The sequence below is a fragment of the Vipera ursinii genome, assembly GCF_947247035.1.
Source record: "Vipera ursinii genome assembly, chromosome: 5".
NCBI classification, from domain to species: domain Eukaryota; kingdom Metazoa; phylum Chordata; class Lepidosauria; order Squamata; family Viperidae; genus Vipera; species Vipera ursinii.
Genome location: NC_139518.1, coordinates 67,357,268 through 67,409,907, shown reverse-complemented (window position 1 = coordinate 67,409,907; position 52,640 = coordinate 67,357,268). Strand labels below are relative to the sequence as shown.

General features: G+C 40.9%; 1 protein-coding gene across 2 annotated transcripts; it reads right to left on the bottom strand.

Annotated features, from left to right (window-relative positions):
- Window positions 1-10,658: 10,658 nt before the first annotated feature.
- On the bottom strand, window positions 10,659-46,742 carry DPYSL4 (dihydropyrimidinase like 4; the record flags this gene model as incomplete). 2 transcript variants are annotated; one of them, XM_083364760.1, is made up of 14 exons in its annotated part: window positions 10,659-10,887; window positions 16,833-17,004; window positions 17,882-18,061; window positions 19,779-19,949; window positions 22,707-22,848; window positions 23,831-23,987; window positions 25,426-25,546; window positions 27,823-27,891; window positions 30,976-31,056; window positions 31,158-31,219; window positions 33,384-33,548; window positions 36,022-36,206; window positions 36,983-37,071; window positions 46,407-46,742. In XM_083364760.1, 14 exons carry the CDS (start codon window positions 46,740-46,742, stop codon window positions 10,796-10,798), a joined length of 2,022 nt encoding a protein of 673 aa, XP_083220886.1. In that variant the 3' UTR covers window positions 10,659-10,795. The 2 variants fall into 2 exon arrangements, with proteins under 2 accessions (XP_083220886.1, XP_083220887.1); XM_083364761.1 differs by lacking the exon at window positions 46,407-46,742 and adding an exon at window positions 42,468-42,506.
- Between the last annotated feature and the right edge of the window lie 5,898 nt (window positions 46,743-52,640).

The following is a 52,640-nucleotide window of genomic DNA, read 5'->3' as shown; positions in this document are numbered from 1 at the left end:
GCTGAATTCAGGCTGCTATTGTGGAAGGGAAGGAGAGAAATGTTCTTCTCAAACTTTGAAGAGAATTTGGGGTAGAAAAAAAAACCCTACAAGGCATTAAGAACACTGTGAAATGTTTACATTCCTTATCTGAATTAAGAAATGAATCTGAATGTAGGAGTCCAATAAAGAAAGCAACAAAATTATTATTTGGGGATGTGTATAGTATAAATAAGGGACGCGGTGGCTCAGTGGGTTAGGACGCTGAGCTTGTCGATCAGAAGGTCGGCAGTTTGGCGAGTCGAATCCCGAGTGCCGCGTAACAGAGTGAGCGCCTGTTACTTGTCCCAGCTTCTGCCAACCTAGCAGTTTGAAAGCACGTAAAAATGCAAGTAGAAAAATAGGGACCACTACGGTGGGAAGGTAACAGCGTTCTGTGCGCCTTTGGTGTCTAGTCATGCCAGCCACATGACCATGGAGACGTCCTCGGACAAGCACTGGAAACGACTAGCACGCATGTGCGGGGGAACCTTTACCTTTACCTTTATAGTATAAATCATTATGTCAAGCAAAATGTCTGGATATTGCTCTTTGGGGCCATAATAGTTTCAGGAAGGAAAGACACTGTAATACCCATCTAGACATCTATTGAAAAACCAATTCACTCTGCACAGACCCCAAAATTCCCCTGTAGCTTTGCTGATTTTAATTTTCTAGAAGGTTGACAGGGTCTTCCTGATTGGACCCTAACCAATAGGGAAGTTTTGAATGAAGACACAAAGACACTGCGAGGGACTGACCATGCCATTTTGCAGTTCAAGCTACTACCAGTAGACAAATCTGGAGTGTAGTTACAGTATGTAGTTATGCACGCACACTTGATTACAGGATTGCCAGATTCAACAAATTTAGAAATATGTTTGGGAGGCGGGGATGACATGGATAAGTTAAAGCTAAAGAGGGTTAGGCATTTTTCAAAAACAGGATACTAGAAATACAAATGCATTCCTAAATGGTAGATGTCTATAGAGGTCATGGTTGTCCCAAAGGTACTGTTCAAGGTTTTCACTTCTTATCCAAGAAGCTTCTTCAGTTCTGGCTGAATGATGGGGAAGTGAAACATTTTCAAGGAAAAATAAAACACAAAGTCCAGTTGCCTTTTGAACAACATCTTTGGGTCCTAAAGGGTAGCCACAGAACTACAATAGCAAGAAGTCATTGTTTCCCCATATTGCATCCAGTTTTGGATACCATTTTGTAGGAAGGCCATTGATAAAGGGCATGGAAAGAAAAATGTGTAAGGAATGGTTGGAAGGTTTCAGTATGTTTAGCCTGGAGAAAACTAGATTGTCTTCCAAGTATTCCGAAGGGTTGTTCTGAACAAGAGGAGACAGAAGCATTGAGTTGCTACAGAGGTCAGGACAAGAAAGAATGGGTTTTAATTGCAAGAAGTCAAGTTTCAGTTGGACCCCAAGAAAAGTTTCCTAATGGTAAAAATGGTTCGACAAAGAGATGTCCTTGGAAAGTAGGACTCTGCTGGATATGTTCATCCAGAGGCTGGATGTTGGGAATGGTGTAGCAATGGATTCCAGCACTGGGTGGAAGGTTGAACTAGATCAGGGGTAGGCAACCTTGGGTCTTTTATGACTCGTGGACTTCAACTCCCAGAGCCAAGGTTGCCTATCCTTGAACTAGATGAACCCCAAGATCCTTTCCAGCCCTTACATTCTATGCTTCTCTCTAAAAACAAATACCAGCCCAGCTATTCATTTAGCAGCAAACAGTATTCAGTGGTATTGAAAAAAGAAACCCATGACTGGTCCTTCCATTTATGACTATTGCAGCATCCCTGTGGTCACCCGATCACCATTTGCAACTATGGAAAGAAAAATCTTCCTCAGGGTCCAGTCCAAGCCAGGAATAAACAAAATGGAGACTGCTTTAGAAAGAAGGTTGTGGTTTATTGAAGAGGAGAGCCAGACAGAAAGATGGCTCTGGGAAAACTGACCACATGTAATAATAATAATAATAATAATAATAATAATAATAATAATAATAATAATAATAATAATAATAATAATAATAATAATAATAATAATAATAATTTATTTGTATACCGCCCTTCTCCCGAAGGACTCAGGGCGGTGAACAGGGCAATAAATACTAAAATACAAAGATACAAAAATTAAGAAAAGATTAAACAAAATGCCCAATAACTTACAACAATAAGTTAAAATACGTTAAAACAATAATAAAACCCAAACCCATCAGGCCAGGCCGGCTTGTTCAAACAAGTAGGTCTTTAGATCCCGTCAGAAGGAGCGAAGGTCGGGCGCCATCCGGAGCTCAACCGGTAAACGGTTCCACAAATCCGGCGCACCCAGAGAAGGCCCTCCCCCTGGGGGCCACCAGACGACATGTAGCAGGGAGTGGTGAGTTTTTATACCTTCTGGGGCTCTTGAGGTTGTTTCCTGTTCCTGTTTGAGGCTTTGTATTTCCTGTGTCATGTACTTTGACCTGAGTCTGAGTGTGTCCTTTTGGTATTGGTGGTGGTGGGTTAATCCTATTATGTCCCAAAGGTCATATCCTGCTTCCCTGGGGCTGTGGCTGATAACTGTTGGATATTTTGGTGTGAGGGATTGTTGATTCTAGGGATCTTTCTAATCCAAGCTTCCTGGCTCCAATCTTTCTGACAAGATTATTACATCTGCACTTTTGCAGACCTGGTTTCTGTTTGGGGCAGAGAGACTTGCGGTGTGTGTGGTTTCTGCCTTTAAAATGCTTTGGGGAAATATATTTTGCCTTTTTAATATTTCCCAAAATATTTCTTTCTCTGGATTCTTCCCACACAACCTTCCCAGCTGGTTTCTGATGAGCAAATTTAATGGAGAAGCCAGACAAGGTCCCAAGTCAGTCACAAGATATCTCACCTAACAACTTTGGGCGATTAAATTAATGAATGCAACAAAAATGTCATGAAATTGGGTGCTTAGCTCTTAACAATGAATTTTTCCAGTCCTTGTTGCTGTGGTCATAAGTCGAGGACGTAGTATTCTGACTGGTGTTTTTCTTTCAAGATTCCCCTCTCTACTCAAAGGTTTTCTGTCCCTATTTCTTTCTCCTTCAGAACTCTGATACAATAGGGAATCATAGACACTAAGTAAGAGCTGCACTAAAATATTAAAAATGGAAGAAAATTATTATGTTTCCCACCAGTGTCATGTTTTGAGCATCAAGAAAAGAAATGGGAAAAGGATTTTTTCTTAAATTTCCCTTAGGGCTAACAAAATATCTTGAGTTGGGCTTGTTTTGAAATGGGAACAATGAACCTCATTCTCAAGGGATGTGCAAATATTGAAATGAAAAGCAGTATTTCTGCTTGTGAAGTCCAAGTCTGCCGTATAGTCTACAAGTCAAATTATGGATTACCATAAACCTTCAAAATTGTCTGCCAAAACCAATCAGCGCCTCTTTCTTGCATATATGACATGCAAGCCCAGCGCAAGAGCCTTATTTCTATGAGACAGCCTTTGAGTATTCCATGAGACTAAGAAATTGTAGAAAAATTAACAAGCTAAATAGGCGAATGCCACACAAAAGCAGAATCAATGTTCCTTGTGAGTACCAGTATGAGTGATGCTCATCCTTGATTGCCATCAAGGTGCTCATCATTAAAAATGATACCATTTTTAAAATTAACATTTATTCTACAATTAGGGGAGTCTCTCTTTATTCTTTGAAACGATGCAGTGAAATACAACAGGGTTCAGCCATCCAGAGCCTGCAATATTTTAGTCACTGAGGACTTAGCTTCCTCCCTCTGTAAATTTATTAGCTTTCAAAAACGTATTTTGTAAGAGCAGGTCGAGAATGGTTGCTGCTGCTGGAAATCTCTTTTGAATCAGACTGTGCAAACTGGAAACACCCATGCATGCATCTTTTGACCTATTTTTAGACTTCAGGTCTAGATGCCATTTCAAATCAGAAAATGAATGTTTTGAGAGAATCCCTGCAAGCAACACTTCTGTCTCATTTAAGTAGCAACTTGCGCTGAGCTGTAGCAATGTTGAGCTAGTGATGAATGCGCAAATAATTGGCAGCATGTCCTTTGCAGCCTTACCAAGTCCCATATTAGATTATTCATCAGTTGATATTGTCTTTATATTACTCATTCATGCTCTACTATTATGCTACGGTACTTGCAAGATTCAATGATACCGGTGGCAAGAAAAACATTTTCCCACTTTTTCAAACACAAAGAATTACTTCATATTATTTGGCACTGAGGCCATTTGTAGGCTAAATATATAGCTAGGGCAGGAAATCTAAATCATATGGACTATTAACCTGCCAAGCTCATTGTATAAATAATCAAGTTTGAAATAAGTATCAAAACAGAAATACTTGAAGGGAGAAGTGGAAAGGAAGTAGTCATCTTTGAAAATTAATGTTAGAGGTGTATGATTTCTTTTAATGTAATTTTTTTTATCTGATTAATTTTTGGGATCCAGAATAGCAACCTTATAACCTTACTTGTAAGTCAATCTTACAAGTAAAAGTGATTCTCCCTATCAGCTTCCTCAGATGGTAAAGATGACCTAAATTCCATTTTACTATTTGCTAGCTTTTCAGTCTTCTTTTTCTGTATGATGAGAAGGTTGGATTAATAAACTTCCAATTTACTTAAATTCTAGTTAATTGGGGCAATTCATTTAAATGTGACTGCTTCAGGCAGTTTTTATAGATACAGAAAATCCATATACATGCTGGAAATAAAGCTCTGTGATATGTGCAGAATATTTAGGGCCAAAGAATATTATCTTCACAAATTAAGCTATTCGTAGGATATTACAGTTAAGGAGGAAAGACAAAAGGATAAGATAATCCTTTATTGTCATTTTTTTACTGTGGGCACAACGGCACACATCAAAAATGAAATGTAGTTGCCCGCTCTCTGCATAGAACCAAATCAAGATGGAGACTTTTTTAAAAAATTAGTTTGACCTAGTATCACACAGACGTACTACTATTCACAATCTTAGGCCAGGGGTAGGCAACCTTGGCTCTTTTATGACTCATGGACTTCAACTCCCAGAATTCCTGAGCCAGCTCTGCTGGCTCAGGAATTCTGGGAGTTCAAGTCCACGAGTCATAAAAGAGCCAAGGTTGCCTACCCCTGACTTAGGCCGTCCCCATGTTTCCCAAAAGTGAACCCAAACTCTAGGTCTCACAATTCCCCAATTCAGCGTTGGAGGATGTATATATAGTAAGGGAGTCTTCATTAGAGATGAAAAATTGATTTCATCAGCTGCATTAATTTTTGTTAGGGAAAACCTTTCATTGTCTATCTATGGACATCTCAATCATCTAGGTCATGGTTGCCTCAAAGGTGCTTTTTCCAAAAGGATGAATTGAAGAAGCTTCTTGGATGAGAAGCAAAATGTTTTCAAAGCAAAAAACAAACCACCAAAAACACAAGGAAGTCCATCTGGGTTTTGGGAAAGGCACCTGTGGGATAACTTTTTGTTGTATTGATTGCTGTTCTGAAAGAGCTATATGCTTTTTTTTACATTTTAAAAATCTGTACAGCACAGCCCTTCTTTTACTTAATTAATGCTAGCAGCATTTTTAATTTCATTAAAATTTCATTTTAACTGTTTATAGTTCATTTGAACTCTTTCTGGTATTTGCATTCTTGCCAGCCACACCGGGTACGTTTTAGTAAAAGAATGGGACACAATTCAATTACAGTACATATTTAATGTACCCTTAAGTCAATAAAAGGCTTAACATCTAAATTCTGCTCTTTTGGTGAAATATGGCATCTCACCATTAGACGGAAGAAAATCCGAGAAAATGACCTACAGTTGCAAGAAAAAAGTATGTGAACCCTTTGGGATTACGTGTTTTGCATGAATTGGCCATAAAATGCGCTGTAAACATCATGTAAGTCACAACAATAGAAAAACACAAGTCTGCTTAAAATAATACTACACAAACATTAGCTGTTGTCATGTTTTAATTGAACATAAGATGGAAACATTCACAGTGTAGGGTGGAAAAAGTATGTGAACCCCTAGCCTAATGACTTCTCCAAGAGCTAATTGGAGCCAGGAGTGAGCCAACCTTGACTCCAATCAGTGTGATGATATTGGATGTGTTGCTGACAGCTGTCCTGCCTTTTAAAAACACACACCTGCTTTGGGTTTACTGGTCTCAAGAAGCACTGTCTGATGTGAACCATGCCTCTCAGAAAAGAGCTCTCAGAAGACCTACCATCAAGAATTGTTGACTTGCATGAAGCTGGAAAGGGTTACAAAAGTTCATGTGTCCACGGTAAGACAGACTGTCTACAAATGGAGAAAGTTTAGCACTGTTGCTACTCTCCCTAGGCGTGGTCGTCCTGTAAAAATGACTGCAAGAGCACAGCACATAATGCTTAATGAGGTAAAGAAGAATCCTAGAGTGTCAGCTAAAGACCTACAGAAATCTCTGGCACATGCTAACATTTTTGTTGACACTTCTACAATAAGGAAAACATTAAACAAGAATGGAGTACATGGGAGGACACCACGGAGGAAGCCATTGCTGTCCAAAAAAAAAATATTGCAGCATGTTTGAAGTTTGCAAAAGAGCACCTGGATGTTCCACAGCACTACTGGCAAAATATACTGTGGACAGATGAAACCAAAATTGAGTTGCTTGGGAAAAACACACAACACTATGTGTGGAGAAAAAAAGGCACAGCACACCAACATCAAAACCTCATCCCCACTGTAAAACATGGCGGAGGGAGCATCATGGTTTGGGGCTGCTTTGCTGCCTCGGCCTGGACAATTTGTTGTCATTGATGGGAAAATGAATTCCAGAGTTTATCAGGACATTTTGCAGGAAAACATACAACCATCTGTCCGCCAACTGAAGCTCTGCAGAGGATGGGTGATGCAACAGGACAATGACCCAAAGCATACAAGTAATTCAACAAAACAATGGCTTCAACAGAACAGAATACGCCTTCTGGAGTGGCCCAGTCAGAGTCCTGACCTCAACCCGATTGAAATGCTGTGGCATGACCTTAAGAGAGCGATTCACACCAGACATCCCAAGAATATTGCTACACTGAGTTTTGTGAAGAGGAGTGGTCCAAAATTACTCCAGATCGTTGTGCAGGTCTGATCTACAACTACAGGAAATGTTTGGTTGAGGTTATTGCTGCCAAAGGAGGGTCAACCAGTTATTAAGTCCAAAGGTTCACACTTTTTCCACCCTGCACTGTGAATGTTTCCATCTTATGTTCAATTAAAACATGACAACAGCTAATGTTTGTGTAGTATTATTTTAAGCAGACTGTGGTTTTCTATTGTTGTGACTTACATGACATTTAGAGGGCATTTTATGGCCAATTCATGCAAAACTCCACGTAATCCCAAAGGGTTCACATACTTTTTCTTGTAACTGTATAACTCCCATTGAGAAAAGGAGAGAAGAATGGGACTTCGGCTTCCAAAGTTGCTTTATTTCCCTTTATAAAGAGGACCCCATTTAACATGAAGAAAATCCCTCCCCAAAACCAGTGGGGAGAGGAAGGTCGCAAGTCACTTTTTTCAATGCTGTTGTAACTTCGGTCACTAAATGAACTGTTGTGGTTTCTCTGAATGGGCCCAAATTCTGCTATGCTGTTATGGAAAATTAGGCAAACTTTTTAACTGCCCACTGTTAATCCACAACCAATCACAATATATTTACTATCTCTTTTTTACTATTATTGTTGTTTTAATGCTTTTATTTGCTGGTCTGCGACTATAATAAAATGGACAATACTTTTTACACCACCACTCCATGCTGTAAGTTATGTTCATATTATCAACACTACTCCTGCCACTGCAGGCTTCCCTGTGAATGGGGGGGGGGTCGGGAATAACGGCATCAAAATAGCAGAAATAAATGGGCAAAGTCTTGCCTCTTTTTAATAAGTGTTGCAAGCACTGCACATGAGAGAAAAGGATTGGGGCTCATGGACATTTCTGCTTCATTGTCTACATGTTGTCCTTGGGGTAGCACAGGCACCCACGGGAGAATGGACAGGTCTCACAGGTAAAGGTGGCTTAGCTCGCTGCTTTTGGTGTTAAATAAATACATTTCAGAGAATATAGTATTGCCGAAGTTTTTGTAAACAGTAACCATTCAAATTGGTATCATGCATACGTTAAAACAGAGATCATGAACCGACTTTGAATTTTTGCTAATTTTCAAGAATTTTATTGAATGTAAATAACGAAGGCAAAATGAGTCACAGCCATCATTTTATGGGATAATATGGAATATATAAGATCATATTTGCTGTACAGTGTTTTAAATATAATAAACCTGTCTTTAAGTCTTATAAAAAGTTAACTGTATGCAGCTGACCTCCATAAACATGTTTTTTTTATTTATAAGGTCTACACTTGATACTTGGAAAAAAGTATATAAATAATTTGCTTTAAAAATTCAAGACTAACCAAAGACTAAAAACACACTGGCACATCCACAATTGTGTTAAAAAATTCTGCTATCTTTAAAGACTAGATGCATTTATATACCAGCTCTAAAGAGACACTAATACACCTACTTCCATCAATATTCAGAGCACATTTGTATTTAATATATCCATGCTGCCACAATACTGAGTGACAATGTTTCCTAACAATATGTTCAAGAATCTCCTACTGATTTATAGATATACTAAATCATAAGCCCTTTCTGGCTTGATAAATGCTTACTGGTAAATTGCAACAAACAACTTCAGGGCAATAATTTTGAAACACTCTATTTGGTGAAGTAGCTCTTCATCATCTGGCAGGATCAAAAAAATATTGGGAATGACTTGACACGTTACATGTAACCATGATTAGTTCCAGCCATAGTTCATTGCCTTAACCTTGATGAAGATTCCAAAGATACAACAAAACTATAGCTGTCCTAAGCACATTCAAGGCAAAAGCAGAAATATAACTGAATGAAATCTACCTCTCATATTATAAACAAGACTGGTAGAAGAGAAAGAATGTTTTATTCACAGTTTGTTTGGGATTAAATTATTACCTGTTTATGGTAAATTTACACTAAGCTTGTAAACCTATTTCCAATTATGCTCTCCTCATTTTGACATCAATCATTAGCCATGATCTAGTTCAGAAGTATACCTTGTTAGTGTTGTGATTCAGGGTCAGCCTGTGGGTTCGGCAGTTGGGTCGGACGATTCAGAGGAGGGGGGTGTTGGAGAGCTTGCTGAGGATAGTATTGAGGCTCCGCTGAGCCCTCAGCCAGGCCCCTCTCATCTGGTTACGACGCAGACCCAGCTGTGTGAGCCTGACAGCGTGGATGAAGATGACCCACAGCTCACCCTGTTCAAGGACGCCCGACGCAGGAGGCAGTCAAGCAGGAGTAAACAGGAAGGCAATGGGGCACCTCGGAAGGAGGCAGAGAGAAGCCACGCCCTGAACTGTTTAAAAGGGGAATGTGTGGGAGGGCTGGTTTGCTGAAGGCAACCGTTTGAATAGCTCCTGTTTCATGGTTCATGTTTTGTTTTGCTCTGTTTGCTTTTGTGTCCATAAATTTGGCAGGCTTAGTTCCAGCCTCTGGCCTTCTTGTAAAGGGGTTGTCCCTGCCTTTTCTGCAGGGCCGGTAGTAGGCTGGTACAGAACAGTTAGGCTCCACACCCACATACAATGTCAATGACAATATGTGCAGCATGACATCACAACACAAGGTCTGCACTTTTGCAATTGCACTGCAACATTGAATGCACGTTTCATCTCTTGTTTTTCCCCCCTAGCAAATGTGTATGGCTTCCATTGATACAAAAATTCCATAGACGTTTTTAGGGCGGCTATCAGAGAATTTCTCTGTTACCAGCAATCATAATGTCTACGCTTATAATCAACTAAATGAAAGTGTAAATGAAATGAAATCAGTTGTAGTTTTTGCCACGGCTTCACAATTTGGTGGGGCTGTGGCAGCTGACATGGCATTTTGAAAAAAACAAACAAACCTATTCCACGTCTTTAGATATTCAAATGTAATACTTCACCATGGTAAAAGAAAACAATTTAAGGCTTACCATTATGCACACAGAGGAACAAGATAGGTAAGCATTTGGCCTTGTGTGTGTAGGTTGCTTTCGGTAAAAAAAAGGGCGGGGGAATAGAAATAAGTTGTATTAAAACAGTACAGCAGTCATTCCCAGAAAAAAAGGCATAAATTATTGGTAGAAAATCAAAAACATGTATTCAGGTATTTCTTGGATATTACCTAATCTCCAGCTAGCATTTCACAAAGTTTTTCATTAGAAATCTGTACAATTGCAGGCATGTTTATGAAGATTTAGGGGGAAACAGGGGATGCATTTACTATATGTAATTAAATCTATACATTGGGAAAGGGTATATTTATTGTTTTGACTTAGAAAAGAAAAAAATGGGAAATTTTATCCTGAGTTAGAAGGCAAATCATTTTCATATTTCTTTGTTATAGACTCCCATTCAAGCCCTTTAATTTGGCAGTGTAAAATAATCTATTTTCCAAATACTTCCAGTAAAAAGAGGTGCTTGGGGAGTGTAGACAAGGCAGATTCTTTTCATAATTAGAAGTAACTTAAAAAGAATGTTAAATGCACCTGCATAATTCAGGTATCCTAGTGGAAATCAAGGCCATAGAGAAGTTGTTTTAAGATCCATTGATACCAGTGGGAAATTTAGGCCATGGTTTTTTAATAGTGGCTGGGCATGGCCAGTTATAATTAAGGTTATATGCAGGTATTTTCAGCCAGAATTTATTATGACAGAGATGTAATATTGGAGCGTCCACCTGGGGGTGCGATAATTTTCTGCGCAGTACGCCTTGCAATATGGTCATCTGCTTGAGATCCTAGAAGAGATATAAAATAGACTTGCTACATATAAGTAAATGAAAACATGTATTTGATCATACAGTATATACAGCTGTATAGTTGCAATTGCATGGGTGATAATTAAAAGTCAATTGGGTTGCAATTTTATATACTCTCTCTCTCTCTCTGTGTATAAAACCCTATCTACTATATGATGTATGTTGTTGTTGTTAGTTGCGAAGTCGTGTCCGACCCATCGCGACCCTATGGACAATGTTCCTCCAGGCCTTCCTGTCCTCTACCATCTTCTGGAGTCCATCTAAGCTCACGCCTACTGCTTCAATGACTCCATCCAGCCACCTCATTCTCTGTCGTCCCCTTCTTCTATTGCCCTCAATCTTTCCCAGCATTAGGCTCTTCTCCAGTGAGTCCTTCTTTCTCATTCGGTGGCCAAGGTATTTGAGTTTTAGCTTCAGGATCTGGCCTTCTAAAGAGCAGTCAGGGTTGATCTCCTCTAGGACTGACCGGTTTCATCGCCTTGCAGTCCAAGGGACTCGCAGGAGTCTTCTCCAGCACCATAGTTCAAAGGCTTCAATTCTTTGGCGCTCAGCCTTTCTTATGGTCCAGCTTTCACTGCCATACATTGCAACTGGGAAGACCATAGCCTTGACTATACGCACTTTTGTTGACAGGGTGATGTCTCTGCTTTTTAGTGTGCTGTCAAGATTTGTCATGGCTTTCCTTCCGAGGAGCAAGCGTCTTTTAATTTCTTGGCTACAGTCCCCATCTGCGGTGATCTTGGAGCCCAGGAAAATAAAATCTGTCACTACCTCCATTTCTTCCCCATCTATTTGCCAGGAATTGAGAGGGCCAGATGCCATGATCTTGGTTTTCTTAATGTTTAGTTTCAACCCAAGTTTGAAAAGTATTTTCCCCAAAGTAAGCCCTATTTAGTCAGATGTAAAAAAATTTCTGATTAGACTTCATAGAATTATTCTACCAAACATATTTATGCTGACAAAGGAAACTGAATAAATTAAGGCTGAAATTTGCCAAAATCATGTGAAAAGATATTTTGGAAACTAGGTCTTCATATTCACATGTAAAAGAATGCTAAAAAAAAAGCCTTCAACTTCCAGTCTTTTAATCAAATATGAGGAACTAAAAGGGAGGAAATTTGTACTAATTTCAATAGAACGGATTTATGATTGTGCTCAACTTCCATAATTGAAATTAATAAAAAATGAAAATGAAAATGAAAAATGCTTAGCTAGCCGGAATAGACCTAAGGGATTCTCAAATGCTTAGCAGCTAAGCATTTAAGTATTGTTATCAAAAAATGAAACTACTGGCATATTACATGTGACTTGATAGTGAAGTAACTATAGCCTACTGAATAAATATTATTATCTTTATCATCACTACATTATGTGCCACCAAGTTGTCTTTGACTTTTAATGGCCACACAGATTCTCTCCACAACGATCTGTCCCTAACCAAATCCTTCAAATCTTCTAAAGGGATATCCATACCTACGTTACTTAGTCTCTCTTCCTTGCTGCAGATCCATTTTCTTCTTCTCTTTTTTTCCACCTTTCCCAGAATTAGAGTCTTCTACCAGAGTTACTGCATGTCTTTGCATAATATGTCCAAAGTAGGATAATACGATCCTAGTCATTTGTGCTTCAAATAGGAACTCTGGGATGATTTGTTCAATGAAACATTTGCTTTCTTGGCTTTCTTGTATTCTCATGAGTCTTCTCCAGTACCATTGTTCAAAAGCATCAATACTCTATCTAGGCTCTTTAAAGTCCAACTTTCATTTCTATAACATAGAGAATATTATGGCTTGCACTATTTGTAGATATAGACTCATCATGGCATTTCAATAACTCACCAAGACTTTCATGGCTGCTCTACTAGGTGTTAGTCTGTAGTATTTTTCTCAACTGCTTGTTCCTTTGCAATAATGTTGGTGGTTGTTACTAGAAGGCAGAAGCTATCTTTTTTTTCTTTTAATGACCCTATAATCCATTGCATCAGAGTGGAGTTGGGGCAACTGAATGAAGCCGAGTACTTACTGGCCGGATGCCCTTCCTGATGTCTCTGTGGAGCTCACAGCAGATATTTTTCCGTTGTGGCCAGAGTTAAAAATATCTGCCACTACGTAGGATCGAACACACAGCCTCCTGATTATGAGGCAAAAGCTCCACCTCTATGCCACCACGCTGCTCAAAAGGTAGAAGCTTTCTACCACTTTGATATTTTTATTTCAATTTTTTTTGTACCTGTTGTGATTAATTTGGTCCTCTTTATATTTAATTTCACTCCTCCAATTTTAAAACCATGCTCGTCTTCTTCCAATCCAGCTTTCCTTCATATATATTCAGCACATATAGTGCTGAAAAGTTCCTAAGAGCTGCATAATAATTAAGTCAGACTTTATTTTGCTGACTAATGATTTTTTTTCTAGGATTAAGAAGGTAAAGATTTGTGCAAGAGCTATTTCTGACCATAGCCCAGTATGGTTAGAGATTAATAAGGATAACAGAGATAGGCGCCCGTGGCGCGTAAATGAGAATTTGTTTAGAAACCAGAAAAATGTGGAAGAGTGTAAACAGCGAATGAAGGATTTTTTTTGAAATTAATATGAATAAGGATACTTCTATGGATATGGTCTGGGATGCTAGCAAGGCCTATATGAGAGGAGTGTTGATATATATATGATATATATGAACAACAAACATAGACGTACTTTGGAAGCTAGAAGGAAAGAATTGGAGAACGAAATTAAGGAAAAAGAGAATGCTTTGACTTTGAATCCATTGGATGTGAAGACTAAGGAGGCTATTAAGCTATTAAGAGGACAATTTGATAAATTAATGGCTGATCAAGTGGCAACCAATTTGAGGTTTGCCAGGCATAATACTTTTTGCAATGCTAATAAGCCAGGTAGATGGCTAGCTTATAGACTAAGGAAAAAGCAGAGGGCTTCTAACATAGACAAAATTGAACACAAGGGAAAAATGGTGTTTCAACAGGATTTTATTAAGGAAGCCTTTGTGGATTTTTATTCTAAATTATATGCTAAGGAGAAGATTAATGAAAAAGACATTGATGAATATTTGGAGAATGCTAGCATCCCGGTGCTTACACAAGTACAAAAAGAGGAAATTAATCAACTGATTACAGAAGAAGAAATATTTACAGTAATTAAGGAGTTGAAGGTTGACAAAGTGCCAGGTACAGATGGTTTGACTGCGGCCTACTACAAAAATTTACAATTAGAGATGGTTAAACTGTTAAAGGAATTGTTCCAGACAATCCAGCGAGGGGGAAAGGTGCCTCCATCTTGGAGAACTGCCTTTATCTCTCTGATTCCGAAGGAAGACCAAGATGCTACTCACGTAAAAAACTATAGACCGATATCACTATTAAATACAGACTATAAGATATTTGCTAAGGTGTTGGCTAATAGATTGATGAGGGTTCTGCAACGGGTGATTCATGGGGATCAAACTGGGTTTATTAGTGGTAGGCAAATGAAAAATAATGTGAGGCATATAGTAGATGTGTTGGAATTTTTGGAAAGGAACAACCAGATCCCTGCGGCACTAATTTTTTTAGACGCTGAAAAAGCTTTTGATCAATTGAATTGGCAATTTTTGATGAAAGTTTTAGATAAAATGAATTTTGGGGATAAATTTTTGCAACCAATTAGGGCATTATATCAAAAACAAACAGCCCGAATAATAGTTAACAATAGCCTGACAGAAGTATGTAATATTGAGAAGGGCACAAGGCAAGGGTGTCCGTTATCGCCCTTGTTATTTGTGTTAACATTGGAGATATTATTGGTAAAAATACGAAATTCAGAAAGAATTAAGGGTATACAGATTAGAGATCAGGATTATAGATTGAGAGCGTTCGCAGACGATCTGGTTGTTACAGTGACCCAGCCGGAGAGCTCTGTTGTGGACCTGATGGAGATAATAATGCAATATGGGAAGGTTTCTGGATTTAAAGTTAATGTACAGAAAACTAAAATTTTGGCTAAAAACATGACAGCATCGCAAAAGGCCCTTTTAGAAGGGTTAACTGGATTTGAGATTGTCAAAAGGGTTAAATATTTGGGGGTGTTTTTGTCGCCCTCTAATACAAAATTATATAAAAATAACTATGAAAAATTATGGGGAAAAATCCAAAAAGAAATGGAGAGTTGGGAAAAACTGCAATTGTCTTTGTTGGGGCGAATCGCAGCAGTAAAAATGAATGTCCTGCCTAAATTTTTATTTTTATTTCAAATGATACCGGTTCTTAAGAAAGATTCTAATTTGGAGGAATGGCAGAGAGGTATCAACAAATTTGTTTGGGCAGGGAAAAGGCCACGAGTTAAACTTAAGATTATGCAGGATACTCGTGAAAGAGGTGGTCTTAAAATGCCTAATCTTAAATTATATTATGAAGCTGCTGCATTAGCAGGTATAAGTGATTGGATTAATTTGACACAAGAGAGATTATTAAATCTTGAGGGCCACGACTTGCTGTTTGGCTGGCATGCATATTTGTTGTATGATAAGAAGGTAGATAATGTGTTTAGAGTGCATATTTTAAGACAGGCATTGCTGAGAGTTTGGAAGAAGTACAGACATAAGCTAGATTGTAAGATACCATTGTGGGCAATTCCAAAACACGCAATAGAAAATATACATGCTGGTTTCAAACATGATGTGACTACGTACAAGGAGATTCTAAGCTTGGAAAGAAATGTTTGGTGTTTGAAGCCATATAGTCTCTTGCGAGACGAGAAGATTGTTCAAAATTGGTTTCAATATACTCAGCTACGGGCCAGGTGGAAAGAAGATCAGAAAAATGGTTTTACAATGACTGATGAAAATCTGATAAAGCAAATTAGAAATCAGGGACCAGCACATATTAAACGGATATATCTTGCATTGATAGAGATTGATTCAGAAACAGAACTTGTTAAGGATTGTATGATAAAATGGGCCCAAAACATCCAGGAAGTTATCACAATGGACACGTGGGAAAAGATTTGGGTGAGGAACGTAAAATTTACACAAGCTCAAAATTTAAGAGAGAACTTTTATAAAATGTTTTATAGATGTCATCTAGATCCTAAAAAGCTTGCAAGTATGTATCCAAATTATCAGCCAAAATGCTGGAGATGTGGTGATAAAGATGCAACATATTTTCATGTATGGTGGACTTGTAAAAAGATCAAGGTTTTCTGGATAAAAATTTGGTGGAATATGCAGAAGATTTTTAAGCAAAGGATAAAGTTTTGTCCACAACTCTTCTTGTTGGGAATAATCACGGATGCTACGGTTGTGGACACTAAGTTGATGTTAAATTTAATTACGGCAGCAAGACTTTTGATAGGTCAGAATTGGAAGAAAGAGGAACTGCCGACCATAGAAGAATGGACTTTAAAGGTTTCCGACCTGGCAGAGATGGCGAAGATTTCGGCTTATTTGAAAGATCACTCGCAAGAACGTTATATTATGGAATGGAGAAAATGGATTGAGTATATCCAGAACAAGTATAGGGTTAAGAAGTTTCATGTAGCATTTGAATAAGTCTTCTTTCTTTTTTTTTCTCTTTTAGCTTCTCTATATATATTTAATATTACTAAGGTTTGTCTTATCCTATATAAGCTAGAGAGTGATGGATTTTAGAGTTTATGGTTGTTAGTATATGGTTGTTTATGATTGTTTTTTTATATATATACCTTGTATTTAGCTCTGGGAAGTCGGGGGGGAGGGGGGAGAGGTAGGGGGGGAGGGAGAAGGGAGGGGGAGGGGGGACTGTTAAAGATAAACTGTATGTTAAAACTTTTCAATAAAAAAAATAATTAAGTCAGGCACTGCTTACCAATTGATGATCTAAAAGATAATAGTAAGGTTTCATTTTGATAATTCTGTTATCACCTCAATTTTTTTTTCTTTACAACTTGACTTACCAGACAGACTGAAGCCTGACTGATGAAGGTTGCGGATTGGTGGAACTTGTATTTTGCCTGAGCATGTAGCTATCCTTGAGGTAGGAGCTGGAGCAACAGCTTTAGCCGTTACTATGACATCATGAACAGGTCCATCATAAAGTCCACGAGGCACCCCATGGATTTCAGCCAGCTATAAACATACAATAAAAGGGAGAATTATTATAGAACAGGGTTTTGCCAGAATTCCATGGATAACTTTATGAGTAAGCAATTTAGGATTAAAAATCAAGCTTAATTTTCCTGGCTACAATATAGAAGTGATCTGCCACTGCCTTCTGGGATGCTGTGCAATGCATAAACTTTGTAATAATGCCACTTGGGGTGTGTGTGAAAGCCCTAATAAGCAGGCATATACATAGAATGAAGGCTACTGCTAAGCTTGTAAGCCGCCCTGAGTCTTCGGAGAAGGGCGGGATATAAATGGAATTAAAATAAAATAAAATAAAATAATTAAATAAACACACTCACATACTATTAATCAAGTATATTGTACAAATGCACAGGTCATATTCTGAAGATTCAGATTGCTACTTAATACAAACTTAAAAACTGAATATATAATTGTGAGGATGCATGAGCTCAAGACTGGTAATGGCAAACACGGAAAGAGAACCCTACATTCAAATATTTGCTTGACTGTGAAGCTCAATGACCTTTAACCAGCTGTCAGCTTGGTTCTCTTAGCTTGCATTATATACTAAATTATAACGTACCTGCTTCATTTTGACTTAATGCGTTGCCAAGTGCTGGCAAATTACAGAATGTCTTAAGTTCATACTGTATGAATCTGGCCACAATTTCTTTGCCTAAGCTACTTCACAATGTAAGCATGACTTCTTTTTCAGAAAATAGAAAATTTAGGCGTCTGTGAAGGAAAGCCAATTATTCTTAAAAACCTAACTGAACACCATGTTTCTGATTTTCCCTGTTTCTTCTCAGCCATTGTCCTGCACTTTTGATGTTGCAACAATGAAGTAGGTTTCACGAACAGAAAAAAAAAATCTCACCCTATTCCGGGCTTTTATTCTTTTGTAAACAAATTCAGGAAATGTCTTTCGAGGAATGAAACGGCCAACACCCGGGGTGACACAGAGGTTTCCATCTTCCAATACAACCTTCCCTTGACTTATAACCACTGTAGGGACACCATGACACTCGGTTCCTTCAAATATGTTGTATTCCACATTCTGGCAAAACAAATATTACAGACTCAGCTTAACATTCAAGCAAAATCACAGGACTCAATGAACCAATGTCCATGCACATTGTTCAAACAAAAGTAGGAAAACTATTCACTCAGGGATGGAAAGGTACATATAACCTTGTAATATGATCTTCGCCAAGTAATATTATGAATATATGTCATTTTAAGCTGTATGTAGAGCATACACAAGGGACGCGGTGGCTCAGTGGGTTAGGACGCTGAGCTTGTCGATCAGAAGGTCGGCAGTTTGGTGGGTCGAATCCCGAGTGCTGCGTAGCAGAGTGAACGCCTGTTACTCGTCCCAGCTTCTGCCAACCTAGCAGTTCGAAAGCACGTAAAAATGCAAGTAGAAAAATAGGGACCACTACGGTGGGAAGGTAACAGCGTTCCGTGCGCCTTTGGCGTCTAGTCATGCCGGCCACATGACCACGGAGACATCCTTGGACAAGCGCTGACTCTTCGGCTTTGAAACGGAGATGAGCACCGGCCCCTAGAGTTGGAAACGACTAGCACGCATGTGCGGGGGAACCTTTACCTTTACCTTTAGAGCATACACATTAGCCAGTCTTTTATGTTAGCCTTATGCATGATGCTGGACCAATATGAGACAATTAGTCTGCACATATACGATGCAGCAAAATTCATGTATCATTCCTATAATTCAAGGATGATGTATATTATTGATTGCTCAGCCTATGCATTTCCCAACCAAGTATTTGTTTGTAAAAGCTTTTATATAGCTTTCAAAAACATGAGAAACTTGATAGAACAATGACTGAAAGCCCCAATTCCAGATACAGAATTTATAACCACAGATAACCGTAAAGATCTCAACATCAAGTATTATCTCCCTTGACAAGGCAGGTGAATTAATATATATTATAATCCAGATGAAGATACGTTTACGCCATCAAATTTATGAGAAATCATTCAATGCCACATTCCTCCCCCAAATAATGGCAATGTGACTCATGAACAGGCCACAGCTTGGTTCATTTATCTTTACTTTCTAACCTATTAGAACTGAACTTATATTAATATCCTCACAGAAATAGAATTTTTAATAAACGTTGAACCAGGTCTCCCAGTAGCCTAAAGTTGCCCTCCCAGAACGCCCTGCTGCAGCTTTGTACTTCTTTTGGCCAAACCCTAGTCAGATGCTCCTTTGAGAAGCCTGATGCTCAGTGGATGAGTAGTGGGGAAGGGTTGTGACTGCGTAAAAGGACCAAGTTCTGACACGCAAAGATTAAATCCTTGCACTACAAAGGAAGTCCCGAGAACGTCCAGTTAATTGAGACAGGACTGAGCTAGATGGATCATTGTGCTATATCTGAATTATGTACCTTCTGATATTCAACTATGAGATTGAAACTGTAATTTTTACCATTTCTACCCAACCTTTCCCAAACTGAAATACTCAAGTAACAAAATATTAACAAGCGGGCACACAGCTATGAATGATTAAAAAAAACCCCTCTCTCATGAACAGGTATAATGCAATTAAAGATGCTCATTTCAACTGTAGATTAAGATTGTAATTCATACCCTGTAATTTGTACATAGTATCAACACTGTCAAAACTAACTGATGCAGAAAATGTTAGGAAAACTAGCAAGCTCAGACTACAATAATGACTAATATAAAGTATGGAACGTCTAATTCAATGAAAAATAAAACTTGTAATTATTGTTTGCTTTTACCGAGTTGTGAGTTTTTGCAGAAATGATCTTTGTAGCTTTAGGATTCCAAATAACCAGATCAGCGTCTGACCCCACAGCAATCCGCCCCTTCCTGGGATACAAGTTGAAAATCTTGGCTGAATTAGTACTGGTCACTGCTACAAATTCATTTTCATCCATCTTCCCTGCTGCCTAGAAATGAGTGTGTGTGTGTGTGTGTGTGTGTGTGTGTAGGGAGGGAGGGGAAGATAGGAGAGGGAGGGAGGGAGGGAGAGGTTGGAGAAAAAAATATGAGGTGGGAGAAATAATAATTTGAAATTACTGTAAAATAATATATATTTCTTACAAATTCATGAAATAAAATTCACACATTCCATGATTTCCCTTTCAAATTTCCCCGAAATAAATGGCATCTTTTTTTTAAAAAAAAATTGACTACATGTTCTTGGAGTTAAATAAGTTGTTTCAGAATGCCACATACTACTGTAAGTAACAAAGGAGAGCTGCTAGTAATACACTTAATGGGAAACTTTTCAGAAACATCTAAGATAAACAGGCCAGGATGAAAGACTAGTTCTATCTAGAGCAGGGGTGTCAAACTGGCGGGCCGGATACGTCATCCAGAAGCCACGCCCACCCCATTGCCGCTAATGGCAAAACAGTCCAGATACATGTCACGTGACATCGCAACTTTGACATGTCTGATCTAGAGCCTCTACTGTAGATATCGGTTATCCAATCTTTTGGCTTGCCTAAGCTGCACCAAGTAAAGAGAAACTGTCTTGAGCCACATATAAAAGTTATAATGTATATGAATCGCATAATTATGTTAAAACCTTAAAATCTTGGGGTGGCTGCATGCAGCCCTCAGTCGATGGGTTGGAACACACCTGCTCTAGATACAGCCTCTAAATCAGGTATGTCAAACTCATGACATCGTGTGACGTATCGTGACTTTTACCCATTGCCGGCAATGGGGTGGGTGCAGTTTCAGTATGATACATCCGGCCCGCGGGCTGGCAGTTTGACATGCCTGCTCTAGATACACTGATCTACCAAGCTGCTAATTCCAAGTCATGGGAGGTTTGACTTGAGCCAAGTGAATCCTTCTAATGAGCTAAGAGAGAAGGTTGGGATATGGGGAATTGGAAGATGGCCTTATTTTCTGGCCTCTTTGAAGGACATGGGAAGTTGGAGCTTGTCTCATAACAAACAACTTCCTTCCGCCATCAATTCAAAATGTACACATTTTGACTGATGCTTTTATTAAAGCAAACAAACAAAAACAAAAGGTATAAAGGAGTCCCCGTGGATTTTAAAAGGAGTCCCCAGCGCTGTCCAAAAACATTTCTGGGTTCATGTGGCCAGCAGGAAGTCACCAAGCGCTGTTACCTTCCCACTGAATTGGCACATGTTTTCAAAGTGCTAGGCTGGCAGGAGCTGGGCACGGAGCTGAGGTCTCAAGGCTGGGCTTCTGGTTTTCCAGCCAACAAGCCCAGCACCTTAACCACTGAGCCGCCGTGCAGCCCTTGATGCCTTTGTTGGGAATCAGCATAATTGCCGCCTGAGCCAATGCTAGACCAGCAGAGGCTACAGCAGAGGCAGAAGATCAAGAGAAAAATTATATCAATTTCACAGCCTAGATTGGAGGCTGGTTTACCCACACTGGGAGCAAAACATCTCAGCCCCGTGCATAACATCAGCGTGAAGTTAAGGCTGTGAGACAAATGTACTGATTTCATTACGCGCACCCATCTTCCTTTCTGTGCAATCATGAAGTTCTTACTATTTTCACTCCTTTCCTAGTCGAAATGAATTTTGGTCTCGACCCATTCCCTGATTTGCAATCTGCTACAAAGCAACTTAAGGGACGCGGTGGCTGTGGGTTAGGACGCTGAGCTTGTCGATCAGAAGGTCGGCAGTTTGGCGGGTCGAATCCTGAGTGTCGTGTAACAGAGTGAGCGCCTGTTACTCGTCCCAGCTTCTGCCAACCTAGCAGTTCGAAAGCACATAAAAAATGCAAATAGAAAAATAGGGACCACTACGGTGGGAAGGTAACAGCATTTCGTGCGCCTTTGGCGTCTAGTCATGCCGGCCACATGACCATGGAGACGTCCTTGGACAAGCGCTGGCTCTTCGGCTTTGAAACGGAGATGAGCACCGGCCCCTAGAGTTGGAAACGATTAACACGCATGTGCGGGGGAAACTTTACCTTACAAAGCAACTCATTAGAACAGTTGTATCCATATTGTGTATCCTGTGATTCTTCGGTAACTTGTTCAGAAGCAGGAGTTAAGCTTCCCTAAAATACAATCCTCTTTCTTCCCTTCAGTTCTGAGGGATATTGAACTTATTTGGAGACTCTGCTTTTTAAGTCAAGCGGTAGGCTAATGGCAACCAAAGGCTTCACAGTCAGTCTTCTACAACCACAACTGAGCCTAACATTTCTGTTGCTAAACAAGGCAGTTGTGTTTTGCCCCAATTTACGATCTTTTTTTGTCACAGTTGTCAAGTGAATCACTGCAGTTGTTAAATTAATAACACTCATTTGTTAAGTGGATCTGGCTTCCTCATTGACTTTGCTTGCCAGAAGGTCACAAAAGGGTATCATGTGAACCCGGGGCCCTGCAACCGTCATAAGTATATGCCAGTTGCCAAGAGTCTGAATTTTGATCATGTGATTAGGAGGATGTTGCAACAATTGTTAAGTGTGAAAAATGGTTGTAACTTTTTTTCCAGTGCCGTTGTAACTCTGAACGGTCAGTAAACAAATGGCTGCAAGTTAAGGACTTGTACCTGTAAATTGAATGTGCATCCTTGAATTTGCCCTGCAATCTTATGTCATGAAAGATTAAAGTTTGAAAACTCCTATACAGTCAACAGCAAGCGATGGAAGTTATAACCAAAAACTTCATTATTTTGTTAACAAACGTCTTCCGCTGAACTTACCACACATTTTTCCCAAATTACTGACATTCGTTCTTCGATGCCATTGGTTCCTTCTGGAATCAGAGCGAAGTTGTCCTTTCCAACAGCTTTCTGTGCCGTGGTGAAGGCAGAGTGAGCGCTGCCTACCACTTGCAGATCCCCACTAATTAAAACAAATGTCAAACCAGTAAACAGAGGCTCCACGGCACTCAACATCTATGGCACTGAAGATTGATTTGAGGTCTCATTGGTAAAAAGCAAAGAAAGACAAGTTTTCTTGTTTAATTCTTAAGACCGCAATATAATTTATTCTGTTGGTACATTTGAACTCCATAGCTGAAAGGTGGTAAAATCCATATCTTTTCACTGCTCTATAGCTTCCTTAGCTCTCTGCAATTCCTGGTCCGAATAAGTAAAGTGGAAAACTTCCCTCCTGTTATCTTCTCTTGGATTTAATTAAGGGAAGGAAGCCAGGGGAGTTACAAAGAGGACTGTACAATGAAAACAGGCTTTGATGAGTGGTTCTTATTGATAACCTTATACTGTAATAATTGTCCCTCTTTGCAACAATACAATGTACCAGATTTCAAAGCTATGGACCCAACAAAGAATATCATGTCTTCTTGAGGACTGTGGTAAAATCATGCCAATTGGTTGCTAAAAGCTAGATCCCAAGAGGAATTCTTGAGATCCTATTACACTATTTTCCTGTTCTCCATTGTGCCCATTGAGATATCTCTTGGAAGAGGCTTCCTGATCCATCTGATATTTTTCAAAATAATTGTTCTTACTTAAAAAAAAAGCGAGAAGTTGATATTCTGCCAATAAGAACCAGCTTCGAACATCTTTTATTTATTTTCAAGAATGTTTGAGGCCCTAAAAAGTATTTTTTTAAATAAAATGAAAAGTAGATGAAGTCCAATACTTTTGATACTTTCACAACTACCCAGAAAAAAATAATGAAGCTGAGGTAGAAGAATCTAGGCAAGTGGTACAGAGCAATCTCACTAGATCACAGTTAGTAAATGGCATGGAACTGGCAGGACTTCAAATGTTTCCTCCATCTTAGAAAAGGTTTGAAACCCCTATATTACTTCTTCCCATCAAAATTGCCTTTTGTTTGGCAGATTGAGAAAAAGACTTACCAGGCTAAGAGTGAAGTGAGATAATCAGGTGTTGTGGGGTCAGGACTGATAGCTGGAGATGTGACAAATGCTGCCGCTTTTGCCCAATTCTTACTCCAGTAATGTGAGCCATCAGTACCAAGACTTGCTGTAATGGGCTCTCCATATACAATGGTGCCTAAAGACATAATTGTGTGTTGGTCATTCCTGGGAACAAACGGGATGAAGTCTCTCCCAGCTAGATATTCTTCAACTAGTGCTGGACATTTGATGGAAAGAGAGACTGCTCGTTCTTTTTTTATTTACACAACTCTTGCCCTCTTTGCATACCTCATGGAAAAAAGAAGCATATTTACAGAAGAAACCCACTGAGTCTCTCTCTCTCTCTCTCTCTCTCTCTCTCTCTCTCCCTCTCTGTGTGTGTGTGTGTGTGTGTGTATTCAGTCTAAAACCTTGAAAACGTGCCAGGGAAAAAGAACACACACTAACAAAATCCTGTGAGAGTCAAGTCCGATGGACGACAACTTCTCGAATGGACAGTAACCAAATTAGCAAATCACTAGGGGCAAATCTATTCAGAAAAGCGTAGAGCTTTTCAGGTAGAGAATGTATGCCTGTGTTATTTTAAAAAGCTGACATTTCTGGACCTTAGGGCTTCTGGAATAGGAATGAGACGAAAGACAAAGTGACAATTTGACAGTATCTTGCCTACAACATCTTAGCATGTATGCCACTGCTAAAGACGCACGCATGAAAGAATTTCAACTTTGGTTCTAAAAGGAAATCAAAATGCACTGCTGGCAATTTTGCTTACTCTCCCGAAAAATTACGCCTGTTATAAATGTGGAAGAAGTCTGGATCCTTTCTTTTTTTTCAAAAACTCCTTAACATAATAGGAAACTAACCATGGTTTTCAAACATCTGGAAAGTAATTAATTCTAATTAAGATAGACTCAGGAAAAAGGCAGTGGCAAACTCTCAAAGATGCTTTTTCATCAGGCAGCTGGACTTTCTTCCTTTTTCTTTGAAGACGTTTCGCTTCTCATCCAAGAAGCTTCTTCAGCTCTGAGTGGACTGACTGACCCAAAGTCACCCACCTGGGTTTCATGCTTAAGATGAGACTAGAACTCACAGTCTCCTGGTTTCCAGCCTGGGGCCTTAACCCAGGGGTGTCAAACTCAATTTCATTGAGGGCCGCATCAGCATTGCGGTTGCTCTCAGCGGGCCAGGTGGGTGTGGCCAGGGTGGGCGTGGCCTACTGGGTAGGCGTGGCTAGAGTGCATATGGCCTACTGGTTGGGTGTGGCCAGCTCTACATCGTTCGCATCAAGGGTGCCTATGGGGGCCTGGGCAGGAGTGGGACAGATCTGAGGGTCTCTGGCAGAAGGAGGGTCTCTGGGCCAGGGCCAAGGCAGTGGGGGCCGTTCCCTCACTGTTTCCAGGATGGCTTCGCAGGCCACATGAAACCACTTCGCGGGCCTGATCTGGTCCCCGGGCCTTCTGTTTGACATGTCTGCCTTAACCAGAAGACCAAACTGGCTCTCAATGTCCAGCACAAAGATGTATAGGAATAAGGTTCAAATCCTCATCAAAAAGGAAATATGAAATGGTACTTACCTCTCCTCTTGGCTTGTGCTATGACATCTGCAGCACCTTTGCTCATAACCTTTGTGACATATAAGGGACAATTGGCTTGTTTCGCTATAGTAATAGCACGATACACTGCCTCTGTTTCAACCTTGGAAAATATGAATAGTCAGATATACTTTCTTCAAAGTGACTCTTTCATCTAGACCCTGCATGTCTGAAGAATCGCTCGAACCCAATCTTTTTCTTCTAATTTGTACTCATGGGAAAATTGCAGTTCCAGAAAAAAATAGGAAAGTTAAGCGTTATGATTTCTGATTTTACAAATTGTGAATAATTCAGTTACACGTTCATGATTTCAGGCTGAAGCTCAGTATTAAACAAATGGGGAGTGCAAATTTGCATACCCAAGATACAAGTACTATTTTAAAAAAAGGAACAGGCTTAGGATCACTGCCACTCAGAAAAGTTTAAATCAGATTTCTTTTCATTATAAGTAATCCTCAACTTCTAACCACAATTGTGTCTAGAATTACAGTTGTAAGATATGCTGGTTGTTAAGTAGGTTACATCCCTGATTTTATGACCTATTCTGCAGCAGTCCTTAAGTGAATCGCTGCAGTCCTTAAGTGAATCCATTGTCCACAATGGGCGTATTTTCCAGAAAAACTGAAAGTGAATGCCAATTTCCGGCAAAAAAAAAAAAATTATCGTAAATTGCAGCCATGTGACTGAGGGAAGCAACTATTGGCTGCAAATGCGGGATGGTTGCCATGTTCTCAAAATGCAACCGGCGACCCTGGGGTTGGGGGGGGGGACAGTTGTAACTTTGAACCCGAGTCTTAAGTAGCCTTGGGGAGGTCTGGGGTAACTTTGGTCACTAAGAGACCGGTCGTAAATTGAGGACTGCCTGTATTTCTCTTAAGTGCCATTTGGGGCATTTCCTTTTTAACCACTTGTGAACTAATAAAGGAGAATATTTGTAGCTCAGGGTTGAACTGAGGGGTCCTTGGTGTTCTCTGGGCTTGTTTTGTTGCAGCCATTTCATTACCCAAACTAGGTAACCTCATGAGTGCTTGTAAGGAGTGTGGTTTGCTGCCAGTTTATATTCTGGTGGCTTGCCCTGTCAGTGTTGCTGAGGGCGGTCTTAGAGATAATTCAGTTGGGCTGTTTAATGTTGGCTTCTTTGGCAGTTTCTTCATAGGTTATTGGTTACTCGATTGTTGTCTGATGTTAATCCCGGAGTTCCCCTATGCTGATCTGGGTGCCGACTGCTGGTGGAGAGAAGTGCTTTGGTACTTTTGCTCTCCTTTTGGCTTGCTGATTGTCTCTTTTGCATAGTTCTATAGATATTGTTAATGTCTATGTGTCTATTGATGGTTAATTTGTGCCAAGCTTCTAGAAATTCCCTGGCGTTTTTGGACTTGGCTTGGTCTAGGAGTGTCACATTTTCCCCAATTGAAACTACGGTTAAATCTGTCTATATGTTGTGAAATTAAAGAATTTTCATATCTTCTGACTGCTACTTAAGTGTTCATGGATGCATTCTGGTAGTCTACTGCCTGTTTGTCCAACATAGTGGTTGTTGGCAGTCCTTACATTGTACGTTGTCGATGACTCCTGTTTATTCTTCTGGGGGTTGTTGGGTCTTTTGGTCTGCTTAGGATGTTTTGAAGGTCTTTAGTTGGCTTGTGTGCTATGCTGATTCCATGTGGTTGGAATAATTGTATAGATTACTTCCTTTTTCTGTTGTTCTGGGTCGCTGCGGTGTGTTAGGGCTTGTCTAAATAACGTCCTCACACAAAATGGATATCCACACAACTTTATCAAAAAGTCACTGACCACCCAACCCAATACAGCACAACCAACCCAAACTCTACAAAGAATTACACTGCCATACATCAAGAGTATCTCAGAAACCACCAACAGACGACAACCACATGGAATCAGCACAGCACGCAAGCCAACTAAAGACCTTCAAAACATCCTAAGCAGACCAAAAGAACCAACAATTGAGTACAACAAATGTACAATTATGCAATCCAATACAATTTTTCTTGAAATTTACCAGTACAGAAAGAGAAGGATGTATTTCACTGTAGTTTCATTTGATAAAACTCTTAATGCATGGGAACTAGTGCATCAGGAAAAGATTTGGTAAAATTCCTTTTCTGTGACATGTTAGTTTTCTAAATGTTGCGTAAATGTGCATGGGTGGATTTAAATATGATTTGTATCTTCACTGTAAAGTGTTTTAGTCCTTTTGAATCCGTGGGAGTAAATTTTTTTCTTTCTTTGTAGCCTTCTTGGAAACTTGAAAACTTACGAAATCTGCAAATGACCCTATACAACTTTGTGGGTGAGCATTTGCTAATTAAACAAATTTTGTGGAATGGTAAGTATTTATATAAGACAAGTTCATATTACCTCTTCTGGGTGACTGAGGACATGGCCCTCTGGACCAGTAATCCCCAATTCCAAGAGTCTTTTTTGCTCCTAAATCAATAAATAAATACAGGAGGAATAATAAGTAAGATGTGCAGATATTGCATCTCAAGTAAAAAGTAAACTTTTTAAAACATGCCCTCATCCAGCTGGATGCTTTGTAGATAAGTAGACTACAACTGCTATAACTCCCAGCCAGAAGTCTGAATATGCCTGATCTACAAAAACAAAATAATTTATATTCTGCTTTTAAATATAGGCAACAAAGTACTTTGAGAAATCTTCATGATGGCTTACAAAGGAAATGGATACATCTGTACTGCTCTGAGATTTTGTTGGCTGGAGAATTCTGGGAGTTGAAATCTACCCATCTTAAACTTGCCAAGGTTGAGAAATACTAGTCAAGTTTCCTTTTGGAAAACAGATTATTTGGACATCTCATTCTTAAATAATAATCCAAATATACTCAAACTGATTAATTACAGATAATTTACTGATTTTCTAATATCTTTGTTTAAATATTGATCTCATTTATGAAAAAATACTAATATAAGCCAAAAACATTCTGCCATGTAGAAGGTTTAAATTGCAAATTGCCCTATTATTATCAAGCACCAAATCATACTATTTTTTAAAAATGTTGATGTAATTAGGGGATATATTAGTTGAACATCCCCATGATTTATGAAATCTCTAAGATTCAAAGTTGGTTATCTCCATCTAGAACAAAGAGCGATGGGTGCAGCTTTTGAATTCCTTATCTTTAGTTTATCTAACACTGTCCCTGAAATTCAGGAAGCAGCTGAAGAATAGGGATGCAAACGTGTCACAAATGATTCAAAAGAACTGCTTTGGACCTTGCACAGGGGTGACACTTCTGTCATTCATTAAAATAGGCTACCATTTGCCTTGCCTTTGCACAAGCTGGATAAGAAACACTGCTGCTTTAAGGCATCCCTTCAGTGACTCTTAAACCGTGGAGCGGCTTTAATGAATAGCAGACATGTGGTGCTTGGTGAGGCCTGAAATCTCCATCCAAATCACTGTCAAACTGTAAATAGCCCTAGAGAAAAAAATGGGCCTTTCACACTCACCCATGAAGGAAGATGTCATGCCTTAAAGAATAGATGGACTATTAGCATGTAAAGTTTGGCAATAATTTTTAAGATTATCTAGTCCACCCCTCTGTCTTCAGTCTAATGCAGTGTTTCTCAACCTTGGCATCTTGAAGATGTGTAGACTTCAGATTTCAGAATTCTGGGAACTGAAGTCCACACATCTTCAAGTTGCCAAGGAGTGAGAAACACTGGTGTAAGTGATTCCCCAGTGCTATGGGGAGAGGATACTGACTTTTGTTTTCTTAGGAAAATGGCATTGTCTAAAGGCAATAAATGGGTGAATACCAAGTTGCAGATCTTGGGGGGGAAATTTTTTTGGGGGAACTACCCTCAAAAGTAGCACAGCATATGGTATTCAGAGGGCTGTTAGCAAACAATGTAAAAACTGAAAATCAAATTATAAGCCTACAGACTGGATTTTATTTCCTTACTTTCCCTTTTATAGCGCAAATATGGGGTCTTCAGAGGAAAAGGCATAGCAGAGGGAGGCAACTTCAGGCTACCCTTCAAATGACATGAATTCAGACTCGAGGCACATATAAAAATGTAGGAATGACAATCAATCAGAATATGGGGCAAAATGTGCACTCAGAGAATAGCTGATATAAGCAAAGGCTCTGCAAATAGTTGTAGTCCATCAGCAAAGAACTGAGATCTGTGCACAAGGCAAGGCACAGAAATATGTCAGGAATACCTTAAGGCCATTATCTTCTCCCTATGACTGATGACAAGGAGAGCTCAAGCTATAACTTTAGATCTGAACCAAACTATCAGCTGTTAAGGGAATTCCACTGAAACCTCTGTGCTTTTTGTCTGCCACCTGGTGCAAAGAGGAGACATCAGGCTTAGAAGAGAACAGGAACAAAGAGGTATGTAAAAGGAGAAAGTCAAATGTCAGAAACTGTTACTGACTTCTGAAAGACACTGAACCGTAGTTTTCTTATAAAGTGTCCATAAATGCCATTACTGGTATTCTTGTAGGTAACTGGAAAGTTACTCTTCTGATTTTAAGGAATGGACCCAGGATACGTATTTGTTACCTGGTTTGGAAAAGTCTTTGCCTTCTATAGATGAGAATATGATTATGTCAGGTTGCTACATGGAACAGATTTAAGGATAAACCCAACAACTGAATCAATTCCATACAGGTATTTACAGATAGTCGTCAATATATGATCACAAGAGAGATTGGAATTTCCATCGTAAGTCATTGTAATCATAAGTGGAGTCAGGCCTGATTTTACAACAGTTTTTACAGTGGCTGTCAAGTGAATCACCCAGTCATTAAGTAAATTACAGAGTTGTTAAGCAAAGCCAGTGTTCCCAATGGCCTTTTTTTGGTTTGAAATCAGCAAAAATGGTCACAGATGATGATCATGTGACCATAGGGCATGGCAAGCAGTCATAAATGCAAGCTAGTGGCCAATTGCTCAAACTGCAATCACATGACTGTGGGGTGATGTAATGGTTGTAAGTGCAAGTAAAAGTCTTAAGTCACCTTTTCTGGGGCTGTTGTAACTTTGAACAGTTGTTGAACCAGTGGTCTTAAGTCTAGGACTACCTATATGGAACTTTTGTTTTTATTAATTGGGGAGAGTTATGCTTAGTTAATCAGTATAATTTAGGGTTCTTTTCCACTATTCGTGATAGACTTTTTCTATTTCATGACAATAAGCAAATAAGCAACACAAACGATATCATCTGCAATATTAATACGGGACCCCCTATCACATCCCAAAGGATAACTGAAATAATTACAGAGCTAATATATGCTAATGAGTATTGACCTTGGTGACGCATGTATTTATCAGACAAATATTAATATCTAAAGCAACAGACTTTCTTAGGGATTCAGCTGAATGTGTGGGAAGCTTTCAATTAAAAACTCAAAAGGGCGCACTCATTAGCCAGGTTTCACCAATTGCAAGGAACACTCGAATTAAGGGGGAATGTATCTGCACTGCCTTGTTTCCTTTTTAAACTAAAAAGATCTACCACGGAATACAATTTTTCCTACCTCATCAATGATGTCTCCATTTTCCGCATGGACTTGGGCAATGGCACCCATTTCGCGAATAAGACTGAATATTTCATACATCTGCCAGGAAAGAGAGGAAAAACAAGTCCTAAAATGAAATAGTTTCCATTTCTGTACTATAATATCATTAAAAATGATGTGCTTCTATTATCTTTAATTACCTGAGCATCAGTGCACTGGAGTTTGTCTTTATAGCACATGAAAACAAGAAAGGAGTTCACACCTTAACAAAAACAAAAGTGAATTACTGATTGCAACTGAAATAAGAACAACAGTTTTTAAGTTACAAAGCTTGGCTACTTATATTCAGAGATGATAAAAAGATAAGACTATTAAAAAAAAACCTCAATGAAACAGAATCAATGCTCATGACTATGTTTCTAATTATGAAATTGTTTACTTAGAAGAAAATTCACACTGGCAATTTAACTATTATTGGTACTGCTACAATAGAGTGATATTTATATAAGGGTGTATATGCATGTAAATAATTTCAGCTTTCTTACAGCAATCATTCCACCAATAGTAACAAGGAAAATGGTGTATTTGGGTTTTCCCTAGAAGGTGCTCATCAGAAAATCTTCGAAGGAAATCTGTTATTTTTTTTAGTCCTTTGGATAATCTGTGTTAAATGATAAAATTGTCCTCCGAATTCCATAATCAAATCAGCCAAAGCAGATACCCTCACCCATCTTCAGAGCTGGCCTTCAGCATTCCAGCAGCAACATAACCACTTACACATCAAGTCATGTTTTCTGAAATTTTACTTAGAAAAATGGCTATTTTTTTTAAAAAAAGACCAATGTTATAATAAATAAGCATTTTAGGTTGCAATCTGGTGGTACTCTGATAAAGTTTAAAACACCCCAAAATATATCAGATGCCTTTCTTCAATCTCAGAGAGGAAAATCTAATACAAGCTACCCACTTCTTTCTGAAAACAGGAATTCCAAGCTTGCAGGGCCCTCAAACTACGGTAGGGCAGGGGGGGGAGTGAACAAAATGAAGAGAAGGATGAGGGGGTGACATGATTGCAGTGTTCCAATATCTCAGGGACTGCCACAAAGAAGAGGGAGTCAAGCTATTTTCCAAAGCACCTGAAGGCAGGACAAGAAGCAACACATGGAAACTAATCAAGGAGAGAAGCAACCTAGAACTAAGGAGAAATTTCCTGATAGTTAGAACAAATAATCAGTAGAACAACCTGCCTCCAGAAGCTGCAAATGCTCCAACACTGCAATATTTTAAGAAGGGATTGGACAGCCATTTGTCTGAAATGGTATAGGGCAGGGGTAGGCAACCTCGGCTCTTTTATGACTCATGGACTTCAACTCCCAGAATTCCTGAGTCAGCTATGCTGAAGTCCATGAGTCATAAAAGAGCCGAGGCTGCCTACCCCTGGTATAGGGCCGTGGTGGCGAACCTATGACACACATGCCACAGGTGGCACACAGAGCCCTCTCTGTGGGCACGCAGGCCGTCTCCCCAGTCCTAGGCCTTCAGCTGGGTTTTAGAAAACCTTTTCGCTTTAGGCCTCTGCCGCCGTGTGCAAAAAAAAAAAGGTTCAATCAATCAATTTCAACTTCTCTCGGGGAAAAAAAAATCTTGCAAAGTTGGAATTGATGGATTAAACTTTTTAGTCCCACCCAGTCTGCCGTTACCACGCCCACCCAGTGGGCCACGCCCACTCTGCACCCGATGATACATAAGTGGGATTTGGGTTGCAGTTCAGGCACTCGGTCTCTAAAAGGTTCGCCATCACTGGTATAGGGTTTCCTGCCTGAGCAGGGGGTTGGACTAGATGACCTCCAAGGTCCCTTCCACCATCAGCAGCAGCAGCGTGTGCGGTGTTGGAATGGAAGCTTCCTTTTCCTCCATAAATATTGACGAAATCAAATACACGTCAATACCTATGGATCGTGCTGCATTCTATTTCTGTCTGGACACTTCACAGCCAAGAAGGCTTTAGAACTCAGGGGAAATTTCTAAGTACGGACTATATCTACTCAATGGAAGTGTAATTCTCTAAAGCAGCAATCCCATACAACTTACTTGGAAGTAGTCTCCAACGGATTCGGGAACGTAAAAGTAGAATTATATCACTAAAGAATAAAAATTATTTTGAGATACTTATAATCCTGTATTATTAGAATCAAATCCAACACATAGGAAGGAAATTGAGCGACAGAAGCATCACTTGTCCGGAGAGCCTTCCTCAATTTGATGTTCTCCAGACGTGGCTTAAGAGGACCACTCCCCTTGCCACATATCACAGGGAGCATATCCTGTCTATTTTGCTTGAGGTAATATTTGCAGGTAGAAAGTTACAAGGGCTGTAGTGACTGTTCACTTAGTCGTTCGTGCAAAACTTAAGTTTTCTTTCTTACCTTTGTCTTTGACAAGAGCTTCCAGCTCTTCTTTTATACTCTCATGCCAACGTGTGATGTCAATGTGCAGAGAATAGTCACAGCAGGCTTTACTATCAGCACTTTCCTTCCACTGATCATAGGCAGTCAGGAGGTTTGTTCCAGATTCAGGGAATACGTGGTCAACTTGAGCAAACAAATAATGTTTGTTATTTGACATTGAAAGGACTTTAATTGCCCAGAATCTAATGAATGCTTTTCATTTTAAAGAATAACGCATTGCCAAAACTTTGAAATGTGTATAACTAATATTCAGAATAATCTAAATATGTTGATTATATGCTGGCGTCAGAAATTGTCTGCAACTTTTAGCGAAAACAAAGCTGCAGAGGCATCCAAGAATTACAGTGACATGTGAATATGAGTGTTAAATTCTACCGTACAGAATTCTTACAACAGTTCATTTAGTGATCATTCGAGGTTACAATGGGAGTGAAAAAAGTGACACGACCGTTTTTCACACTTATGACCGTTGTACCATCCCCAGCCATGCTCGTGTGATCAAAATTCAGATGCCTGGCAACTGACCCATATTTATGACGGCTGCAGTGTCCCGGGGTCATGTGATCACCTTCTTATAAGCAAAGTCAATGGGGGGGGGGAAGTTCGTTTCACTTAACAACTGTGTTACTGTCTTAACAACTTCAGTGATTCACTTAATAATCATGCCAAAGAAAAATTCATACAATGGGGCAAAATTCACTTTTAACAGATGTTTCACTTGACAAATATTGGGCTCAATTTTAGTTGTAAGTCGAGGATTACCCGTATAGGTTCTCTATAGGTATGTGGCGATATAAATGCTTCAGTGTGCAGCGTAAGGGGATTGTACCCCTTTATTATTGAGTGTTGAACTTTATCTGAATTTGCTCAACTTAGAAGAGAAGGAAAATCTTTACTGGGATCAGAAACCAAAACATATAAAACTCACTACTGTAGTGTAAAACAGTTTACAGATATATGGATAGACGGAAATCATAAAATTACCTGAGCCTATCATTTGACTGTGCATTTTGCATATAACAAAATTTAGTTATACTTTGAATAACAGGGTGTCACAGTTCCGACAGATGCAATTCTTCAAAGAACCTCGAGGCATTGTTTAACTTAAAAAGAGTCTTTAATCAAAGAGCATAGCTTCTGCACGTACATGTTCAAGCCGAAATCTGGATTCCCCTCCCCTAAGCACACAGTATCAAAACGCAGTTCCTCCCTCTAATTAACCGTCATAAATCACATTCTCCAATTAGTTTGAATTGTAAGCTTTCCTTCCTGTTAAAACAACCCGCCAAATTCTTATCTTCTCTTATTTCAAAACAGCCTTGAGAGACATTCTTCCTACTTCCCTCCAGCATCAACTAATTCTAACTTTAAAAGTAACACACAAGTTTTAAAGAAGCAAAACTGCTTCTCCACATGTTGTCAAAGCAAGAACATCTGATGTTAGCAGCGTTGACACAGGGTCAATATTATTTGCAAGTTAAAAGTATAAGTAAAGCTGGTCGGAATGACTGGGAAATTTATTTAAAAGCGGGCTTATCAATTCTGAACATTTACCAGCATAAAATGGGCAATATAACGAAATGTGTTTCATGGTTTTAGTAGCCACTTTGCTGCAAGGGCAAAACCTTTACCCCAGTGATTGCTGTAGGAAGGCCAAAAAGTTACTCTGATGTGGTTTTCCTTCAGATCACATAACGTGTTTCAGGTTATTCAACCTATTTGAATAACCTAAAACATGTTAAGTTGCAGCTTCCTAATTTGACATGAAGGGGAAACAGCTCTTTGGTTTCCAAGTTTCCTTTCTTTTTTTAAAAAAACAAAGGGTTGTATACAATTCTATTATGGTCTGCTCTGAATAGATGAATGGCCAGCCTTAAGGGCTAGGGCTGATCAAGGAGACAATGAGCAAGAGCAGGTGAGGAGAGATGCAGAATTTGGCAGGTTGCCTAGTCTTAGAACACACTGGTAGTTTTGAAGGACAGATCTGCGCTGCTACTTAGGAACCAAGGAGTTTCCCCCTGAGATGCTGCTAGGGCTACTTCGGAATAGCTTGGTTGCTTTTTGCCAGAAGCAGCCTTCCAACATCAGACTTGTATTCCCAACTCCTTCTTTTGTTCTCAGTTTCCAGCATTGATGACTTGAACCAATCTGTGGTGTCTGAATTCTGGGATTGACAGGGACAACTTTTGTTTTATGTCATTGCCGTACGCGATTTTTCCCAAACCTGCATGTTGTTGGCTTCTTCCTTCCTAAAGCTGCCCTCTACCTTTTGTGGCTACAACTCTGAACCAGACACTGTGAACCTCTAGCTGTAGACTTCTAAAATCTGCTTCGATCCATTGGCACCACCGACATTGCACCTTGGCCCTGATACAATAACCATTTATTCAACTTGTATGCTGCCTGGCTCTGAGTCACTCTACCTCACCTTTCCTACCTTTCTTGTGCAAGTTTGATATGACTGCTCAGTCTAGCACTGTAGCTGTCTTCTTGGTTGTATGAATTACAACCCCATCACTAAACCAGCTGCAAATTTGCTACTCTGTTAATTGTTCCATCTGGAGCAGGACAAGTAGATGACAAAATGACTACATACGTATCATGGTGGTTCCTCCCGCAAGAGCTGCTTTTGTGCCTTGGTAAAAGTCATCAGCAGAGGTCATTCCCATCAAAGGCATCTGTAATCTAGTGTGGACATCTATTCCACCTGGCATAACTAACTGGCCATAAGCATCAATTGTTTTCACACCTCCAGGAACTATCAGGTTTTCTCCAATTTGCCTGAAAATGACATTAAAACCTACACTTTAATAATTTCATTCAAGGGAAGCAAGACTTTAAAAGACATGCAGTTGTGATATTCAGCATAACTGAAATGTGCTGAAATTGATGGAACAAGCTAATAATGAATTGTTCCACTAAATGCAATGAAAAACTGGGGTTTAATTCAGTATTATATTCAGTGTTCCGTTTAGTTATCTTTTTTTATGATTAACAGACACTTTTAACATAGAAACGTCTCACATTCACAGTTATACAGCTCTACATAGAGAAAGAGAAAAAAAGTGACACCTTGAACATACATTTCCATCAAAGATATACAGTATATTTTTTTGAGGTCAATATGTTGCTTTTCTAAACTTTAGTTTACATATAGATATGGTAGAAAATAGTGGGGAATGTGGAACATCAGGTCAAAATCACTCTATACAGATAAAATGTAAACGTACGGTTTCATGTTCAAGTGATGTATACTTGTAATATAAACTATAAACTAATTTATTCAAAATAAAGTACCTTAAAATTAATTTTGATCTAGAGTTCCCCATATGCAAATATCTACTAGCTGTCTTCAACATATATTTGGACTATTAACTCTTAGGATTCTTGCCAGTCGGACCAATGGGAGTGATGGTTTGGGAAAGCTGATATAGGCAATAGTTCTGCATGTATTATTTTCATATAAAAATATCAACACAGGCTTAAAGCATGCAACTGTATGCTGTGCATTATATAACTTTTTAAAGCAAAAATATGTAATCAAATCACCAACTTACTTAATCAAACCATCTTCCACAAAGATATCTGCATAAAATGATTGATCATCATTGACAATCTTTCCTCCTTTGATGAGCAACCGGTCAGTCTAATTGAAGTAAACAAACAAAACATTTCCACGGTAACTACAGATGTTTCATTCAAAGGCCACCTTAGGTACACAATGAGAAACCCGATGCATGTAGAGGATAGATTGCGATACAGACGCAATCTTCAAATGTTGAAACATGCATTTAAATAAAACATACATTGACGAAACCAATTTGTGCACCCTTGTCATTGTGATTTGGCCAGTTATAATTTGAAAAAAAATGTTCATTTATGAATGTTAAGGATTGTCCCATCAGTCTGGTCAATAACATTTCTTTTTTACGCTATGATGGAGGCCAGGCAACTCTTAATAAAAATGGAAAGCCTTGGATATAAGGAGGGGTTGATTGTTTTCTCATAAAAAGCCTTTGTTTCTTCTCTCTCTCCAGGCCTCCCTATCACTTCAAATGCTGTGTCCAACACAATGAGACTCACACCAACGCAGGCTGTGACATAGCTACGAAAAGGGGTCAAAAAGTGGGAACTTTTTTTCTTTCCCTTTCCTCACTAAAATGACTACTTTTTTCCCCTTTCATCTGATGTTCTTTCTTAGATAAAAAAAAATGTTTAAATGCCATACTTTCTGTGTTCTCTGTTTCAATGAGCACATGGAAATTCCAGGATCTTTTCAGCAGTGACAGCTTGGGACAGAAGACTGCTGACAATTTGTGAAGCTTCTGCAAGCTTCACTTATCAACCAAGATATGAACTGATATACAGACAGACACAGGCAGTCCTAATCTCTAAAAGAACATCCCTTCCACCAAAGAAATAGAATATTGTTTAATAAGACAAAACAATGCTAAACATTAAGCAAGAAAGAAAGCAATACAAAAAATTTTTTATTTTTAAAACAACTCCATTTTTATCACACCCAGAAATGTATGGCTAAAATTGTCTTGTGACTTGAAATTTTATTGCAAAGATACTTCTAAAGATTCATGTATGTTTGCCTTTGTCTCAGAAAAAAACAGCCTGTGATCACTTAAGAGTTGATACTGACTTAATTGGACATAATCAGTCAGTGCTGGCTTCTTTGTTAAACTGAGATGGATATAAGCTAGTCATATTCAGTCTCGTAGTCATCATATGGGGCTTAGGTCCCTAAATGCAGGCTCACCCAAAAATGTAAGTGTGGAAGGTAAATAATAAGCACTGGCATTTTCTTCAAGGTATAATAGTCTAAAAGCTTCCTTTGCCTCTAACCTAATCATTGAAGATGAGGTCTAACATAGGTTCATTGATCCTGTGGTCCATGGGCATCATGTGGCCCTGGACAACCAGTAATGCAGCACAAGAATGTAATAAAAATATAAAAACTAAAAGGAAGTTTGTTATATATATATATATATATATACATTAACTGCATTACATATTTTATATGAGGCTCAAAACAATTTCTCTTCACTCGTTGCTGCCCAGGTGAGCCGAACGGTTGGACACCCATGGTCCAGCACAGGGGTGTCAAGCCCGATTGCGTCGCGGGCCACATCCTGAAGTATTGGGATGTTTCTTGCCCTTGTGGAGCCGGGGTGGGCGTGGCCTGCACCGGCTGCATGTGTTTGACCATGCCTGCTCTGACACATCTGAAACGCTGGATTTGGAAGGCCTGGATGCTTTCCTTTCACGCTGGTTAAAATTAGGCCTACAGGAGTTCAGTTGCACTCTAAGAACTACACTGAGCTCCTTCCCTCTATTCAGAGTTTTCATACATACCCACGCGATTGTGATAGGAGTGAAAAATTGCTTCACATGTATATTTTGAAACCATAATTTGAGAGTTACAAACAAAATCTTTAGTGATTACCTTTCATTACTCTCCCTTTGTGAGTCATGAGCAGCGAGCCTCTTACCTGAGCAATTATTCTGTTTGAATTATAACCAGGGAAAAACGGATGCCCTGAGACAACCTGTATTTACCTAGCTTCTTTTCAAATCAGATTTCCAGAGCTGGTTTGGTCTGGCTCATACAGTGCTAAACAAAGAACCCTTTTTAAAGAACCCCTACATCAGTTGGGATCAAGAGACCCTTTAGTCAAATGCTTACTCATGAAAAATCTCCTATACCCTTAAAGCAGTATTTTTGCTGAAGACAAACAGTGGAATACTATCAAAGAAAAGAATCAATGCAGAGATTTAGTCATGTTATTTAACATCAGATGGAGAGCTACAATGGAAAGGGCATGCAGAATGTGTAACCTCTTTCTTCCATTAAGGCATTTTAAGTGTTTATCAGTTATAAGGCTATTAGAAAAACAATTGTTCATCAGCCAAGAATAAAGTGATAATGCATAAATAAATCATGATAGTGCATACTTAAGTCTCATCTCTATAAACCTTAATGGCATTAGAATATAATCAAATATATTGGCCAGGATCCAAAATAATGGTTAGGTTCATCCAGAAAAGATGAGACCAATGGTTTTAACGAGGGTGAGGTGTTGGGAGCTGATTATCCCTTATCAAACCTAGAACTAAGGAACTAAGGAGAAACTTCCTGACAGTTAGAACAATTAACCAGTGGAACAACCTGCCTCCAGAAGTGGCGAATGCTCCAACGCTGGAAGTCTTAAAGAGGAGACTGGACAGCAATATGCCTGAAATGGTATAGGGTTTCCTGCCTGAGCAGGGGGTCGGACTAGATGACCTCCAAGATCCCTTCCAACTTACTTATTATTATTATTATAAACCCTCTTTGGCTTCCAAAGGAATAAGCCAAGAAGCTTTGAGAACTGTTCTAACATTGCCATGGACTCACTGTTTCCATTCAGAATCCTGTAAACCCTGATTGGTAGATTACATGTTACTTCAGGAGGAGGTCTATTAATAACTCTGCATTTTCATTGAATTCAAACATAATTTAGCGTATGTGAATTTGGGCATATCCTTTCCTACACATCTTTAAATAGCCAGCAGTGGTCCACAAATTAGCAGCTTTTAGCAAAATATAGGGAAAGAATCTAAAGTATATTGAATAGTGCTATTAATATCAGGTTCTTTTATATGTGGCATCAGAAGTAATTACACCAAGTTTAATTAAGATCACTCCTAAACCTGGAAGAGGAGTTCAGCCTGAGGGGGAAAAATGTATACAAACTATTAATATTAAGGTAACCATAAGTATTATATAACTGTGTTCCATAAATATAACTATGCAGATGTACAGTGGTGCAAGTGATTATTTTTGCTCCTCCCACTGATGAAGAAAGAGTGGGCCCAGAAGAAATATAGGATGCACTAAAATTGAATCCCTGATAACAGCCACTAAAACACTGATTCCTTCTGACACTATACCCTAATGTTACACCTGGACCCTTTTGTGCTAAAGGAGCATGATAACTCAGTGCATATCTACTTATAAATCTACACTCAACTCAATTACACTACCCTGTACTATAGAAATCCAGCACAATAGATTGCATAAATACAGATATATAGACAAATAAAGAGTCTGAAATAACTGATTCAACCAGAGAGTCATCTTATAATCAGCAAAAGTGATTTTGAAGACTCTCCAACTGAAGCTGGTTTGAGTCCTTCTAAGGTTCAGGATTATAGTGGGAACTACACCCGACAAAACAGCAAATTAAGACTCCAAATGCGATAGCTTCATCAGACAAGCATAACTCACATTTCCATAACCCCCCCTTGTTTTGTTACACCTTCCCATTATTGTTTCCATATTCACAGCTTAGATAGGGTGACTTCAACACTCAACTCTACCCACCCTGTTGAGTGAAGAAATTTGAGACTTTTAAAGGAGATGCATCAACACACTGTAACGATTATCTGTTCTGAACGTCAGCTTAATAACTTGGCTTGATTTGCGTATCTTAAAACTTCTTCTTCATCTTCCCTTTGTAACCTTGGCTTAAAGCTTTCAGAATTCTGCAATCGTTCTAAGTGTGTGTGTGTGTGTGTGTGTGTCAGCTGCAGCTGCGGGTTTAAACGGCTGACAGGGAAACACACACACACACACACACACACTTCAAAGACTGGGAATCAGTGACAAGGGGGGGGATGTTTTGAAAGAATACCATCCCTCCTTCCTTCGAGTTTCGTCTACCCAACAATCTGAAGATCTTTCACCGGCAGCATCCCCAATCTGGGTCGGTTACCAGGACCAGAGGGGTTTGTCTTCCCAGCTTTCCAGACTCACGAGGCAGCCCTGGGCGACAGCCTTTTTATTGTCTTAAAAAGGTCCATTTTCTAGACAGTTGGGCAAAGGCATCTCCTGAAATAAATAAAAAAGCGGGAGGAGGCCGCTTCCCGTAAACGGACGTCTCAGCAATAGAAATCCGACCAAATCAAGGGGATACAGCTTCCAAGGGGCAGGGGTCGGCAACCTCGGCTCTTTTATGACTCGTGGACTTCAACTCCCAGAATTCCTGAGCCAGCATAGCTGGCTCAGGAATTCTGGGAGTTGAAGTCCACGAGTCATAAAAGAGCCGAGGTTGCCGACCCCTGCAAGGGGGAAAAAAAAGGTCGACTTTCAGGCCGAGATCTGAAATTCAGATTTGAAAAGAGGGCGGCGGGGGAGAGAGGAGGAATATCCCGTCCCAAACGCGGTGCTCTTCCAGGCCTGAGCAAGCCGGGGACCCTCCAAGGTCCCGGGGTACCCAGGGCCTTCCCGCCGCCTCCTCCTCTCTCGCCCACCCACCCACCCCCCACCCCCACCGGCCAGCCCAGCACCTACAGCGGCTTCCAGTCCCGGAAAGCTGGTTAAGACAAAACCCTCGGCTTTTGCCAAGCTGATCCTGGGACTCGCCTTCTTCGCTCCCAATTTTAACCGGCCCTTCCAAGCCCGCCGGGCTCCTCCGAGGAATCCGCCAGGCGCGACTCTTCCGTCCGATCATCCAGTCGCGGCCGAGCAAAGCCCGAGTCTCCAGCCACGGAGGCCGACCCGCTTTTCCAAGAGTTTTCGCTAGCGCTCGCCGCGGGACCACCAAAGGCCTGGCAGCCCGGGGCTTTCTGGGACACCCCCGCATGTGGGTGGCCGGGCAAACGCTCCCCACTTCAAGCCCTGGGCGGGATGATCCTCGCTCTCCGCTCCGCTCTCTTCCCCTGCCCCGGCCCGCTGGCCCCGGCTAGGAGCGAAGCCTCCGCTCGGCGCCACGAAACCAAACCACCCCGCGCCGTCCCTCGTCCCCCACCGGGCCCTCGGGCGGCAAACCGAGCCCCCTCCCCAGCTGGCGCCCTCGAGCGGGAGGGGGAGGGGTCTCTCGGAAGCCAGAGAAGCCCCTCTCCGTCCGACTTCGGGGAGCTTTTCTCCTCATTCCCCCGCCAGGGACGGGCCAACCCCGAGGTGGGACCGAACCGAGCCGACCTCCTTCGCCCTCCCCCAGCCCCGCCCGCCCGCCCGAGGAGCTCAAAAGACGCCTGAGGCGCCCTCACCGCGATCCGAGGGATGTTCTTCTTGCCTGGGTAGGACATCTTCCCCGCAGGCCGCGCCTACGGCGTGGGAAAGGCGGCGGCGGCGGCGAAAGCAAAAGCGGCCGTCTCTCTCACTTCAGGCGAGAGGAGGCGAAGCGGCGGCGGCGGCGGCGGCAGCAGCAGGCGCGCGCGTGGAGCGGCGGCGGCTGGCGCGTGGAGAAGCACGTTTGCGCGCGCGCGCGTGCGTTTACGCGGGCCTCCCTGGCTGGCGGATTGTTCTGGCGAGGGGGAAGAGGGGGAGGGGGAGGAAAGAGCGGGGAGGGCGAGCGCGCGGAGGGGGAGGGGGGGAAGAGCGGGGAGGGCGAGCGCGCGGAGGGGGAGGAAAGAGCGGGGAGGGCGAGCGCGCGGAGGGGGAGGAAAGAGCGGGGAGGGCGAGCGCGCGGAGGGGGAGGAAAGAGCGGGGAGGGCGAGCGCGCGGAGGGGGAGGGGGGGAAAGAGTGAGGAGCGCGAGCGGCGACGCGGCGTCTCTCCCCCTCCCCCCCCCGTTGCCTCTGCCGTCCCTCAGCCTCTCGGAGCAGCTGCCCGATTAAGCATTCCGCCTTCGCGCCTTCGCTAAACTGCAGACAGCCCTCCTCCTCCTCCTCCTCAGTCCCAGACGGGCAGGCAGCTCCGTTTGGGGCCTCCCTCCCGGGTAGGCTGCGCGCAGACGCGGCTCCTTCCCTGCCCAACAAAGGTTCTGGGCCAGGGGTAGGCAACCTCGGCTCTTTTATGACTCATGGACTTCAACTCCCAGAATTCCTGAGCCAGCTGGCTCAGGAATTCTGGGAGTTGAAGTCCATGAGTCATAAAAGAGCCGAGGTTGCCTACCCCTGTTCTGGGCCGACCCTGGCTTGACAACAAAGAACACGTGGCCCAGCCGCTGCAGGTGCTGGGCTGCCGGCGGGAAGGCCCTGGGTGGCCCGGGGACTTAGGCGGTGGTGGTGGTGGTGGGGGGTGAGGGGGAGGAGGAAATGGGGTCCCCGGCTTGCTTAGGCGTGGAAGAGCACCGCTTTGGGGACGGGATGCTCTCTTTCCCCGCCGCCCCGTTTCAGACCTTGAGTCCCGAAAATCGATCTTTTTTTTTTTCCTCCTCCCCTTGGAAGCTGTATCTCTTTGATTTCGTTTGATTGTTTAGGCCAGTGTTTTTCAACCCTCGCAACTTTTTAAGATGTGCGGACTTCAGCTCCCAGAATTCCCCAGCCAGCATAGCATAGCTGGCTGGGGAATTCTGGGAGTTGAAGTCCACATAACTTAAAAGTTGCTAGGGTTGAAACACACTGGTTTACGCCTTGCTTCTGGAAAGCGACCTCCCGCTTTTATTTCCTGAGATTTGTTTGCCTAACTGACTTGGGGGGGGTGTATCTTTTAAGGCGATGCTTGTTTAAAAATAGAGCGAGCTGTAAGAAGGGGCCGCACGATGATGGAAAGCGATCCCCCCCCGCTTTATTTCGTGAGATGCCTTTGTCCAACCGTCTAGGAGTGCATCTTTTAAGACAATACTTATTGAAAAATAGAGCTAGCTGCAAGGGGCAATTAATTAGCCGAGTCCCCATTTTCTCTTCCTGAGCATTAGCAACAGTCCCCTGTGAAAATCTGGGAAGGTCGTCTTCCCCCCCCCCGACACGTGTTCTTTGTTGTCAAGTCAGGGTGGCCTCTTTACAATTTGTTCCCCAGATACTATTCCAGTATCGATCTGATTGGTGATTAGGTTTACCCAGGAGAGTTTATTCTAGATTCCGCTCATATAGGGCAGGGTTAGGCAACCTTGGCTCGTGGACTTCAACTCCCAGAATTCCTGGGAGTCATAAAAGAGCCCAGGTTGCCTACCACTGATATAGGGGAATGCATTCATTTCAGTTTCGGTGGAATAACGGCCACCTCGTTTTGGGGAATGTCATTTTCTCTAATTCCCCCTCCACCGATGGACAACACTCGTCCTCTCCCAAATGTCGGCGTATACACGCAGAGATAGGATACCTATTTATGTTTCTGATCGAGTGGATCTTTGTCCATGAATACTGATCCCATAATGAATATATGCAGCCTCGTGGAATTTGCATTTCTATAAACGATTCTTGGTTGCTTTTAAACCCCCTTGTTCTAAGTGAGAAAATGCTTACGCCTAAACCCCCTTACGCCTAAGTGAGAAAATGCTCTGGTCCCTCCTCCTCCTTTTCACCGTATCATGTGGCCCGTCCTTTTATTAACTGCCATAAATCAGGATGACAGAAAGGTTTCTTCGCTCCCCTTACTCAGCCCCCCCTTCCACCTTCGGCCAAGTTTTCTTTGCATTCAAGTAGCCATTGAAAAGCGCGCGGGGGGGGGGGAAATGTCATTTTTGTTTCTCGTCACAGTTTACCTTTATGGAAAGCTTCAGACAAAATAGGTGTTTTTGCCTGGCCTATTTCGCTTGAGTAGTGTTAAGCTTGGTTATTTGTGCTGGTGATGGCTTGGGGGCTTTGATAAACGTAACCGGTTCGATTAATTGAAGGCTGGGCGGACTGCACAAAGCCAGAAATGCTAATTCAGGCGGCCAGCTAAACGCATTGCTAAAGTCGAAGGGGTGCGCGGGTCGCGCCTATTCTCTTCCCGTTTAAAACTTATCAGCTATCAGTAACTGAGGGTGTTAACCTAGCTTGGGTAATGAAACGTCTGCAAGAAAACAAGCTCCGAGAGCGCCAGTATCGGCTTTAGTGGGAATAAATGCGACGACTCAACCCGCAACTTTTATAAACGCCACCTTACGCTGCAGCCGTATGCTTATCGGCTAGAAATAAATCTCTCTAGGTTTAATGCGATTTACTATTCCCCATCCATCCCTGAGCAGCCGCGGATTCTCGGTAAAACCAACCAATCGGCCGCCCAGCGCCCATTGAGTTTCAAACACCCGAAACCACAGCGATTGGATGTCTGAGCGCAGAGAGGTGGAGGGTGAGGAAAAGAGCACACTGCTTTGGAAAGGTTAAGACAGGGGTCTTCAAACTTGGCCCTTTTATGACTTGTGGACTTCAACTCCCAGAATTCCTCAGCCAGCAAAGCTGGCTGAGGAATTCTGGGAGTTGAAGTCCACAAGTCATAAAAGGGCCAAGTTTGAAGACCCCTGGGTTAAGAAGTCAAAATTCGCTCCGCTCCTATAGGTTTGCCTTGCAAAACTAGCACGTGACTGAATCTTATTTCAGCCTTTTCTGCGGAGCTGTAGTAGGTGAAAACCCCAAAGTCCCACCGCCGGGAGCGAGAGGGTTGCGAGAGCAAAAGCCACGCGCGCCGTGAACACTGGTGAAACCTACCCCAGCCGTTTAAAGAGGCAATAGCGGCTGCAAACTCAACCGCCGCCTCGCCTCTGCCCTGTTTTTTTTGAAGGCTGCCCACTTCCCCCTTGCAATGGTAAGAGTAAAAGGAAAAGATAACGGCTTGTAATTTAAAACCGAACTCTTGTTTTTTTAAGAAGTGGAGCTGACATAGTGCGGCTACTATTGGACAAGACCCGCTTTCTCCCTAGCCCCTTGGTGGGGGCTCTACTTCGCGGGCAGACGCACACCTGACGCAAATTGCAACCTTGGTTTAAACCAGGGGTCTTCAAACTTGGCCCTTTTATGAGTTGTGGACTTCAACTCCCAGGATTCCTCAGCCAGGCATGTGGCCGAGGAATTCTGGGAGTTTGAAGTCCAGAAGTCCTAAAAGGGCCAAGTTTGAAGATCCCTGGTTTAAACTTTAAAGCGATGGGTTGTTTTTTTCTTCCTACGTTTAAAGACACGTTTCAAATGTTCTGCCATTAAATACATTCCCGAAAAAGAGGGGCCAAGCCGAGGATGGGATGGGGAGTGGCGTATGAAGTTAATGGGAAATCCCAAAAGATCACTTCTTCCCGCGACGACTATCGCGGGCCCCCACCCACCCACCCACCCGCGTCTTCTCCCTTACCTGATGGCCACCGGTAGGCGGCTGCTCCCTCACCCCAGGTGAAGGCGGACCCGGCTCTGGCACCGAAGTTGTCCCGCTGCTGGTTTCAATCTTCCCTTCCGACTCGCCGGGCTGCTGGCTGGAGTCTTCTGGGTGAAGCTTCCGACTCTCTTTCCTTTTCTCACAACGGAAAGAAGCAAAGTTCAGGGTTTTGTTTTCGAAGGCGCCCTCTACGTTGCAAAACATGCCTCCGTATTTCTGCCTGGGCTTGGGGCTCCCGGCGCCCAGTGACGCGAAGTAATCGGGCAGGTCTTCCTCTTTCTTCTCCGGCTGCTGCTCCTCTCTTCGCTCTGCCATGACTGCCTGGGAAGCAGGCCACCCTCTTGAGGCTACCGGTGCCGGGAAATGAACTGAAGCTGAAGATTTAGCGAAGGGAGGGACACAGAAAAAAAAAAGCAAGGGGTTCAGCTTGACTTTTCCTAACGAATCAGCGAGGCCATTTCTTAGGCTGCTAGTATGTAAAGCCTCCAGCTTTAAAGCTGGAGCCGGGCTGGCAGGGAGCTGTCCAAGATGTATGGTGCTGAAACAGACGCGTCAGAGAAGTTCATCAGAAGGACATCTCGGCGGAAGCCCCCCTACGGGGAGAATTTCCATTGCTGTCAGTTATGCCGCTTTTCCTCTTGGGTGGGGTTGATTCAACTCCACTTGGCGGTTGCTGGATCTCGGATGATCTCGGAGAAAAGAAAAGGCTTCTAAAATGTAGTCAGAGCTATTAAACTATTATGACTAGAATACTAGAGTAACTGTTAAAACAGCGATAAAATAGATTCCCAGTTGCTTTTGTCCTAAAAACGTCACCCAAGGACGTGTAAAAAAAAACCCGAAATATTCTTTTGTCAAAACGTTCTGACTACATTGGCTTGCTAAACACTGCATATTCTTAAGTCTGTAAACTTTGATAAACCTCAATTTTATTGTTCTAAAACCTCCAAATTTGAAATAAATACCTGTGTTAATAAATACGGGCTTCTTTGCTAAGTCCTCTTTTTCTGTTCTGTTTTCCCTTAATTTTTATTCAAATTTTCTACAGAAAAAACTAGTAAAACAGAAATTGTAATTATTTTATTTTATTTATTTTAATCCCATTTATATCCCGCCCTTCTCCGAAGACTCAGGGCAGCTTACAATTTAAAGCACAAATCAATGTGCTTAGCATACTTTCAACATTTTTGTGCTTAGGGGTAATCCCTCTCCTATTTAACATCTACATGAAACTGCTGGGTGAGCTCACCTGTCACCATGGGGTGAGGTATCATCTGCCCTGGTGAATTAAATGATGCTGTGGACATCCTAGCTTGGTATTGGGAGGCTGTGAGGGTCTAGATGGGAAACAACAAGCTTCAACAGAATCCTAGGATAAATTTATAGCTTTGGGTTTTGGAGCGCTCTGATTTTAGGATGTCACCGTTTCTGGTGCTGGGTGGGGTTGCACTGCCCCAAACAGACCCTGTGTACAATCTGGGGATTCTCCTGGATTCTGGACACATGCTATGTGAGCAGGTGGCAATTATGGACAGGAGGAGCTTTGTACAACTCTGTTTTGTCTACCAATTGTGCCTGTTCCTGGATGAAGGGGCCCTACTCATGATCACTCATGCTCTGGTCACCTTTTAATTGGACTATTGCAATGTGGTGTACATTGCAATGGGGCTGCCATTGAAGATACTTCAGCTGGTGCAAAAGGCGGTAACAACTGGTTCTGATGGCAGAAGCTTAATTTGGAGATATCTAAAGCTTTTTGATATGTGCAAAAATGTCCAGCTGTTCCCATGTGTATAATTAAAAAAATAAAGAATTGCCACTCAGCATGTGATAGCATTGATTTAGATTTTTTCCTATTCTGTGTAGAGAGAAAAATACTAGTTATAGGTTTTAAAAGACTTTTTAATTAAATATTTACAATAATTATGTACTTTACAAATGAATAGAAAGTCTTTGATATATAGCATATGAATCACAATACAAAAATATGTATAAATTTTGTACATACGAGCCTACTTTAGGCTTATCAATATCTTTTTAGCAGAGAACTTAAGTATTGAGGATATGATTATTGCGAGATTACCTTAAAAATAACACTAGAACATCGCATATTTACTAAGGGAGAAAAAGTATTTCCAGATGAGTTTACTTTATACAAATATTTACAGTAAATGTACAATTAATATGCAGCAATACTATACATACAGTATGATTTCCTGAGTCTAAACTAAATCCATTACTGTTGAGAAACACATTTTGAACTGTAAGTTTCATAATGATTTTACTAATACATGATGATTTGGCACCTGTCCACAAAAGTTCAGATAACATTTTCTGCACAACAGGTATGTAATGTTAACAAGCTGTGTAAGGCACTTGGGGTAATACAAAGGTATTTAGTGAGCTGAATATTCCTAAATAACAGCTACAGTCCTTCAACAGCTTGAAAAACAGGCATAAGTTTAAAATACATAATGCACAGCCACTAACAAATTAAGCAACAATTCACATGGATTTTATGTTTAGACTTGATGTAAAAATGACCCAGAAATATGCTTCTGCTGGATCTAGGAAAAGACAAGCTATGTACGACAACGCTGTCAGTGTGATACATTTGTTAACGCTTTTCTGAAAATCTGATATTACAATTAAAGGTACTTATATGAAATCGTTTTCTCTATTTCTCCATCAACTACTTTGTTATATCAGTCATTAAAAGATTATATCTGTAAAAAAAGTTCAGACATAGTCTCAGCTCATGGGATGTACAGTAGATGTGCTGAGACAGAAAATGAATTCTAGATCATTCTTTATCACAGCTGGAAATTTTAATATCAGTTGGATTTTTTATTCTTAAATTCCTATTCAAATAGACTCAGCACATGCGAGGCCTTCCTATTTACTCAGATGATAAGATAGCTCCATTAAGATTGCACAAACTTTGAGTAGATAAATTGGCATGTTCCAATCAATGAAGTCAGTAATTTGTCCTTTCACTTCCCAAATACTAGTTGTGCATCCTCAGTGAAGTACAGTCAGTGCTAGACTTTTATAGATGATGCACAAATAAGGTGCATCTAATATTTTATTTTTATTTTATTTTATTTTAATTCCATTTATATCCCGCCCTTCTCCGAAGACTCAGGGCGGCTTACAAGCTTAGCAATAGCCTTCATTCTATGTATATGCCTGCTTATTAGGGCTTTCACACACACCCCAAGCGGCATTATTACAAAGTCAGCTTAATTGCCCCCAATAATCTGGGTCCTCATATAATATCAGAAGCAAAGTGTATTAGAACAGCACAGGATGTTTTATGTTGTCATCTGAAATATTCAGAACTATTAAGGCTACAAACTAATACCCACACATAAAAAGCATAGGAATAAGCCTTACTGAGTACAGTGGGATTTATTTTAGGGCAAACATGCATAGGATTGTATCCAAATTAGACAAATTTTAGAAATTTGCGCCAAGAATTCTGATGTGTACAGACAAAGTGTCGATGTCCCCATTAAACCATAGAAAAAGCAGTTACAAATGTATACCTATTTGTCTGGACACGCAAGAGCCCTCTGTCTCCCTTAAAAACAACCTGAGAGCTGTAAATTGTGGTAAAACTGATACACACACACACAAATTTCTGAGACCTTTTTTTTGCTCTGCTTGCTTACTGTATAAATGTTAAGAGGTGTGTGTTTGTCTCTGTGTGTATCAGTTTTACCACAATTTAGAGAGGTTATTTTTAAGGAATACAGAGGGCTCTTGCGTGTCCAGATATATAGGGGTGTGTGTGTGTAGCCTCTTAAAGTTTATATGATAAACAAGCAGAGCAAAAAAAAGTCTCAGAAATTATTGCAATACATATGGCAGACTAATGTAAAAACTAAATTGTGTCTGGGTTGCAGAGACAATCAGGAAAGCAATTCTAGAAAAGAAAAATAAGAACATTGGTTCTTTGGAGGAAAGAAATGTTTTTCTTCTGTTTTCTTCAGAATAATAGTTTGAAGCAATCTGGATCAATCTTTGTAAAGGTGAGATGAACCTCAGGATGTCCTTTACGTGGCTTCAGGTATACAGTAGTTTAATATGGCAAAAGGCAGTGTTTTGCATCCTGTGCCTAGTTCAAGTGAGGAGAAAGTGTCATTCTTCAACTAGGACTGGAAAAAGCTGCATATGCGTGCTACTTTGCCATGATGCCACCTCTTTGGAATCCAATGCTACGTTAGTATAATCTACTTGTTTCATCAGAGACATATTTCTCTAGAATTAAATTGTGATTATTTCATGGGATTTGGGGGGTTAATTTGTGGATGACTTCAGAGCTGACAAGCAATCAGGTGTCCCCAGTTTGGTAGTCTCCAGATGTATACAAATTCTGAGAATACAGTTTTGAGAATTCCTAGCCAATATTGGACAAAGATTTGGAATTCAAGGAGGTGAAGCACCACCAATTCCAATGGAGATTAGAAAAGACTTGATGTAAGCTGTGCAGCTCTAGTCAAGTGTTTATTGAAAAATGATCATTTTAGACTCACAGAAGTAACTCTACATTTTTTTTTTCTATATGGGGTGTGGACCAAGGGTCCTCAACCTTAGCAACTTTAAGACTTGTGGATTTCAACTCCCAGAATTCTGGGAGTTGAAGTCCACAAGTCTTAAAGTTGTCAAGGTTGAGGACCCCTGGTATGGATAAATGTGCGTGCGCATAATAAATACATGTGAATGTAATGTAAGACTTCTGAGTTGCAGAAAACAAAAGTACACTCACTGAGTCATTCTTATATGTACAGTGCATATTTGCATGTAAACATTAGCATATTTATATACACCTTCACTTATTTTTTTACATTTCCCTGTCCTATACAGATAAACCTGTTTATATAAAAGTTTTTTAAAAAGAGAGATTAATTGGCAATTATAGGACAACTGAATGAAGCATATAGACAGCACGCAAAATTGTCTGCAGAAGAAATTTATACGAGCCAGTTTTCAGTTCTGTGAGACATTCATTGCATCGCATATGGCTCAACATTACCAGGCCAATAGCAGCATTTGAAATCCTCAGCACATCAATTCACCTGGTATTTATGGAAGCCTTTCTCAGTCTCAGGAACTTCCAATTCCCAGAAATGCCCAGCCAGCATATTGAACTTGAAGTCCACACACTTCCTGAGATTGAGACACACCAATTTAATTGGATGCCTACATACAGTATTACTTATTCTAAGATGGCGACGCCTGGAATGGCTGCGGCTGCATTGGCTCTTGAAGGCGAATAGTTTTGGGAGGGATAGTAAGGGCTGTAGGCCACATGATCAGGAAGATTTTAATGTGTTTGAGCAACATGGTGGAACTAAGGTAACATACGACATACGACCGACAATCTTTGCTGGCCTGGCGAGTTTCTAGTTGTTTTTGAACTGTTGGTGAGACTGTTAAAAGTCGTTGGCGCTGTTTGAATTTGTTCTATCAGCAGCAAGATCTGACTGCTGGCCTAGTGAGGATTGTATTGCAAATCAGGGCTGTTTCCAGAGGAGGCAGAGGAGGAGAGGACCTGGAGCTTATGGAGCGAAGGAACTGGATGAGGCTGTCGGCAGGCCCAGAGCAAGAGAGAGAGGCTTTTGGAGGAGTTGGTGGCGGCGGCAGCGTACTCCAGGGGTGAAAAGAAGCAAGGCCTCTTTAAGGAAAGGGTGGAAGAGTCAGCATCAGAAAAAGGAAAGAAGGCGAGGTTGTCAGAATACAAGCTAACTTGAGGGCTAATCCACATGGAACCCCATTTCCATCTGTCCTGTTTGCCATCGTTCACTCCCTAGAGACTAAAATAGACAATGTGAAATTTGAGTGGGACACGAACAAGGAGTATATATCAGAGGTGGTGACCCTTTGAGAGCTGTATGCAATGAAATTTCATTTTGATGTATGCCAATTGGTGTACATTCAAAGTGACAATAAAGTTATTATTACTTTCATACAATTGAATCAGACTTACTTTTCACTTTTAATAAGATCAGGGGTCTTCAAAGTTGGCAACTTTAAGACTTGTGGACTTCAACTCCCAGAATTACTCAGCCAGCCATGGCTGGCTGAGGAATTCTGGAAGTTGAAGTCCACAAGTCTTAAAGTTACTAACTTTGACCTCTGATTAAGACTAATGAAATCTTACATTTGGGTAAAAAAAAATTGCCTTCTGGTCACCAAAATCCCTGAATT